At 36.6% G+C, this 72,089-nt stretch overlaps 1 long non-coding RNA gene across 1 annotated transcript; it reads left to right on the top strand.

Moving 5' to 3' along the window:
• Positions 1-25,461: 25,461 nt before the first annotated feature.
• Positions 25,462-68,007, top strand: LOC141350207 (uncharacterized). The gene is made up of 2 exons (XR_012358197.1): positions 25,462-25,555; positions 67,818-68,007. It is a non-coding gene; the product is annotated as an uncharacterized lncRNA (long non-coding RNA).
• Positions 68,008-72,089: the final 4,082 nt, after the last annotated feature.

Here is a 72,089-nt window from a genome sequence, read left to right as displayed (position 1 = left end):
AAAATGTATCACTAAAGTAGTAATTTAAGCAGTTGCCAATATCCAGTAAAATAAATGGGTCTCTATGGGCATCTGCTGGTCGAAATGATTTAATTCCTAAACTGTAATTCTTTTATGTTTTTTTTTCCTCCTAAAACTGATGGCTGAATTCAACACCTAACACCTAGATCAATATCTAAAAACAATTTTAAATCAAATTTAGAACATAATTTATGTGAATTTTCATAAAAATTGACATTTTCAGTGAAGCTAATGGTGTAAATGAGGAATTTAGTGGTAAACAGGTACAAAAGTACTTCAAATCTCTCAAAACACAGCTTTATTGTATGGATGAGAAGTAACCAAAAAAGAGATATTATTTGTATTATTGAAAATGTGTATTTTTCTTACAATTATGCTTTAAATTTTGGGTCATATAGACACCAAGGGCTAGTAGTGTAAACAGAAAACGAGGAGTGTTTGAGGGTTAAGTATAGGAGCTAGCAAGTAAATTACAAAATAATGGTTATATTCTACCTACATTATCTATTTTTAACAGTAATAACTGCAACACTAAAAAATGAAATAAAAAATACCACAAAATATTAGTTTTATGACTTCAAACTGCACATGCATCAATATCCAGGCGGGACTCGAGTCACCATATTCCATGTTCTTAAAATCGTATAAAATGTTCTGTCATTTAGTGTGGATAAAAAGCACAAACTAAATGAGAAAAACTCTTACTTTACGTTCACACCGCCGGCAAGAACATCAAAAAAAAAAAAAAAGTTCTGGCTGCCCTGATAACGACGCTTTAGAAATAAAGTAGTGGATGCTCTGACGCTTGAATGCATTCTCTGGAATCCTTTTCCACCTTCCGATTGGTTGCCGCCGAATGTTTCCGCCTTCCAATTGGTTGCCGTGGAACCGCGTCATAGGCCATTGCCATAAAGTTGAGTTGATTTCAACTTTCCTCCTCGACGCTCGCGGTACATCCACACGGGCCGAAAGCGTTAGCGCTGTATGGAAGGCTTGTCTGATTGGCCAAGAGCCAATCACAGTGGCCGCAACACATGATCCGGTCTTGCATAAACGTAATTGACTGGCTTGCAGTAGGTTATTTGCATAAGACGATCTTATTGGCTGACGCACGTGTTGGTGCTTGAAAAGTTGAGAAATGTTCAACTTTTGCCGCAAGCAACGGCAGTGACACGACATTGACAAATCCACGATTCAGTTCGGCAATGCATGACGTCATCCATTAAAAAGTAAATGAGAAGCGTTAACGCTTTCGCCCCGTGTGAATGTACTGTACCATCACACCATCTAGATGCGCCACGCTGCTGCTCGCTACTGGCTCTCATTAAAAATGAATGACTTTCGGACACGTTGACGCTCTCGCCGGTGGCGGTGTGAACACACAGTTATAGGATCTCCGCTATCTGCTGAACATATTACACGGATGAAAGTTATATCTTACACAAGCAATATTATAAGGAGAGAGAGGAAGGAAATGTCAAGCTCCATGTCAGTTTAGATATTTAAACATCAGGCTTGGGTTTGAAAGCCGTATTAATGTAAACCGAGGATAAAATGTAATAGCAGCATCTTTAAATGAGTGACTGAAGGTCCAGTGAGAGAACTAAGACAGCTGCATTATCATTACAGTATGTTGTTATTCAGATCTCATCGCATCTGCCATTTCTATGATTTATTTTACTAATGTCCTATCATCACTTGGACTTCCATATGTCATCTGCTCGATTAATGAGTCGATATGCCCAGCTGAAGTCTTTAAAGATTTGATCATTCATTTCTGTTTGAACATTGGAGGAACCCCATCAAGTGAGCCAGTAAACAATCAAGGTTTTTCATTATCTGTAGAAAAATAATCCATTCTAATAATCCATCTATGCGGATTGTTGTGAAAGACTGATGACATTTTAAAGACCATAAAGCAATCCAGAGGAAATAAGCAAGGCTGGATTATGCAAAATAGTTTTAATTTATTAGGAAATTCTGAGAGAAGGACTTCCCTTATCAGCAGACGCTTTCAGCCTAAATGAGATCCTTTTGACATTTCATTTGCCCCCATGGACTGGCAGCTAAAATCGCAGCAGTTGAACCCCTTGCTCTAAATGTCATTTAGAAATATCATTTTCTATTTTGGAGTCAGGAAAGAAGAAAAGGTTAGCATTAGCGTTTGAGATATCATCTGTAATGTGGAGATTCACTGGAGGGGAAAGATGTTGTGTGGTACAACTACATGTAAAAGCACTCAAGATAGTGTAGGGAAAATGTAGATATATAAAGATATAGATGTACATGTACTGTATTGAGAGAGGACTTATTTTGAATGACATTTTGTGTGACTATTGCAAGAAACAATAGCTGCAATATAGCCCACAAGGCATAAAAATGTAACATAAGTGCAAAGAACTTACTAGACGCTTAAGAATAAAATGCTACAAAAGGTTCTTTAACATTTTTGGTTCCCCAAAAACCATACTAAAAGATTCCTAGCAGAACCATTTTTTTTGTCAGAACCATTGCCAAAACAGTTAGTAAAATGAGACCAGTCATAATATATTTCAGTAGTGGCACAGGCTTTAAAATTGAAGCTCTTTCTTCTGTGTGACTGCAAATGTTTATTAATTCTGAATATTTGATGAATATTTGACTTATATCAGACAATTAGACAAAGAATTTAAAGTGGTGAATTGTTCTCAATAAATATTTTTATTTTATTTAGGGATATTCATTCTAGTTCAATTTTCTGATTGACAAACGCAGCTTGTTACCCGAACTAAACCGTTAACTGATAAGATTTTAATATTACATTGTCATTGAGTAAAAATTAGGGCCGGGACTTTAACGCGTTAATTAAGATTAATTAATTACACAAAAATAACGCGTTAAACATTTTTAACGCATTTTAATCGCACTTATTTTTGCACCGCGGAACATTTCTCATGAGTTTCGGCGGACCGATTATACTGGAGCACCAACTAGCGTTCATGACTTCACAACAAACCACAGTGAACATGAACCAAGAGGCTGATGAGTTCGCTTTGGTTGGCCCCGTGGATGGGAATTTTTTTTATAAAAAACGAACGGATGTAAGCGTCGATAAAAGCATGGTTGTGTGTAAGCTATGCAACAAGGAATTCACATATCACCGCAGCACATCGAGCATCTCAATGCAAAACATACAGCAGCTAGCGTAGACATTAGCCCGACTCCGGGCACAACGACTTATTCGGACGGGATTAGTTTTACATAGGGATGTGGGGTGAAGCAAGTTTTTATCGGAGCTTCTCGTTGATTTTGGTCCGGTCCGAGTGCTCCATGTCGGTGGTCATTGCGGACAATGTCAGTGGGGATTGCGGCGTCTTTTGCCTTCTGTGGGGGGGTCCGGAGAAATTACCTCAGGTAATACAAATCCAGTGCGAATAGACCAGCTGTAAATATACACGTAAATCGCGTCATTTCCTTTTAATTTGCGGGTTTCTTTTAAATATAAAAGCGCTTAAAGAAGCATTTACTTGCGTTCTAGACGGAGAAACAAGTCAGTTACAAGTCAGTTTCTGAATAAAACACACCACAAACTTTAAAAAAAAAAGTCAAATTTACTTCTCAGAGGCATGGAACTGTTTATTAAACTGACGTTCTCCCCAAACTGAAATTAAACACAGTGTTTCGCGTTTTCCTTGTCTGTGTCATGTTGTTTGCACATCTGATATCTGGAAGCAAGGTAACGTGCACGTGAAGACGAGAGGTGACGCGCTGCGCCAACGAGTTACCCCTCCCACTTCTGAATGTTTTACAGAGATTTCTAATCCCGTCCGAATTGACCATTAATATTACCGACGTCCTGTGGTAAAATTACATTACGCCATCTACCCCTGTAAAACTAATCCTGTCCGAATAGGGCTCAATAAACAATATTTTGTTGCTTAAGCTTATGTATTCAGTCATTATTCATGGTACACTCTAAGAACGAATGTGTTAAAAACAACACATTAGTGTTGATTCTGGGACAACACACTAACTGCGTCGTCCTGGAATCCACCCATCTCTGTGTTATTATTGAAACAACACATTTTGTGTTACTTTTAACACAACATGTGTTATACTTGAACACAAAATCAAGACAAAATGACTCATAATGTGTTAAAATTACACATAATGTGTTAAAAGCTTACAGCACAATGATGTGTATAAAATTAACACATCCTTTCTAAGAGTGAATACTAAAATCCATGTAAAAAATTACTTCTTAATGTTCTCAGGTCAAATATTTATATGCGATTAAAATGCGATTAATTTAGATTAATTAATTACAAAGCCTCTAATTAATTAGATTAATTTTTTTAATCGAGTCCCGGCCCTAGTAAAAATACAGTTGATGGTTGTCTGTGACCCGGTAAAAACAATACAAACATTAAATTTAATTTGAATGTGCAAACAGCAACAACAGGACAACAGAACCAGGATTAATACATGATAAAATTTTCACGCAACATTGCATTATCAAAGAGCAAGCAATCAGTCCAGAAGATTCATATCCAAAGTGGACGGATTGTCTCTTTTTACATCTATCACAGTGGCCATTTCTAAAGCAAGATACATTTCAAAAAGTTTTTTGTTTGTGTCTTCTTTCTCTGTTTGTGCAAAAGAGATGTTTATGGTCAAGGTCTAGGACAGAGCTGATCAGTGTGAGATGGACTGTGCTGTTTCTGCATTTCTGATGTTAATCTGGAGTACGTATAGAGAAGTATTACATCCGTTATATCTCCAAAGAGTCTTTAGTTTAATCAGATTTATAAAAGAAAAATTAGCTTTACCGATTCTTTCTGAAGCACGAAAAAATGAAGAAGGAGGAGTTACTACCGCGGGAGGAGCAAATACGAGTCATGCAACACTATACAACACTGTTTAACTTATGATTCACTACATGTTTGTGTCGTTTATGTAATATTTACGTGCCTATTTCCAAAATAAGACAGAAGCCTTACTTACCGCATGTAACTCATGACCTGGTTGGGACTTTTCAATGAAATCCAGCATTAAACAAACACACACACAAAACTCCGCTGCTACCCCGGATAATAAACTATATCCATTGCTGTCTTTCTTCTCCTTACATCCAATAACACACTTTTGAGTTTGAAATTAAACAAAGCTGTGTCACGTGATGTGATGTTTGCAAGTTGTAGTGTCTCCCGCTGATTGATGGGCGGGCGGGGTTTTCGGGGGGAAGTGCCCATACAAATAAATGATACGTATAGAAGCCCCTGAAACGTCAGCTGGACCCGTGATGGAAAAAACTTTCCGAAACTTGTACGAACCCTGGCTAAGTGCATTCGGCACAGAAATACTCTGTAACACGCCCAACTGCTTTTTAGACACTTTGCCTATGTGTAGCATGAGGAAACAACTCTATAACTGTGGTAATAAGTCAGAATGCATGAAATACAATTGAACCACCCTTTTAACAGAATGTCAGAGCATGGATAATTTGCATCATTTACAGGCCATTCACAAATTAAGGATAGAAAAGTGATGAAATGTCTGTAGGCACGTGTTGAAATGCACCGTGCGTTAACAAATATTTTTTTTCTTTTAAATGTAATATTAATCGGTCATAAATTCTTACCTTCGATTAACAGTTAACAGATCAATATAAACATCCTAATTTGATTGTAAGTCATTGAATCTCATAAAAAACATGTCCACGTCAATTCACCCCCATCACAAAACATGTAAACTTAATGGAGCATTTCACCCGTGGAAACATTAATCTTTATTAAAAGTGGATTATATTTGTAGTTGAAATGTAACATAATTTTCGAATTTGGTGCCTATTTGACAGAAAAAAGGAGTGTTTGTCTCACCCCCTCTACAAAGATATAGGACTTCCTTCTTTCAATGATGCAAAATGATGATTTTTACATCATTGAAAGAAGGAAGTGCAACACTGAAATCCATATTTCCCATGTCTTAGGGGAAACAGAGGGAATGATGCACGACCATTCAAAAACATGACTGGGGTTCTAACTATACATGACTTAATGCAAATGGGTGAAGTGTCCCTTTAATGTTACGATTAATTTCAACTTTTTTGACTAGTGAGGAGTTGCTATTAATAGCTGAGTTTCCATCCAAACATGATGTAAATCTTTTTAAAAATTCAGAAAAATTAGAATAACTAGGTTCGTTTCCATCAAGTTGTTCTAGCGAGTGACGGTGGTATTGTTAGTAACCAACACTAAAGAAAACAAGGCACACGTAGAAAATTCCGACAGGACTGCATGTAGTTATAAGGGGCAAGTTATAAATTTACTAGTAATGCAGCTTGTAATTGCCAAATGCAATGTATGCACATAAGAAGGAATGCAGCATTTTTATGCAGGCACACTAGCAGCAAGGGCATTAAAGGACAAGTTTGGTATTTTACACTTAAAGCCCTGTTTTCAGATTGTTTATGATGAAATAGAACGGTTTTGACTGAAATTTCGACATATGCGGCTGCCCCGAGAATTTTCGGGTGTTTGTGTTTCACCTCCCACTCCTACAATGGGTTTAATGGTGCACTGGAACAATCCTTCCTAAAATGCATTAAACTTTCGTTTACAAATACGTGAAACTCACCGAGTGGCCAGGGGTGTTCACTGGTATGCTCACACAAAAATCGCTGCAAATTACACATTCCAACAGGTTTTATCGTAGTTTTTGCCATCTACATTGACTTGTAATTGATGTGCTGTTAGGTACTGTAGTACTCCTCGACGTGAACGTTGTTTGTATTCTTGAAATTTGCAAACGCAGATTATTGCCACCACCTGGGCTGGAGTGTCTATTATTCAAGCTCTCAACGGAAGAATGTACAGGTGTGAGGCGTTTGGAAAAATAGGTCCACAAGTTAACAACGAATGGTAAAACAGCTGTTGGAAAGCATCTTTTCCAGCGATTTTTGTGTGAGAATATTAGTAAACACCCCTGACCACTCTGTGAGTTTCACGTCTTTGTAAATGAAAGTTTAATGCATTTTAGGAAGGATTGTTCCAGTGCACCATTAAACCCATTGTAGGAGTGGGAGGTGAAACACAAACACCAGAAAATTCTCGGGGCAGCCGCATATGTCGAAATTTCAGTCAAAACCGTTCTATTTCATCATAAACAATCTGAAACAGGGCTTTAAATGTAAAATACCGAACTTGTCCTTTAAGACGACATTAAACTCCATATATGGTAAAGACAACAGCAGCGGAAACAGGTAGATGGTCAGAGCCGTGGGTTTAATGTTCGTTACTTCAGAATTTATTCAGCAAATGCATTTCCATCTCCCATTATTCGCATTTACTCTTTTTCGTCAAAACGACCTCAAGCAAATTTGCAAATTAAGGGATTTTTATTTGAATTTGGCTAATTTTTGATGCGATACTTCAAAATGTGCATAAAATCATGGTGATGGAAACGTGGCAAATTATAAAAATAAAGTGGAATTAGCTTAAATTATTTCAACTTTATTTTTATATAAAGTTTGAGTTTTTAATTTAAAACATGTACATTCATAATTTTATTACAATGTTTTATTTAAATTAGCAACTACATCAAACACTACCATGCATACACTGTCAGAAACTGTAGGTGCAATGGTGTACTTTTTTGATACGGTACGGCACGTTTTTAAAAACATTGTACATTATTTGTCTTTCATAGTACATTTATGAAAATTTCAATGCACCGCAGTCATCAGTAAATATTCAGCATGCATTAAGCATTTTTTTTATTGTGAAGAGCATTCTTGAATCTGGCACGTGTCCTCATCAGCTCTTTTAAGAGCAATCTGATTTTGACCTCTGAATGATATCTGCTCTTTTCCAAAGAGAAAACTCAAGAGGCTGAACACTCTGCACAGGGCGCTTGATCAGTTGAAGGGTGTAAACTCTCAAGCTCACCAAAATTCACAGTTGGAGAACATGAACGTTGAAGATAATTAGTTAGAACAAAGCTTGGAGAACTTCACTTGTACCCCTGATCCTTCTCTCATTCTGAACTGTGCTGACAGATTTAATGGTAATGTTAAAATCAAGATGCAGTGCGAATGTACAGATCTGCAGTACAAAGAAATAGTCGTTGCGTTAGTTCTTATATTCTCAAACTTGAGAGCTGTTGGCTTTGCTTGGTAGCACTGAAAATGTATTTATTTTTTTCTGTTCAGATGATGATCTTCCAAACTCCAAAACATATTTGATATATAAATGACATATATTTGTATATAAAACTTTTCATATTATTGCCTCCCTAAGATGAATCACTTTGTTGTTTTCCTTACTTTTGTAGGGCACTTTGGATAAAACCGTCTGCCAAATGTATTTTAAGTTTAAACCCACAGAAAATAATTTTTATGTGTTTGCTGTTACAGTAAGGCATTTGCAATAGAAATGAAATATACAGTAATCAGACAATAAGCAGTAAAATACTGTGCATAGCCACAGGTAGACTTAAATATTTACCACATGGATAAAATTACTTACTAGCATTCTCTATGAAAAAGTTGTTGCCAGTGCTTCAGTTTAGTTTCCATGACAACATAAAGGTGGTAAAGCCTGTAAACCTGTAAAAAAGCAGCTGTGAGATAAACACACTTCTTTGTTTGTGGCATCAGCAGATATTACAGTATGTTGCTAACACATAACTAAGCTTTTCTGTCTTATGTCGAAACACAAAAAAGGTTATTACAAATTTTAATCAAAGATTCCAAGTGCTTTAACTTTTATTTTGTCTCCCAAACCCTATAATTTCATTGTAAGCACCTTAACCTTTATTTGTGCTTTTAAAATGCAGAAAATGCTGTTTATTAAGCTTAAAAGTATTCTGCTGCTTATTAACATTCCCTTTCCAACCAGCGGAAATGAAATATGTTATTGAAAGGCGCAGTAAATGCCAACCAGAAAAAAAAACAAAAATGTTCTCATATGGAAAAAAACATTTGATGGGGGATAGACTGTAACCATATTTCACTGTGATCTCTTGAAAAATGAGACAGGACTATAAATGACTAAAGAAACAGTGACAGAAGGTAAAATAAATGGCCCCTGTAATTACTGTATGCCTGGATAGCGTGCCAGGCCTGGAGATAATTGCAAAATTAACCTGAGATCTTATTCATTCGGCCGATGAGAATGCAGTGTTTGTTCCTCTCGACAGATATTTCATATTTCTAATTAGGAAACAGAAAATTATGGGTTTTAGAGAAACATATTAAACCTTTCTGTGTCGGACATTCTCTGTTTAAGGATGAAACATGTCTCAGGGCCATCACTTAAACTTATGGGGCATGTGATGAAACTTTTATGGGCAGTCCAACCCAGCCATCGGGCCCTGTGAAGAGGCTATAGCCTTGTCAAAAGGGCCTGAGACAATGTTCCTGCTTGAAACTTTTATGTTGTTTTTGTACATTTTTGAGCTTGACAGTATAAATCACCAGCCACTTTCCTCATATAACACATAAGCCAGAGCTTATGTGTTTCATGGTGGAAAGAACATAATACGGGTATGTGAATCAAACATCGGTACCCAAAGAAATTGTGCCTGAAATATAATGATGTTTATAGTCTTCCGTAAAAAAAAAGCATCATGAATTTCAAAATCTTAAGTTTTGACTTGTAATACGTCAATAACTTAGAAAAACAAGTTGAAATTGTTTAACTTTATTTGTTAAGTTAAAGTAGCATAAAAATATATTTTGACTTGACATCATTTTTGCAGTGTGTATGAATCTGCATTTCCATACTGGGAATTATTTCATACATAGTCATAAGTCATAATCTATAATTAAAAAGCCAGCATTCATAATGTTGGAGCAAACATTCATCACAGTTAGAATTTGAAAACATCCCACTGTCATTCTGAGAGTTGTAGTTCCTCAGGCTTGGAAAAGGACTAACTCTAAATTGCTCCCTGTGAAAGCTGTTAGGTAAGTCTGTGCATCTTCACCAGCTGTGAAGATAGATATTGAAGTAGACTAGCTTGGGATTTCGTCCTTATTTATACCTCAAAATGAAATGACACCTAAACCTCCCAGTAGCTACAAATGTGCAGAATGTGAAATACATCCTCATAGATGTTACCTACTGATTTTGTTCTTATTGCTTTTGGATATCGAGTTATAGATAGATTTGTATCCAAAAACACTGCTATTCTTGTCTGTCTGTCTGCCTGCCTGCCTGCCTGTCTGTTTGTCTTCCTGTCTATCTGTATGTCTGTTTCTGTCTGTCTGTCTGTCTGTTTTCTGTCTACCTGTCTTTCTGTCTGGCTGGCTGGCTGTCTATCTATCTTCCTGTCTGTCTGTCTGTCTGTCTGTCTGTCTGTCTGTCTGTCTGTCTGTCTGTCTGTCTGTCTGTCTGTCTGTCTGTCTGTCTGTCTGTCTGTCTGTCTGTCTGTCTGTCTGTCTGTCTGTCTGTCTGTCTGTCTGTCTGTCTGTCTGTCTGTCTGTCTGTCTGTCTGTCTGTCTGTCTGTCTGTCTGTCTGTCTGTCTGTCTGTCTGTCTGTCTGTCTGTCTGTCTGTCTGTCTGTCTGTCTGTCTGTCTGTCTGTCTGTCTGTCTGTCTGTCTGTCTGTCTGTCTATCTATCTATCTATCTATCTATCTATCTATCTATCTATCTATCTATCTATCTATCTATCTATCTATCTACACTGTCAAAAATAAAGGTACGAAGCTGTCACTGGGGCAGTACCCTTTAAAAAAGGTCCCAATATGTACCATTTAGGTACAAATATGTTCCTTTAAAGGTACATTTTGGCAGTTCAAAGTACTAATATGCCCTCTTTGGGTACAAAGGTGTACCTTTTTGAAAGGGTACTGTCCCAGTGACAACTTTTGTACCTCTATTTCTGAGAGTGTATCTATCTGTCTGTCTTCATGTCTGTCTGTCTATCTATCTATCTATCTATCTATCTATCCATCTCCATTAGTCCATCTGTCTACCTGCCTGTCTGTCTGTCTGTCTGTCTAGATATGTCCATTAGTCCGTCTGTCTACCTGTCTGTCTGTCTGTCTGTCTGTCTGTCTGTCTATCTGTCTGTCTGTCTGTCTGTCTGTCTGTCTGTCTATCTATCTATCTATCTATCTATCTATCTATCTATCTATCTATCTATCTATCTATCTATCTATCTATCTATCTATCTATCTATCTATCTATCTATCTATCTATCTATCTATCTATCTATCTATCTATCTATCTATCTATCTATCTATCTATCTATGTCTGTCTGTCTGTCTGTCTGTCTGTCTGTCTGTCTGTCTGTCTGTCTGTCTGTCTGTCTGTCTGTCTGTCTGTCTGTCTGTCTGTCTGTCTGTCTGTCTGTCTGTCTGTCTGTCTGTCTGTCTGTCTGTCTGTCTGTCTATCTATCTACTTTTCTGTCTGTCTTCATGTCTGTCTGTCTGTCTATCTTCCTGTCTATATTCCTGTATGTCTGTCTGTCTGTCTGTCTTCCTGTCTGTCTGTTTTTTGATTTCCTGTCTGTCTTTCTATCTATATTTCTGTCTATATTCCTGTCTGTGTTCATGTCTGTCTTTCTGTCTATATATCTTCCTGCCTGTCTGTTTGTTTTCTGTCTTCTTGTCTGTCTGTCTTTCTGTCTGTCTATCTGTCTTCCTGTCTATGTTCCTGTCTGTCTGTCTTTCTATCTATCTATCTTCCTGTCTGTTTGTCTGTCTGCCTGTCTATCTATATTTCTGTCTGTCTGTCTTTCTTCCTGTCTGTCTGTCTGTTTGTTTTCTTTCTTCCTGTCTGTCTGGTTATCTATCTTCCTGTCTATTTTTCTGTCTGTCTATCTATCTCTCTGTCTATATTCCTTCCTACCTTCCTGTCTGTCTGTCTTCCTGTCTGTCTGTCTTTCTGTCTATCTATCTTCCTGTCTGTCTGTCTATATTTCTGTCTATTATCATGTCTGTCTATCTATATTTCTGTCTGTCTTCCTGTCTGTCTTCATGTCTGTCTGTCTTTCTTCCTGTCTCTGTCTGTCTGTTTTCTGTCTTCCTGTCTATCGATCATCTATCATCTATCTTTTTATCTATTCCGAAATTGTTTCTAAACACATTATAAATGTTAGAAGTGTATTGCTGAAATGCGTTACAAAGTCTGTAAACTCGGTAGTACTGAATTGTGGAGTTAAACACCTACACATTTTATCCTCATTTCTGAGTTCAGGATTATTTTGGCAGGGTTAAATCTAAGCCCCGCCTCTAACACAATCCCGAGCATCCATTCAGGTTGTAGCCTTATTTAAAAGTTAAGAGGCGGCAGCTGTCCCGCGAGTAGTCTTGGTTTCACGCAGAAGATCCTGCCTATTTTTCCAAGATTTTGATAACTTTTTTATTTACTTCCTGTTTTTTTCTTCATTCAAATTTGTCTGGGTGGTTAATATCACATTTTTTATGGTGTGGCAAATTGAGACAACGTTTAATATCGGACTTTACACAGACTTTAATACAAAAAGACCATTCTCTATCTAACTGCAGTCTGCTATTAAATTCCAATTTTATTTTATTTTCCAATGTCTTTTTTCAGAATAAGTTTGCCATCAGGAAAGGGGATTAAGTTATAAAACCATTCGTTTATTAAGTTATAAAACCAAACTTTTGCAATTTTTTCGAAGCCAAGAGGAACCAAACTCATAAACAGTGAACTCATAAACTTGTGCTTTCCTCTTTAAATGGTTGCAAAGCCTGTTGAGACAGATTCATATTTGCTTCTGTTTACTACTTATGTAGTGCACTCGAATTGTGCTGACCTCAGCATCAAAAAACATTTCCCATCCACACACCCATAATTCCACCGGGTATTACAGCAAGGCCTGCTCGAGAAACAAATTCAAATTCTGTCGGTGTACGTTCTAATCAGATTTACCGCAGTAGAGGGTTTTTACAATAATGTGGGGTAGACTTTATTAGGAAATTGGGTCAGACAGAAGCTTTTGAAACATGGCCTTTGGTATTTCTGAGCAGACAGAGACGCTGAGCCATAAATCTGATGGAAATATCAAGAAGAATCAAGCATTCACAATTACAATCCAAAACCATAAAATTAACAAAAACCCCGCCTGAAAGCATAGATAGTGAGTAAGTCAATGTCAGTCAATGAATGAATATTACATTTAATCTACTGAGAGCTCTTTTAGTAACCTAAAGGAATTATGCAGTGTTTGTGAATCTGTACCCCTTTATCCCAGCTACAGTAAGATCTCGTCCCATCAGCCCCTGCAATAAAATACAGTCTTCATTGTTATTATCTTACTTTGAGCCTAGAAGCCAATAGGCTGTAATAAAGGAGATTTACTCATTGGCACTGGCACAAGTCATTACCATAAAATGAACATTGAGTGGAATTTATTTATTTTTTTGGCTTTTCTGGGTGAGTCGAAGGGAAAGTCTGGAAAATGTATTTATTTTTTCCCTCCGGAAGTTTAGTACAAGTGATCAAATGAAGATTAATGCAAGCAATATGCCAGTATAAGATTTCAGCAGTCACTATGCCTAGAAATTGAGTGAATTCTTATTATTTTCACTCAGAAGAAATTGCTCCTGATACAGCGGCTCACGATATTCAAAAATCTGACCTTTCGTACATTGGAGTCAATATAGTAAATGTCAGAAATTTGCTTACATTTGAATAGTGACCTAAGAAAAGTACAGCATTTTTAATTCATTTCGCATTGTTACTTGGTTAGCTTATTTTCAGGTTTACATTTATTTTTATTTTTAATGTTGTCTTAGATATTTGAGTATTGTGGACATTGCACATATTTTTTCATGCAGAATGTCACAAAGCGCATTGTTTTTACTTCAAGTGCACTTATTTCATTGCTAAAAACAAAATTATTTTGTGTATTTGGTATGTGTTCACGTGATTTATGGTTAAAAACACATTATTTTCCACATACTGTACACTTTGTAGCTCCAGATATACTGCTCCTCCCAAAACGCATTGAATTTGTACAAAACTCATCGATCTGAAAAGCTCTGTCCCCCTGATTGGCCAGCTAATCTGTACGTTGTGATTGGACTGAGTACCTCTGATGTCAGCCGAAAATGTGACGCTCCTTACCATGTTTGAAAGATTCGCTCACAATGCAATGCTAACAGGAATTAACTTACAGGCTGTGAGTCCATGCGGGAGGAATTATGATAATGTCGGTCTTGTCTACGTCAACAAGCCCAGGAAGTAAACTGTTCAATCCCTGTGTTTGGTGTAGTCCAAGAAAAGAGATTTAGGTTGGAAACGATAACTCGCGTCATCGTTTACTTTGGGGTTTTTACCGTTTGCATATCGTTAACATGTACTAATACACACCAATGGAAATGTAAAATCGTGAATTTAACCATAGTTGCTCTTTAAATGGATATTTCAGTAAAAAATTCAAACTACCTTCCCTCAAGCTATCTTTCAGATGAACATAATTTGATTTATTTTAATAAATGTCCTGGCTCTTCCTAGCTTTATAATGGTAGAAAACAGGGTCAAACTTTCAAGCCCAAAAAAGTGCATCCATCCATCACCAGAGAATTTTGTCAAAGGACGTAGCATGCGATGCCAAGTGGTGTAGTGACGAACAGTTATGAAGTCTAAACCAAGGATTTAAAAAAAATGGCAGAGAATTTCAATATAAGACAAGAGGATATTGAGGTATCCCTATCTGTGGCTAAAACAACTCAAAACGCACAGTTGTGTTGTGTTGTTAAAAACGACTTAAATTCTCTTTAGTATACAACCAAACATTACACAGCATCGCATGTTGCTAACGAACAACTTCTTATTGTTTGCTTCTTTTCATCAATATTCTTATTTAGCAAATCTAAACAGGACATGTAATGTACAAATGTAAAGATATTGATTGAAAGTTTTTTCAATGCTCAGTTAATAAAGCAATAAGCCCCAAGAAGCAGTGAGTTACCAGTGCATTTTATAACAGCTAAGGGGCGTTGTTACACGACGTGAAGCGGAGTACAAAAAACCCTTAGCTGTTATAAAATGCACTGTAACACCATTGCTTCGTGGGGCTTATTGCTTTTATAAAACGGTTACTTCATATACATAGCAGAATTTCATAAAATAAAACACATATAAGTTGTATTATATTAGTACAAATATTACTCTTCCGCCAAACAAAGTAGTTCCTCAGAATCAAGTGTGGCTGAAACAGAGCGTAGTTCCCACTCCAACACAGACGCAGCAAAGACACAATGAAAATATGATTTAAGACTGTGGTGTTTATTTTCATAAATCAACATTCATCTAATTTATACAATAACATTTATATCGTGCAACTGTTGTAGTGATGATCAAACATGCTTGGAAGCATGCTTAACTCTTTCCCCGTCAACATTTTTTTTTTTAAGTTCATTCTGTGGATTTAATTGCATGCCTTTTAATCCTATTTTAAATAATGCATGGTGTAAAAACATTTTTCATTTCCAAGCAAGCCATTTTGAATGACTCCTCCTTTCCATTCATCACTGCTGACTCGTTCTAAAAGCTGTAAAACATGGACCACCTATTCTATCTGATCACTGTCATGCTGTCTAAACCCCTACATCCGAGTGACTGCTCTCTTCTCGGCGAGCTGACAGAAACAGTCGTGTTAACATAACAGCCGACGACACAAACAAATGCATTTAAGTGCTCAGTGGTGGCACTGAAATGGTAACTCACAGAGGGATACTGTGAAATTTGTTCTGAGACAAAAGCGCAGCAGGATGATACTCACTGCACTGCGGAGCGTGAACGGAGGTAATTGGGGGATGCGGGGACAAATCCAGCATGCCAATCCGATGCGCCCCAGACTGTGAATAATGCCAGAGAGGAGCAGGGTTCACTTTTCAAGCGTAAAATTTACAGTATGGGAGACAAAGTTGCCCATGAGAGTGAAAACTGATTGGTTTGTTGTTTATGTGGCCGAGATCTGACCATCACAGTCTTTGAGGTAGATGGCGAGGTACACCCTGATGATGAGGATGGTACACTGACTTTTATAAAATAAGGAAGGAGTCAAATTCAAATCTAGTTCTTGCATTTCTCACAGGCATCGGAAAAAAATGGGTGCACCCTCTTTGGTTCAAACTGCTCAATGCTACATTGCTAATGTTAATGTTAAATACGTTTAGTGATCAGCATGAATAAGCATCACAGCTTTCTCATTTACAAATTAATAAATTTGCTTGTGATTCTCCGTCACACCTGTGTACCATCAGATTTCTGGAGCGAGTTCAGAACTTCCAGCTGGATTTTACCGTAGCAAAAGAAATTAGCTTAACGGCGCTTGCTATGCCAGAACACTATGTTTCCCCACAACACTGGTAAGCCCACAATTGACATTGAGAGCGTGGTGCTTGACTTGCTTGAAACGGATTTAAACGCTCGCTCACCTGTGCTCAAAACGTGCCCGTGGAAATTTACTCTAGGTTATTGAAATCTCGACAAGCAGCACTTAAAGAATTAACTTGAATGCAGACTTGGCAATCATGAAAACATTAGTGCGTTTCATAAAAGCGGATTATCTGCATTAGGGAGAGTTTCTATAGCTCAGTGGTGAGCACATATGTTAGTACCGCAAAAGGTCATGGGTTCAACCCCAGCGAAAACACATTCTGAAAATGTGTATAACAATATGGTTGCACAATTAATTGAAAACACATAGTCATCAAAAGCGTCAATTACAGTTATCCATTTCTGTGGGTTTAGGCAGCACGTTTGGCACCAAATACAGTGGTGAATCAGAGATTTTAAAATGAATAAGTTGACCATTCGTTTGGATTTTTTACTGACAACAAAACCATATTTATTTGTTATTTACATTATAATGCCTGAATGTTCAGCTTCACAGAATGTTGGTAAAATGGTAAAATGGTAAAATCTATTAATCGGCAATAATAATCACAAATACAATATTAAGGTGAATAATTGTACACGGGTTTCAGCCGTAACAACATAAACAAATGGATTTCGTGAAACAAATGTAACTTCCGGTAAACTCTGCAAAGAGTCAATAACAACAGAGTCCATTTAGAGTAGTTTATTTCTGATAACAAGCAAAATAAAGAACAAGTATTACCCTAGTTCAAATCATAGCTAAAACGTATAAAAAGCTAACTTTAACTAAGCTAACATTACTGTGTAAAATTTATGTACCGTATTTTCCGGACTATAAGCCGCTCTGGAGTATAAAACGCATCATTCAAAAATGCATCACTAAGACGAAATAACATATATAAGTCACAGTGGACTATACCTCGCGTTTATTTAGAAAATTATTTCACAAAATCCAAGCCGAAGAACAGACATTTAATCTGGAAAGGCAAGTTTTTCAACTAAACAATAGCAGACAGAACAGCAGGCTGGTTCCATACCTGGAAGGTTGAATAGTCTAAATTAACTGAACAAGCCAACTAGTGTGAAGTTCGTAGACTCGTCATTCTGCATTAGAGCTGAAGATCTTTGCCCGAACCCGACGGGTTCGGTCGGGTTCGTGCTTCATTTTTAACATTTTACACGGGCTCGGGCTTGAGCTCCGGCTTTGCGAGGTAAATGAGCAGTCAATGCTGTTGGATGCACTAACTTATCAAGCGCAGGACCGCGCTAAAGCCATACAGTGGATTTAATAATTTTCCTCAACAAAAACATGTAGTCTAATCTTGGTGAGTAAAGGTTTTTCAATTTATAACTAAATATTAATTGAGTCTTAAATTCATAATTTAGACAGAGGATATAGACTAATGTTGGCATTAATGGAGAGAAGTGCCGAAGCAAATCCCGCGGAGCCTTTATCTTAATTTCATTATTGCCCAATCTTAATTCAGAATGTATTATCTTTACTTAATTCGTTAAGAAATAATTATTTTTATTGGCATGTTGGCCTATTTATAGTGTATTGCATAGGCCTTTAGAGTGAGATGTTACGATGTTACAGATTACTTATTTTATTTCTTTGTTTTAAAGCTGCCGTCGGCAACTCTGGAGGATTGAGCAGTTTCCAAATGTTTACAATTTCATGTCCCTCCCCCACTACCTCCGAGCAACCTCCCTCAGAGCTCGTTCTCGTCAGCGCGTGTGCAAAAGTATTATTGTGAACACATACTTAGCAAGAATACTTAGATTACTTACATAACACTCCGAAATACAATCAATGTTTGATAAAGCACAATTACCTGTTGAAAAGAAATGTGGCAAGCTCTGCATCCAGCTTGAAATCTCGTAGATTCCTTTCAAATGCCTGTCCGATATTGATCCTAGTTTTATTACGGTCACAGTCGCTTTCTATCTTTGTTTCCTTCTTTTCATTGGTTGTTTTCCTAGCTGTAGTTGTTAACCGAGAAATCGGAAGTTTGTTACTGAAAGTTCTCTCCGCCATCACGCTGTTCAAACCAAAACACCTATGAATTCAGGCGGATGCACGTGATATTGTAAGCGCGCGAGGGGGATGGGGATCTGTGGCGCGTGCAGGTACTGTGATTGACAGGCAGATTTTACACAGCCGCGCTGATTGGACCAAATGAACCAGCCTGCGCTGATTGGACCAAATGAACCGGGAGCGGTGGATTTTTGCAAAACAAATAACAGGCTCCAGGTGAAGCTAGAACCGCGGGTTTTTTTCTTAAACAGTCTTATTTATGTTGTTCTATCGGAGCATAGTGTTGGTTTCAGTGAATATGATCAAAAAATATGATCAAATAAGTTGCCGACCGCAGCTTTAACTTCCAAGTTGCGTTAGTCATAAATAAATAATGTTAAAACCTGTGTAAATTACTCATTCTTGACAAAAGCTGTGTACGTGTGCACATTTAAATAATTTTGGGCTGTAAACAGGTTCGGGCTTTTAAAAAGCTGTCAATCAAAATGTACTTTCGTGTTCGGGCCTAATTCTGTCAGGCTTCGGTCATTTCGGGCCTAACTTTTAAGGCCCGATTACAGCTCTATTCTGCATCACTGAATCCATTGAACGACATAAATACAGGAGCAGCATAAAGGGGACTCTTGTGGCTGTAGAAGGTAATGTTGTCTCTTGCCTCATAAATGTCAAAATTAATTCATACTTACAAGGTGCACCTCACTATAAGACGCAGCACCAGCCAAGTTATGAAAAAAAAACACGGCTTATGGTCCGAAAAATACCGTATACAATGTTGATCAGATACTAAACCTCCCTTATCAAAGCAGTGATCCATTATTGCCGTCTCCTCGTCTTTAGGAACCAAAACATTTGTTATTTTTCGACGAGGTGTTTAGTAACTAACCAGACTATTAAACAAATGAGACCGGAAGTTAAGTTCCGCGTGTAGCCGCGACAACGCATGTGCATTCTCTAAACCGTCTATAGCTTGTAATGTTAGCACTGATCTATATAAATGAATGGATTGCGCATAGAACACTTAACGTATCAGCGAGAGGTGAAGCCATCACATAGTTCGAGCCGCCATCTTGGTATTCCCAACAGGCAGAGGACGTTATTGACTTACATTCAAAAGCATGATATAAATTTACCCGGTTTACAGCGTATCAGTCACACAAGATACATTTTTAGGATATGTGAATGTAAATTAATTGTTAATTCTGCTGTTATTTGCACTGTTTACATTTTAATCAGGGGGATAAAGGATTTATAGAAATTGTTATGGTGAGTTTGTCTGCTGCATTCTGTTAATGACACGGGTGTAAATAAAGTTCTTTGACATTAAGCTACACGGCCGGCGTTATATCTCTGAATAAGTTGTAAAGTAAAGAAAACTTATATTCTATTGCTTTTTGTAACACAGCAGCATCGAAATAGGGTGTTATATATTGCTGAATCAAATGTAACGGTTTAAAACATTATCTTAATTCATCATAATTACAAATCCAGCAAATGATTGCATGCACATACAGTACAAAGCATGATTATTTATTTAGATTTTAGAATGAATCTATTAATAATAAATATGCACGGGTCTGTCCACTGATCTGATACTGTATGAAGATGAATGTATAATAACTGTTCAAAAAAGAAAATTTATAACTTTCAATAAATATGTACATGCTTAGGACGTTTCACAGGGCTCTCATTTTGTGATTCTACACTCGCAAACATGCTGCTTGAAAATGTGCTCCATTATGAAAAGAAAACATTCCCACAAAATCAAAAAATTAAGTGGTGCAAATTGTGTTTAACACATTTTTTTTGTGTTTGCCTGCTACTTGATTTGCATAATTCCTAGTCAATCAAATATTAAAGCAGCACAGACGTGATTCAAATAAACACCATTATCAGCAGGTGCACCACCTTATTTGTAACATTTCTGTAAAAACAAACTCAATTGTTCTGCACTGGTATGACTCTGAAACAGACATCTATTAAATAGAAAATAACAGTCAACTTCTTGATATGCTAGATTTTCATACATAATTTTTCTTCTATAATATGCTGTGCATCCACAGTCATCATTATTTCCATTCCCACTTTCTTTGAGTTTGTGTGTGTGCGATTGTATGCACACGTGTGCGTGGGATTGTTTGTACGTACATAATAATGTGTGGCTGCCTTAATTGAATTCAAATATCACTGCACATGGGACGTTTGACCGACTTCAATGCAACAGATTTTGTGTACCACGCTAGCATCAATCATTAAGTTTTGTTATCATGTTGTGCTATTAGGAGACATACTGTACTCTGTGTGGTTGTAAGGTCTGCATTTATAGTGATATCTGTCTTGCTTTAAACGAATTTGAATCGATCTTTTGCTTGCAATAACATTTACTATTCTCAAAACCAATACACTAATGTAAACACGTATCTGTGCTGAGTAGGTAATAGGTATATTTCTTAATGATTTGCATGCTTAAAATATTATTTACTGATGCTTCTAGTTTAAAGTTGACTTGTATCTTCATATGTTGATTGTCAGTGTCACATTTATTTCCAGCCCTATGCTGTGATCCAAAGAAATCGGTGATGGTTGAATCGATGCAAAGCCTGTCCTCCCCGAATAATATTTAAAGATTTGCAATAAACCACTAAGCGTGAGTTATACCGTTAAAGAATGGCACTCGACAGGCATTTCTGTGAGCAGCGTCCGAGAGAAAGATTTGTTTTCAATATCACAGTTCAATTTAATAAAGTCATTGAAACTAAAAGTAGTTATTTAACACGACCATCACCAGTAAACAAAATTTAAAGAGAGAAGAGAGATAAAGATAAGGTTGCACAACAGAAACCAAACCGTGCCAATTACGCTTGTTAACTAGAGTCTGCCAAGCATCCTTAAAGTCACTCGGCCAATTAAACACATTTACTGAATTAGTCTGCCCATAATTGGATTAAGTTACACAAGCAAGAGGCTGAAAGTTTGAATGAGCTTTATATTCTTTCAGTCAACACCATGAATTTTGTATCCACCTCTAGCAGCAAAAGATATTCGTAGCTGCTCTGAACTTGTTTATGAATTCTCAGTGGGACTGTTTAAAACTGTAGTAAATATGACTGATTCCTTGGGGCTGTTTGTTTTATCTAAAGAGACTGTCAAAGTGTGTTTTATGCAGTATGAAGTAAAGAAGGAAAAGCTTTTTTGGAGACTCTTTTTTTACATAAGTTTAGTAGATAGTGATGATGGTGTAGTAGTTTAGTGGTGATTCATCAGTAAAAGGCATGATCAGGGGTCTCCAACGTGGTGCCCATGGTAGCCCAAACAGACTCTGTGATGTGCCTGCCAAAGCACATACTGTTAATAGTCTTAATTGTAATATATATTTATTATATTTTTAATATTCCTCCAGATTTTTTATCCTTTATGGTAGCCCTTACCCACAAAAAGGTTGGAGACCCTTGGTATAGATGATGTCATAATGTCTGTCCTATCCATCCGTTCATCCATCAAAGAAAAAACAATAGCATCACTGACATTATTTTACATATTTTCATATAGAATTCATAGCAATAACATGTCAAACATATTTTACATAAAATCACATCATTTTATACTGCTAGGAAAAAATACAGCTCAGGCTGGACAGTGTGTCAAAAAAGCAATAAAAACGCACTCCAGTAGACACTGTGGCTTATATATCCCCAAATATTTCCTCGCATTTCTCTTGCTGTATAATACATTAAATGCACCTATGCTTATTTCATGGATTTTCAGCTACTATGAAACTGTCATTAAGCACCTGAGGTGATTATGAAGATCAGTGGCTCAGATCAAAACAGTTTGGACAATCCATAATTCTTTTCTGTGTTTATGTACACTCTTTGAAATAAAAAGGTTCTTCACAGTGATGTCATAGAAGACGACATCATGTAGCACCTTTATTTGTACAAAATAGAGGTGCGTTGTGATGCTATAGAAGAACCTTTTTTGTCTTATTGGTTCTATAAAGAACCTTTTTGTTTTAAAAAAGGTTCTTTGTAGTGAAAAAGGTTCTTTAGATTATAAAGAACTTCTTTAAAGAACCTTTGACTACATGGTCAAATCATAATGTTCTTTTATGACATCACTGTGAAGAACCTTTTAAGTACCTTCATTTTTAAGAGTGTATTTCCTGTTGAAACAGGAAAATGGGACGGGGCAAAAAAAAAACGAATATTGTAGTGTCCAATTTATGTAATAGCCATGAATTTTTTTTTTTCTTTTGTTGTCTGAAGTAGTAGATATTATTTTATGAAGAAGGCACAGTCTCGTTTATTTTATTAGAGTAGTATCTGTTTCTCAGAAAGGAGAGATTGTATGTTATCAAGTTTCCTTTTTTGAGTTCCTGATGTAAGAGATTCTTAAAGATTGTTATTCCTCCCAATTTCCCTTTAAAATTAGGTCTGCAAGATATATCAAAATTGTCTGAATATCATAAATGTGCACGTTTGCTATAACTGAATGATTTTAATATTTCCAAAAGTTACGCATAGTCAGAGTTTTAGGCCGATGCAGAGAGCAGAGAGACTGATGAGACAGAGAAAGTGATGCTTTCTTTTCTTAGAAAGAATGTAACATTTGTATGTTGTTATATATTTATTAGTATTTAAATATTTTATTAGTATTCAAATTGATAACAAACTTAAAGCATTATTGTATTGCATAAGCAAGTTATCGCACGTTACCTTAAATATTAAACGGTTCATGGCGGGGTGATCTGCTGACAGAATAGACATCTGTTTCTATTAAAGTAATTATATATGTATGCAAAAGCAATCTTTGCACAAAATATATAACAAAGATTCACTAATATACCGGCCAATAATCGGTATCTGACAATAAAAAAATTGACACTATTGCCAATAGTCATTTTAAAATCAGCCGATAGTCACAGGACAATGCAATGAATTGAAGCTCTCTGTATAGAAAATGTAAAGAAACTAGTCACTTGTTTACTATTCAATATTAAAGGATTACTCCAATAAAAAAAAAAATAATTTACTCATCCCGTGGCATCCAAAATGTTGATGTCTTTCTTTTTTTCAGTCGAGAAGAAATTACGTTTTTATTTTTAAGGAAAATATTCCAGGATTTTTCTCAATTTAATATACTTTATTGGACCTCAACAGTTTCGTTTTACAAGATAAGACCCTTATACCTCGGTTGGGATCGTTTAGAGCCGTTGAAGCTGCGTTGAAACTGCAATTTTAAACTGCATTGAAACTGTGAACTGTTGGGGTCCAATAAAGTCTATTAAATGGAAAAAAATCCTGGAATGTTTTCCTAAAAAAGGTAATTTCTTCTCGACTGAACAAAGAAAGGCATCAACATTTTGGATGACATGGGGGTGAGTAAATTATCTGGATTTTTTTTAATAAAGTGGAGTAATCCTTTAATGGTCATTATATGAATGAATAACTTTCGGATAGTGTAATCTTCAGAAGTTGGTTAATATAACCACCAAACTATCAGCATTGTATGGCAGTATGGCAGATATCAGTCCGAATAATCGGCTATCGTATCCGTGGATTTTTTATATCAATGCATCCCTAGTATATAACTATATATGTATAATTTAAATCCTGAATAATGCACAATAATAATTAGTCACAAGTATGGTTCACTCTTAGAAAGGATGTGTTAATTTTTTACACATCTTTGTGCGTTAAGCTTTTAACACATGATGTGTAATTTTAACACATTATGTGTCATTTTGTGTTGATTTTGTGTTAAAATATAACACAAGTTGTGTTAAAAGTAACACAAAATGTGTTGTTTCAATAATAACACAGTGATGGGTGAATTCTGGGACAACGCATTTAGTGTGTCGTCCCAGAATCAACACTAATGTGTTGTTTTTTACACATTCGTTCTTAAATATTACTATTTTAACTTTTAATTCAACATTATGTTTTCTGTCTACACTATGCCTACTACTACTATAACACATGGGATTTAATAATGTTTCTAAAATGATATTTTTCTTAAACTTGATGATTTAAAAAAAAATATGAAAATATTATGTGTGTGTGTTGGGGGATAAATAACATTTTACAATAAGGTTCCATTTATTAACATTAATAAATGCATTAGCCAAAACATTAACCTGTAGTGGCACATTTATTTCATATTTATAGCATTTATTAATCTCTGTTAATGTTACTTTAAGCCAATACAATTATTTATTATTTGTTTATGTTAATTCATTTTGCATTAATTAATTTTAACAGATACATCCTTTGATTTCGATGTACTGTATTTCTAGAGCTCAAATACAAAATGTTTTCTTGTAAATATGCATTGTTATCAGACTCTTGATGGATTCTGCCAACAAAGCGGCATTTCTAAATTGACCAATCCAGAATTTGAAGCAAAATTATTGGTTGAAAGTATAATATGTGCCGAGAGTATTCTGTAATTATCATTATATAATTTTTGACGGAGGTGGCGTTGAAGGGCTTTTGCATCTGAGCTCTTCGTTTGTAAATGTTTAAATTACCAATACTGTAGTTATGCTTCAGTAGTAGGCCTATTGGTTCATATTAGGGCGGTGCAAAAATCGGCTGTGATTCTCATGCGTGTTTCATCAGTAAAGCCGGTTCGGTGATTATTAAATCGCCATCAGCTGCTTTCAGATGAAGCAGCATTAATACCGTAGTTCACAGAGAAGTTGGGCAAAATCGGGTTCATAATCGATGAAAATCAACTCAGATAATCTATGCCATTTTTCCTAGCTTTCTCTTTGAACTACGGCTCTGTAAAGTAAATGCCGCTCCATCTGAAAGCAGCTGATGACGATTTAATACTAATCACTGAACCTGATTTACTGATAAAGCACGCATGAGAATCGCAGCTGATTTTTGCACAGCCCTAGTTCACATTAACTATGTGGTTAACTTGTGTTAACAAATGTAACTTTACTGTATGTATTACCAATAATTGCTCTTTATATCTATCTTCATGTAACAATATTTAAAATAATTTCCCTTCATTAGCAACGAATGATGGTGATGTGATTTGCTTGTAGATAACCTCCTGGTCAAGTTATAAAGTGAGAAATGTCAGACTTGACAGCACTTTTTGACTCCGCCCTCAACTGCAGCAAGCCACTCTCAACTACATTTCAAGGTGAGACCTTTGGCTCTGTATCTCCAGTAATCCAATCTATATTCAATGCACTGTAGCTTCACTGATCTTGTTGATTGTCAGCATTACTGGGTGTTATATATTGTAAATGCCAGCGTGTTGAAAGGTTAGAGCCAGCATGCTGAGGTTGAATGCATTATAAGGCAAGTAAGATGGTGGTGTTCATTGATGAGAAGATTGATCTGCCCCTCTGAGATAGAGATATGTCACATTTACGTTGCTGGTGTTTACAGCTCCTCCTGTATTGAAGGCATGCATTATTCATGCAATTTTGGAATACATTTTGATTCAGGGTTTTTTCTGATTGCAGTGTTTTTGCGCGCTGAGGTTGAATATATAAACTGGATGCATGAAATCTCTTATTTGTAAAAGTATGTTTTGCACCATTTTTATTTATATGTTAACAAAACAATAGCAGTTATAAGACAGTAAATTAGAGCTTTGTGATTGGCTCTTTGATTTCATATATCAGCACAGATCCTAACCTCAGATGCACTCAAAGTCACACAAATATTCTCACCTTTAGCATTTGGGGCTTTTATGAAAATGAAAATGCACAATACACAGTATGTATTTTTGATGTGTTCCTAGCTCAGTTAGTAACACATGGCAATGCAAAGGTCATTTTCTGTGGGATAATATCATAAAAATTCTAGACTTTTTAAACACACGTGCTAAACTGTTCGCATTAAATGCTTATATCTTCTGTATGCGAATGATGATTCATACCAAAATGCTTTTTCGCATAGTTATGTTTGACACATGAAAATGTCTCTGGTTACGTATGTAACTGTTGTTACCTGAGAAGGGAACGAGACGCTGCGTCTCCCTTGCCATACTTCCTGCATCTCTGTAACGCCATCTTTGGCAATATTTCAGATAGCGATATACTTCCTGGTTCCCGCATCACCCTGTCTTTGTCATTAAGCCTCACCATTGGTTGAATTTGATATACACATTCTGACGCACTTACCCCTGGAGGCGTCCCCAAAGTGTCACCGCAGTGACGCAGTACTAGTTCCCTCGAAATGGAACTGTAACAATGTATCTTAAAAGGTAACACGATGTAACCTTGCTCTCACTTGAAATGTGTCCTCAAATTAAGTCCTTGAATTTTGAGGGTATTGGACCTGAAAAGTCCTTGAAAGGTCCTTGAATTTGAAGTTAACTAAGGTGTGGGAACCCTGTTATCAGTTCATGTGTTTTAACAAGCTGTCCATGATAATGAAGGCGAAATTGCCCCGATTGTCAGTGAACTACGGCTTAAGACAGATTCACTGTTACTTTTGGTTGCAGTTCACTCCTGACCTATAAAAAGAATCCTACATAGACAGAAATCAGACAAAAATTCATTTACTTTCCACTGATCCATAAGACGGCATTGTTATTCTTTCCAACAACCTAACCGCACACCAAAGATTGTGGGATATCACAAGCTTTAAAGGAGATTTTAAGAGACAGGATCTTGAGCAAACATCTAATTCAAACATACTTTAATATCGTCCTACCTCTGTATATTGCATCCTTCAGAGCTTTTGAATAGAAACTCTTCATACTTCCCTCATCTCATATTTTTTTAGTTTCAGCAAAGCTTTTGCATCTACCATTAGTCTGCAGACTTCAGTCTTGTGTGTTTGGCTGTAGCTGTGTGTGTTTATTTTTCTGTAATGTGTCAGAAAGCATGAGTCTCAGACAGTTCTTTGATGTATCTCTGAGACCCGTGGCCTCATCTCTGAGCTATGAGCAGAAATGGAGGGATGAAACCCTTAGGAGTGTTACTGACAGCCCTGTGGATCTCAAAGACTGCGAGAGAACTATCAGAGGTGTTTAGAATACAAAAGACTAAAATCTGCTTTTTTACATGATTTATATGTTTTGCTTGGGCTTTTGGGCATGTTTATATATTATGATTCAGGCTGGTTAGTAGTAGTCTTTTAAAGTAATAAAGCAAAAATATCAAAATTTTACACTATTAAAATGTTTATCTTTAAGATGTTTATCTTTACAAGGATGTGCCCGAAGCGAATACGTTATTCGGAAAGGATAATGGCTTCAAAACGAATAATGTGTTCTTACGAATAACAAAATAATATTCGGGCAGACACAATCACGTTTGCTGGAACAGTGCTACATTACAAACCCCTTAAGCACTAATAATATGTGTGTGCAGTGTGTAACCTATATAAATGAGATGACATGAATGAAATTTTCTGCGCATCTCTTATTTAGAAATCTGAGTTAATTTAACAATCCTAAAAATGCTGCTAAACTTAAACCTTTTTTACCCAACTGTAAAAAATATTAATTGATCCTTGGGTAGGCCAAATCCAGGCGGAAATCCCGTAGTTCTCGAGGCCGGTCTCGGAGACTGGTCTCAAGACCACTTTTTAAAGGTCTTGGTCTCGTCTTGGAATCGACCACATTTTTACTCGGTCTCGTCTTGGTCTCAGACAAAGAGGATTCGGAATTTTATTTCAAGACCGGTCAAGACCACAACTATGGCACATCGTTTATTTTTTATCATTAATTTTATGCAGTTTATTCAGGTTTGGCATATGATGTTGACATTGTTTAAGCATTGTTTACGTTTCTCCCAATGACAAATTTTCAAATTTTATTACTAAAAACACCTGCATTGTGTTAAGTGGATGGCAAGCCATAGAAAGACAGTTCAGATTAAATGGTTAAGTTGATTTCAGCTCTTTAGTTGCTTATAGACAAAGATAAATTCCCACATATCTGCAATGCCTTTGATTATTTTATCAACTTCTCTGATGGCATACACTACACACACACACACACACACACACACACACACACACACACACACACACACATGCACACATGCATGCACACACACACACACACACACACACACACACACACACACACACACACACACACACACACACAGACACACGCACGCATGCACGCACACAGACAAGAAGTGCCCAATCATATGCATATTCCACATTTTATTATAAGTGTTTTAATGCAGTGACTTGCACTGGTCTTGGTCTTGACTTGGTCTCGGCCTGACTTGGTCTTGGTCTTGACTTGGTCTTGACCCTTTAAAGTCTTGGTCTTGTCTCGGTCTCGGCCTGTCTCGGTCTTGGTCATGACTTGGTCTTGGTTTAGGTGGTCTTGACTACAACACTAGCCTCTGTGCTTAAGAGGTTAATGAATGAATGAAATCTTTATTTCGAACAATTAAAAAAAACAACTTATGATAAAAACTATGCTAGTTTTACATAGGGGAAATTACACATTTACAATGTTATTTTATTTTAAACATACTTTGTTTTTTGTTTTCATGAAAAAGGTATTAATAAGAATAGCGTTATAGTATCGGATCGATAAGCAGTGTCGGAAGGAGTAGTAATACCGTAAAAATCTTAACAATACCCATACCTAGTCCTGAACATATTCAGCTTGAGAGGCAGATGAGAAACTGCAGCTCATTATCCATGTGGTTAACTGCCCAAGGACACGGCCAACTCAACTGCACTCAGGTGATGAAGAAAGCCACAGAAGTGGGACTCCGACAGGTGCGCATGAAATATCTGAGAAGCATCACATTAGTATCTGTAGCCTGCGGTGTGTTGTCTTCCCAGTGAAGAAACCTAGACAGCTGTGCTCCAGGCTTTTACATTCAAAGATGTTAACACATTTATAAATGTAGATTTGGAGGCTGTGGTAATGTTTGCAGTGTTATTAAATTCAGTTCATTTAAAGTGCTCTTTAGATGATATTTTAAAGTTGCTTAATATTGTTTTAGATTCCCCTACAACAGGTTTGATACATACGAGCTCAAGAAAAAAAAAAAACTCAAAATATACATCTATATATCGCTTAATTTCTCAGGATGTTTATTTGAAGCAGTTCAAAGATTCAGTCTGTTCCCCTCTTTTTCGTGATCCTGCTCTGCTCTGATTGGCAAGCTGGCACCATTTGTTGTTATTGATCTTTCCGCGTACCGCGTCTGTTCTTACACAAAATGGCCATTGTGATTATAATGGTACATACATACACAAACGTGGCTGACTGACTGATAAAAAATTACAGTTTGTAAACCAACATCTTGCTACCTGCTTTGTCATTTATCTGATTCATAAGAGCATAGTAGCCTAAAATGGTTGTTCCTGCTTTCGTAATGAGTAATGGGTGTGTTTTGGGCGTAATGTGCAATAAAACAATGAGAGTCCCAGCTTTCATCCCCTTTAAAAGCCAGTTGTGCCTGGCACCATGCCTAATCCGTATTTAGAAAGCAAAATTGGTCAACTGAAAAACTAAGCAGAGGAAGAAGACCACCAGTTTAAGATTAATGTTAAAAATTGTGTTGTTTTTATTTGTATTTCAATTATTATTATTTTTATTAAAACCTTTAAAATCCGTTCTCTTTCAGTCATGGAAGTAAAAATCAGGCTTGTAATTGCTGTGAATGTATTGATATCCTATATAATTAATGTAATCTCATGAAATAATTTGCAAATATGCAAGAAAAGGTTTGTACTCTAAAACTGCTTTATTCAGAACTTGGACAGCGCCATGGGATTTTTAAAAAGTGTTTATCATTTCACCATATCCACAGGTGCAGAGTCATCATATACAATAAATCAGTGGGGTAGCATTTAAAAAACATTTAAAATAGATGCATTTGTTTAAAGCAAATCATTTATTTACTTACCAGGCTACAGGTGAAGCAGCTCTTTACGCCTTTTAACGTCTTAGCCCTCATTTATGTCCAAGAGACTCAATAATAATTGTTTACATTTGAATCATTTAATTTTTATATTATAAAAAGGGTTGTGTTTTGCTGCGCATCCATGTGTGTGATAAGCAAACGCTCATTAATTATCAAAAAAAAATTATGGCACCATTGACTTTAGACCAGGTTTTTGTTGGTCAATGGCGTGGTCTATTTTAGTTGCCTCAAAATAGCAATGCGCCAACAATGCGCCTGAACACACCTCGTTTTCCTACCCAGTCTCAGAAAGTTTCGTGATATAGTCACGTATTTTTTTTATTCTTTTTTCGTGCTATTATCACGAAATTCCGTGTTTTTTCGTGATCGTATAACGAATTTCTGTTTTCGTGTGATTATCACGTATTGGTTGCTCAGCTGCTTTTTCCTATTTTTAAACCATTGTCGCTTCGGTTTAGTGTCAGATTTGGTGCTTGCATTAGAATGTCACTTTATATATTGGTTTATACTATTTTTTCTGATTTATTTTTTATATTTAGCCTGGCGTTAGGGTTAGAGTTGGGTTTGGTTAAGGATGTAATTTTATGGAAATCTAACCCTAAACCGAAGCGACAATGGTAAGAAAATAGGACAAAACAGTTGAGTAACCAATACGTGATAATCACACAAAAACAGGAATTCGTTATACAATCACAAAAAAACACAAAATTTTGTGATAATAGCATGAAAAAAGAATCCAAAAAATACGTGACTATATAACGAAATTTCGTGAGACTGGGCTGCGTTTTCAGACCAGAACGCCCATGGGCGCAAAATTGGGCGCAAATGCATTTGCGATTTAAATAACGTGGCGCTAAACGTGAAAATGATCTTTTGCGCCGGGTTGAAACTAGCAAAAGACAATTGCGTTGCGCATTGCACTGTATTGCGCCGGGTGTACGATAGGGCCCTAAGTCTGTATTTCATATATGTGACGCAATCTGTGAAAATGAACGCATGTAGTGTATTTTAATTGTATCATGCCATCCCATCTCACACTTGTGTTGCACCCGGTGTGAAGAACCTTTAATACACTGAAGTGTGCTGCTTTTAAAGAACATTTATTAAAAGTAAAATTATTGTGGCTGACACATACTGTACATACAGCACTGCACACCCTTTAAATGTCACATGCCTAGCTCTTTACATTTACACGTTCACATTTCAGAGAACGCAGATGATATTTCCATCATTAATGGTTTATTGCATATACCCCCGACCCATCCGCAATAAATCAAAATGTTATTTTCTATTATATAGACCATCTGATTCGCAGATAGCCTGTAACCGCAATCTGTGCATCACTGCTTTCCATGTTTCAAACAATCGGCTGTTAGTTGCAAACATAGGTCACCAGTCACAAGATTATTCAGATAAGCTTTCTGATTCCAATGTTAGATGTGTTTGGTCTTGTCAACTCCATGCTCGCTCTGCCAATCCGAGTTTGTTCAGCTAACTTTGTTAGACCTTTGGTGACACTAGTGGCATACAGATGAAACACATCAAATGTTCATTTGCACATATGGCATGTGTGTATTTACTAAGCCCTATCTAATCAGCTTACTCTTGCTTATAGCAATATTTTCCCTTTGGCTAAAGCACAGAGAAGTTAACTTTAGAAAAATACAATTATTAATTCAGTCCCTCTGTTATTTCATCTTATGCGATTATTGTTCCCCCGGGCGTACACTTTGTTTATCGTTTTCCAAGGTCACACCCCAACTTCCATGTTTTGAAAAGTTGTCTAAATTATTAAGTGTTCAGGCCATCATGTCATCTCCAAGCAGACGCACAGCTCCGGGCAGAACGGTGTACTTGGCATAGAGAAGTACAGCTGCTTGTTAATCATTTAGAGCGAGCAATTTGCAGAGCACCTGTGTCCTGAACAGGTACTGCTATTAGAAGGATTCATTAAGTGAAGGACTGCAGATGCAGTGGCCAGCGGCAAGGCTCATTTAGGAAAATATTGGTTTCTTTTAATGCTGCCTGATAAGAGGGAACATGTGCAATTTTCGCAAGAGAAAACATTGCCTATTTATGTTGTTAGTTATTTAGCGTGGAGACATTGGTTAGGGCCTGTGTGTGATTCTATCATTGCCAAGTGGGCTTTCTGGAGGTTGTAAATTGTCAGAAAAAAAATACAAAAATGCTCCCTAGATGTCACTGGGACTGTACCCTTTGCACACATTTGCAGAAATTGCATCCAAAGAAATCATATTAGTAGTACATATTGGTACCAAATGTATACTTACCTGTATGGTACATATTAGGACATGCCCCAGTGACCGGTTAAAGGAATAGTCTACTCATTTTCAATATTAAACTTTACCTTAACTAAGAAGAGTTGATACATCCCTCAATCATCTGTGTACGTTCACGTAAGCGCTGGAGCGCGCTGCGACACTTCGATAGCATTTAGCTTAGCCCCATTCATTCAGTGGTGCCATTTGGAGATGGAGTTGGAGGTGACCAAGCACATCAACGTTTTTCCTATTTGGGACGAGTGGTTGTGCGAGCAAGTTTGGTGGTACAAAATAAAACGTAGCGCTTTTCTAAGCGGATTTAAAAGAGGAACTATGTTTTGTGGCGTGGTAGCACTTTTGGGAGTGCTTCGACTCGGCGCAGTAACACCCTCCCTCTCCCATTATGAGAGGGAGAAGGGGAGCGGACTTTTCAGGCAAGTCGAAGTGCTCCCAAGGGTGCTATTGCGCCGTGGAATGTGGTTCCTCTTTTAAATCCGCTTAGATAAGCGCTACGTTTTATTTTGTACCACCAAACTTGCTCGTATAACTACTCGTCTTAAATCGGAAAAACGTTGATGTGTTTGGTCATTTCTAACTTTATCTCTGATTGGTACCATTGAATGAATGGGGCTAAGCTAAATGCTATCGAAGTGTCGCAGCGTGCTCCAGCGCTTACGTGCACGCACACAGATGATAGAGGGATGTATCAACAATTCTTAGTTATGGTAATAACATAGTCTACTCATTTTCAATATTAAACTATTTCTTTAAGACCATTTTTTCTGACAGTATACTGAATAGGTTACAGTCTTACATTTGCGTTTTGGGTTCAGGAGAGACAGAATTTGTAACAAAAACCATTGGTTTGTTTTTATTGTGTAATGCGTGTTAGTTGCAGTACAGATTGTAAGCTCAGTGCAATCAATGCTCTACTATATTGAAATCATACGTCAAAAGGATCTCGTTCCTCTCTTAGACGACAGCAGAGAGTCTCAATCAGAAGGTGGGATGGCAGTCACAGCACGATTCGACCATCACATCTATCTCCACTGAGGGTAAATGACCCTTCCTTGACAGGACATTCATTTGAGTCTCATTTTTAAAGTCATGTCACTTAAGGGCCTGAATTATCTAGTGTGTGTCTTGTACTGTCATTGTGAAATGGGGTGCATTCAACAACTGAAAAATGCTTTCTTTGGAGACTGTATTGGGAAAGCATCAAGGCACGTCAAAATCCAATGTTTGCTTCACTTTCTGTCTCCTGAGATTCCTTCATCTGATCGATTTTTGAAGGCAGCATAGATGTGTCCTTTACTGCCTTTGATATCCCACAATGTTGTGTGCCTGCATCTGATTATGCATTAAAACATTAAAATGCACCCCGGAAAGAATATAGAGGATAGTTTTGCTATACTGTACATTTAAATTTGATTTTTAATTTTAAATTTTGATTGCATTTCTGATCAAAGAATCATTTGAATCAAGATGATCAAAGAATCAAAGCGCTCTCGATTTATACTTTGAATGTCATTTTGTTACACAGCCTATAAAGCCTGTCTTTCAGAGCTTTCAGAGTTAACCATAGTTAGTAAGGGTGTGAAAATTTCGATTTTAAATCGAAATCAATCAAAATTAAGTCACAACCTCGAACTTAAAAAATGGAATCGTCGATGCCATGTCACGTCAGGTCGGCTTGCCAAGTGAGAAAAAAACACTTGTTGAGTGCTGCGAGTCAACCTCATCTAACTTCGCTAGCTACAGTCAGTCAAAAGATAGCATGGCAGATGCAAGAGACGCCATGCGAGCTGCTCTTTACATGGGAAACAAAAAACAGCAAGCGCCTCCCGCTTCAGCTGACCTCAATCCGCTTATACCATGGTTACCACAAACATGGCTCTGGTGCCTATTTTTAAGACATTTGAAAAGTTAGGTGTGCGGTTCTCGAAAAATAATGCATACCCATGGAACATTTCTCAACCAATCAGAATACAGCATTCAACAGACCCGTGGTATAAAACGAAGATAACCCAGGGTTAAAGAGGGGTATCAACAGTATTTCATGCATTCTGACTTATTAACACAATTAGAAAAGTTGGTTTCCTCATGCTTAACAAATGCAAAGTGTCAAAAAAAACAGTTGGACATGAGTATTTCTGTGATGAATGCACTTCGCCAGCGTTCGTACAAGTTTCTGAAAGCTTTTTTGAACACGGGTACAGTTTAGGTATCATGGGTAGATCTTACATATTATTTCCTTTTATGGGCACCTCGCCTGGAAAAGCACGCCCACATGTCAATCAGCAGTAGAGCAAAAACCAAGCACGCTAGAAGTCACAGGCATCAATTCACGCGACCGCTTTGTTTTATATCAAGACTCAACAATGGCATGAAAGAAAAAGTATGTTTTTGGATGTAAGGAGAAGTAAGTCAGCATTATGGAAACAATGCATATAGTTTGTTTATCCTAGGTAGGTGCGGAGTTTTGCGTGTGTGTTCATTTAACGCTGGATTTGTTGAAATGTCCTTACCGGGTCATGAGTTGCGTGCGGTAAGTAAGACTTCTGTCTTATGTTGGAAATAGGCGCGTGCATATTATATAAACCACACGAACATGTAGTGAATCATAAGTTATCCAGTGTTGTATGAAGTGTTGCATGACTCGTGACTCGCTCCTCCCGCAGCTTGTGACTCCTTCTTCCGAATGTTTCCATGTGTTATCGGAAAGAATCGTTACAGCTGATCTGTTTTTTTATAAATTTGATCAAACAAAAGACTCTTCGGAGATATGAAGGATGTAGTACTACTCTATATACTACTCTCAAGATCAGTGTTGGGAACGTTACTTTAAAAAAATAATTAGTTATAACTGCGTTACATTATTATAAAAGTAACTTATTACCAGGAAAAGTAATTACTGCATTACTGCATAAATTATAATTAATTTCAAATAACTTGGATGCCCCTTAAAATTAAATATGTTAAATGAATAAAATGGATACTAAAGAGAAACCACCAATTTTGTGGCAGCATGTGACGATGTGAGGTGCTTTATTAGATCAGAATTACTTGCCACAGTCATGGAGAGACTTTTTCTTCCTGGGCATAATTTGCACATTACACAAACATTCATGCCTTTCACATAAACAATGGAAAAGTAGTGCTTATTACACTTCGTGTTTGCGACCGCTACCTTTAAGCTCATTGTATTTGCCATCGCCCTGTCGCCAGTGTGTTCTGAGTGATTGCTGCGCGATGACTGGGCTGCCTGTCAGTGCTTTGTTTGAGATGCATGGGGTACAGCAGCAGCAGCCGCTGCTCTTGAGAAGAGAGAACGACGCGTGTTTTCATGTCAGTCTACAAAAGCCTCCAACCACGCTAGAAAAGATCGCTAGATTTGTCCTCGTTGCTTTTTGGAAATTAAGTCGCTAAAGTGATAGAAAGTTGCTAAATCTAGCGACTAAGTGACCAAGTTGCTCAGACTTTTTTATACTGCTCGGGGTCGGACTATGCATGCTTGTGCGTGAACTTTGCCTATGGTTGGCTAACGATGGAAGTTAAGCCAATCATCATCAGCTATGTGGTTGTCCCACCCCTTCTAACAAGCACACACCAATCATCATCAGTTATGTTTCTCCCAACACACACACAAGAGAAAAACAGTGTCTGGTTGAGAGAGCGAGCCTACACGGGTGAAAATCACTTCAGTGAGATCAATTTTAGTAACGCACATCATTTTTATATAAGTAATGATAACGGCGTTATAACGGGGGAAACAGTAGTTTATTTGATTACTCGTTACTGAAAAAAAACTCCGTTAGTAACACCGATTACTTATAACACCGTTATTCCAATCACTGCTCAAGATTAACATCAGATACGCAGAAACAGCGTGTGTTATTGGAGCTTTAAGCGCAGTGTGAAAAGCCCTAGAGTTAATATTTCCAGTTCTGGTCTGGGTTTCCCGATAACGATTGAACTTAGCACTTAAGAGCGCTTTCTACGAGCTACTTAACGAACATTCGTTGTTCATTTACATGCGTTTCCCAAAGATGCACGTGAAACGATCGCTCGCAGCTGGGTTTTAAGTGCTACTTACGAGTCGCTATCCATTTGTTAAGTGCTGAAATGTCACCAATAGAATGACTAGAATTTGTAGCAGAAGCTTGTTTAGGCTAATGATCTTCAGCCGATGTGCACTAATATTTTTAATAATATATTTTTATTATTGTTCAATGACTTTTTAAATGTTTTAATAATTTATTAAATATTCTTTTCCGTATTTAGTTAGGACTCGTCCCACTGCGAAATGCCTTCTGCGTTTCTATTATAATTTAGATTATTATTATTATTTGTTGTTTATTATCTATGTTTACTTATTATTATGGATTATTGCATTGTACCGTAAATATTTATTTGGTTTCTTTAATTAGATGCCATTTCCCTTCAAAACAATGTTTAGATGAATTATAGCAGCAATCGGTATGAACCATTTATCAATTTGCTATACCAAATTTTACCAAAATAATTTTTTTTTACCAACTTGTACAAAATACATTTTCCTTCTTTATTAATTTATGTTTAGTCTTTTAAATTTGATTTCTCATTTGAATTTTAAATATATTATATTATATATTTAATATAAAATAAACAAAGAAGAGCCCAATAAATAAATAAACATTTAAAACATTACATTATCGTCATTGCAGGAGTGCAATTTGCTGGTTGTCCTGCAGGTGACCTTGTAACTCTGTTGTCTTACAATGCACTTATGAATGAACGATTACTCCAGAGCACTCGTAGATCTACGAGGATTTTCAAGTGCAACTTAAGTTACGAAGCTTTTGGGAAACAGCCCGTAATTCTAAGATGATTCGTACGATCGTTTTTACGATCTACTTAGCCTTACGCTGCTTTTGGGAAACCCGGCCCTGGTTTGTAGTAATCTGGTTATCACAAATAAGTAGTTGTGTTCTTCTTTGTAGATAATCTAGTGTGATAATCTAGCTAAAGTATCAAAAGACACGTTATTGTCTCCTCTATTCATTTTTATTCATGACTGTCAAGAAGTGTGTGTGCGTGTGTGCGGAAGTCTCCGAAGGAATCCTGTCATCTTAGTTGACCTGCTTCATTGATGTACTCTAAATACTATTAAACTTACCTGTTATTTGTATCTCGTCTCTCTCGTCTGTGTTTACACCTGACAAATACCTGATACTTTCCAGGCCTATATATTAACATTATGTAGAATTGAAATAATATTGGTCTCGCAGAATTCACATTTGTCTAATCCTTCACAAAATATTCAGTAAATCCCATGTGTTGATTGATTGTAAACAGGCCTCACAGTGCTAAATCCTACAAAGCTTTCTGGTTTTATTTGAAGTCAGTCTGAGTAAAGCCAAGAGAAAACAGAATGCTCCATCAATGATGATGATATAAATGGAAGCAATATGAAAGAAGATTAGCCTGCATTTCAGTGATGCCTTTTGTTATTTTCGATGGCACAAATAGGGATAATGAATGGTATAAAAATACCGTGTGCATTTTTAGTTTCTTTGTTCACTTGGTGATGTTTATAATTAATGGAGGCCAAATCACAGACTGAAGAGATCTCCAATTCCGACTATGTTGTAATTTATTCAGAGGTTTGGGTTTTGTTGGATAATGTCATAAGTATTTCTTACAATTGCATATCTCAATGATCAAACAATTCGATGGTGTAGGTGTAGTTTAATGTATATAATTACAATTCTTTATCAGGTACATTAATGTATCTAACATTTGCATTACATTGTATCTTGTGCACAATTGCATACAGAGCTGCCTACAGAGGTGGCATTTAATCGCATAAAGACATGCTGAATTAAATAAGCTATAGGGGTGGATGGAGCGGTTGGATTAAAAATGTGGTGCGTGTGGTTATAGTCATTGAAAATTATTCATGTAGTCCAAATGCAAATGGATTGAATAAACGTCCATTAGACAAATTCAAATTGATTGCACCCAATGTGATTAAGCTGTAACAAAATGCTCAAGAATTGTGTTGCAAGAGGTCATTTACATTAACTAAATTGAACAAGCAGCAAAAATCCATTTGAGAGAGAGATATTATCCTTTTTTTAAAGGGGGCAATTCGCAAGACTTTTTTAAGATGTCAAATAAATCTTTAGTGTCCCCAGATATGTAAAGTTCTTGCTCAAAATACTATATAGATAATTTATTATAGCATGTTAAAATTGCCACTTTGTAGGTTTGTGTTCTGTTTTGGGTGTGTCCTTTAAATTCAAATGAGCTGATCTCTGCACTAAATGGCAGAGCTGTGGTTGGATACTGCAGATTAAGGGACGCTGTTATCCCCTTCTGACATCACAAGAGGAGCTAAATATCAACCTATTTTTTGCATGCTTGCAGAGAATGGTTTACCAAAACTAAGTTACTGGGTTGATCTTTTTCACATTTTCTACATTGATTGAAGCACTGGGGACCCAGTTATAGCACTTAGAAAAGTCAGATTTTCATGATATGTTTCCTTTAATGTGCTAGCCACGATTTCAAGAAAACCATACTCATAGTTTTGCACAATTTGGTGTCAATCTAAAAGTTTGGGAAAAGTTTACTATTATTCTTGTCATATGTCAGAAATGACAACAGTGCAAATAGTTTGACTGCAATGATAAATATGTAAATGTGTGGATGCAATATAAAAACAGAGCTGACTGAAGCAAGGTTAAGACACAAACACACACATTTCACAGCATCTCAAAGCTTAGAGACATTTTGCGAACTGCTAGCAGTATCCCCCAAACAGGTCTTGCATAATAAAGTGTTTCTGTCAACTGTAGTTGCCATCACAAACCGAAAAGTGTGATATTTTTAAAACGCAGCATATGACAGCTTCACCAGTGGACTTTTCTTAAACTTCAGGAAAAAACTTGATTGTAGTTCAACATTGAGTGTATCTCACTTGCCTTTTGTTGTATGGCTGTTGTAACAATGTTTGGCATTCCTTTATTTTTTATATCTGGTGCTTGCCCTGTCTGTATTTCCGAAAACCGCAGATTTTCTTTTGTTTTTCTTCTTTCCGCTTCTCCACGCAGCACATCTTTCAATCATTTTCATGTCGAAAAATATTTTGCTTGCTTTTATTGGCATGCATGAAGAAGTAACATTTAACGCCTTAGAGAGAGAACACATTGTAATGCGTCATTTTAAGTGTTGGGCTTCGTGGCATTTAGCTTTGGGAATTTACTTATTTAAGCATTTGGATGAGTCTTTTTATCTTTGTTTGTACTTCTGAAGCTTTTTATAGCATTTTTAAGCTTCACGCCTCAGTTGCCACTGCTTGTGCTGCTTTTTTGAAAGTCTATTTTACTTTTCGTGAAAAACTTGTTCCCAGGTCTCTCCAACACATTATGGTGTGACACAGATCTGTTCAAGTTTCAGTTTGATATTGACCTATTCGCTATAGTACTGGAACTGGTGTTGGGTTATGTAACTTTATTACATGGCTCGTTGGAATGCTTAATTCTGATTGACCGGTAGCAACTCTTTGAGGTTTGCTATTCCCAGATAACATATTTGTCGATATTTTTATGTAAGGTGTGCTTGTACCACACACACATATATTTACTTGGGGTTTTATACAAGATGAAATTTATAATATTGATGTGTTGACAGGACTAATATGTTAATTATTTACGTATTAACAGCTGTACAGATTTGTACGTATTCCTATTCATAACTATTAAAGTTATATAGGGACATATTATGAAAATCTGACTTTTTTAAGTGCTATAATCGGGTCCCCAGTGCTTCTATCAACTTAGAAAATGTAAAAAAGATCAACCCAGTAATAGGTCATTGAAATTTGGCTCCCCTTGTGATGTCAGAAGGGGATCTTATTATTATAATACCACCCCTTAATCTGCATTATCCAACCACAGCACTGGCATTTAGTGCCGAGGTCAACTCATTTGCATTTAAAGACACATTTTTGCTCACACCTAGAAAGTGTCAATTTTAACATGTTATAATAAATTATCTGTGGGGTATTTTGGGATAAAACTTCACATATGTACTTTAGGTACACCAAAGATTTATTTGACATCTTAAGAAAGTCTTGTGAAATTGCGGGCATTGGAATTTAGTACTTATATTAATGATTTTTTTTAACGTCTTATTTATTTAAGACAGTGTACTCATTTACCTTATGAAATGTTCATGACTTTCAGATATTTACATAATATTAAACAAGACTACACTTTAAAATAGGGATGCACCGAAAGCAAAATTCTTGTCCGAAGCCGAACAAAATGAAACAGCAAAGGCTAAACGGATATTAATACGATCTTAATGAAACTTAGTGCTATATGTTTTCGCGTCTTTCTCTGACACTTTAAAATGCTTACCAACATGTTTGCTGCATTTGCGCGGCTCTCAGTCTGATCGCGTCAACAAAGAACTCATTGTTCAGTAAAATTAATTCGTATATTTTTCACCGAAAATGTGCTATTTTTGGCCAAATAATTTTGATTGCTGAACAATCGGTGCATCCCTACTTTAAAACCTTAAACTGAATAACATTTAGGTAATAATTTAACCATTTTGTAATATTTAGTTTGTTTGCCATGACACATAAAAAGCAAAAAAGTCTTCTTCTATGCAACAGTAATTACACCAAAATGCAACATAAATAAACAAAAAATTATAATTTTATTAATTCACTGTAATCCATATCTTTAAAATACAATCACACGATTGCGAAGAATAGATCCAAATTCAGCCCTTTATCCAGCGATCTTGATCCCAGTTCTCAGCAGCAAGTCGACTGTAAACGTCAAATCTCGCGTTCGTTATGAATTTGAATTCAAATATTGTCCCTCCAAAAGCTTTTACGCATTGCTTTATAGTGATATCAAACGCTCATTGGCTCTGGCGTGCTGTGTCATGTTTGCGACATTTCCGTCTTTTAGTCGATGTACTTTTTTGAAATTTCTTTAATACTTCTCTGTACTTCATATACTCCAGAGAGGACTCGGCTGTAGCACATCATCATTTTAACATCTTTTCGCAATAAATAAGAAATAAATGGTTTGTGATTACACTTGTCTGTCTATTATGCTTTTTAATTCTGTTTTGGGTAGGTTTAGGGGTAGGACTGTATTAGCTGCGTAAATTGTCTTTTAAATGCTATATTGTTACTATTGTTACAAACATTTTCCTACACATTTTTTTCCATTATGTTGCACTATATTAAAAAAAGAATACATTACGTATTTTTTTAAATTTTTGTATAAAAAATGTTTGGGGTAAGGTTTGGGATAGGGTGGTAACATTAGCGATAAAATGGTTAAAGCGAAATTATACAGCAATCTTTTTGGTATAAAAGCTTTGTAAATGTTTTAAACTGACAAACCTTTTAGCTTTTTTGCCATTCTGAGCTAAAACTTTGTTTCATGAATCAGCCTCCTTAACCATCTCGTGAATCGCTCACTTCCGTCTTCACATGCATGCGCATGCAACTGTAAATCCGGCCCAGTTTCAGTGATTGCTTCTCACAATAGACAGCATTACATGCAATTACTCTGCCTCGGGTCTGAATGGCCGCTGGTTTTCACCACACTGAGCCAGACAGCTGGGCATCACAGCTGACATAAATGGCAGTTGAAGATTGGCATCTTTTAATACCATGCTGCATAAAAGGCTAATCTTGCTCAATCAATGAACCATTGAAATGCTGTATGGAGTAAGGTAGGGGTCAGGGGAAGACTTCGCTGACGGCCGATTGTTCTTGATATAGGGGCTACATTCACTTCACAGTAGGGGCCATTCTGTCTTTTCAAAAAGCACTCGTGATTTCCTTCATATTTCTATGCAAAGCTGTATTGATGTTTTGCACAGTTTTGTTGTTCTGATGGTTTTCACATGGATGGCATGGATGGTTTCTTATAGTGACAGGTTCAACCTCTATAAAAGGTTTAAAATGCATTTTAAATATGTCTTTTATATTTTATTTGACTAATAAAATGAAAGATGAGTTATTTAATAAAGTTAACTGAGCTGAATTATATAAAGGGGTATACACAAGAACGATGTATTATAGTCCCCTATCATTCTAGAATTGCTTTTATAGATCTTAAAAGTTTAAAGCCTTGAAATGTCTGCTTTATTTCAAGTTATGGAGATCAAATATTTCAGCACTTAAAGTAAGAGATAATGTTTTTAACAAGCTTATATACAGACTAGAATTAGCTTATCTCCAATACTTCTATTACTCCAAGAGCTTTTTTGTATTTTTAATCTCCATTGCATGTTTGCAACCTCATTTGTAGCAGTCATATGGTTGTTGGATAAGCTCATTTCTTTCATGCGTAGTTTTTAAATTAAATTCAAGAGAAGCATGAATAGGAAAAGAAACAAACGGTTTTATAAATCCACACTTCAATCAACACAATTGCAGAGAAATATAAGATTTCTTGCATGTCGATCCCAGATTTTGTAAGTTATTATGTTATTACTATTATGTTATTACTATACATATCAATTGGGCTTTTGACGAATAAGACATCTTACCCACTGACACATACAGTGTACACGAGTTGAATACTTCTGGTTATATGCTGTATGTTATGATCACAGATTTTATCTACTAGTAAGTAATAAAGATGAAAATTTTCTTCCGATATTTTCGCATGTAAAAAAACACGACCTTATGTTGTGTCAATCACAGCCTCCAAAACTATTGTTATTCAGATTGTGTTCAATTTTGACAATTCAGAGCCATTCAGTGCAGGGTTTCTGTGCGTGACATGTTTTAATGATGACAAATATGAAAAATTCGGACATCAGCATGCAAAGCCCATATGGTGCCTAAAACATATAACACTCCAGAAATACATGAACACTTCCAATGACAACGTACATTTGAATTGTTTGTTTGTTTATTCTTAAAGCTATTCCAGCATCTATGGCTATATTTATGGTGAGAACTGGTTAATCCATACACAAGTGAATATGCACAAGTTGATCCATTAACACGTTGGGTGATGGGCAATTTGACGTCTCCAAATCACCTAACTTGCATGTTTTTGGCCTGTGGTAGAAAAACAGGGGTACATGGATTACAGTGTTTCCCATACATTGTTTTATCTGTGGCGGCCCACCACAGACTCAACACTGGCTGCCACAAATAGATTTTTTCATGATTCCCATGATTTTTAAATTTTTATTGTACTATTTAAAACAGCTTTATTCATTTTAGCGAGCGTTCAGCGCGCCTCCCTCTCTCTTTCTTGTTGCGTGCAGCACCTCAAAAGTGCGCGCCCCCTCCCCTCGCTCATGTTGCGTGCAGCCAGCGCGTCTCTGTCACATAACAGTGAAAAGTGTTTTAACTCTGCGTTCCTCCATGTACTTTCTTTTTTTCGCATAAACGTCAACAGTCACGGATGTTACTGACAGAGATGGATGATCGAGTTCATCATGACTTAACAAAAGGTTAGCAGTAGTGTTTCCCACATATACCTGTTCTGGTGTGAGTCTGTGTGCAAGCTCTCTCTCTACCTATGATGCTGTATGCCCATGCACGTGTTCTGTTGTTGTAACTTTGTGTAACAGCAACCGTGCATTCTCTCATATTTCGGAATTTGCACCAAAATGTCTGCGCTATATGCAATATACAATGAAATATTATATCACTGTGTTGTATTTGTAAACAATGGCGGGTTATGACTTCATATTCATGGTCCGTATTTTGTTGTTTTCACATCTGTGGCATACGCTGACGGTTGCGAAGTTGCTCGTGACCAAACAACATTGCATTAGGCGATAACATTGCATGCAAGGACGTCGGCAATTCCTCTAATAGATTGTAAGCTGGTTTAAACAACTTTGTTAAAAAATGTGGATGTTAACTTCAGGTGTGCTTGACTTTTAACAGTGTGTGTGTGGAAACGTCCATAAACAGTGCTGGGGGAAAATGCGTCATCTGTATCAAAACGTTATGATTGGCCTGAAGCTGTCAGCGCGGTCTGGTGTTGTTCATTTTAAATGCCCGTAATCTATATTTTTTGTTCACAGATAGTGCTTACCGGTAAATAACTGGTAATCTTACAACCTCTCTTACTGGTAAATTGGCAACACTGATTTACCGGAAAGGTTCTGTTCACACATGACCTGTTAACTGCAGTTTACCAGTAAATTACCAGTAAAGACTTGTATGTGTGAAAGGGACTAATGACACATGGAGAACATGCAAACTACACTGAAATCCTTAAAGGAACAGTATGTAGGATTGTGGCCAAAACTGGTATTGCAATCACAAAACTTGTGGCGAAAACTGGTACTGCAATCACACAACTGGTGGCCAATACACAAAATGACAACATAAACATCAGTTGAGGGCTGCAACTCCACTTTTGTCAGTGTCTTAATGTCTAGTGACATATCAGGGCTATTTTATGATTAATTAATATAAATTTCTTACATACCGTTCCTTTAAATCCTCAAATGAATAACTCCATTATTAAGTCAAAGAAATTAGGATTTTTAGATGTGCTGCTTATAGGGCCATATGGGAAAATGACACTGCAATTTCCTGCTTTGTTTCATTTTATTTATTTTTCATTTCAGCTATACTGCATGAAGGGGAATGAGTGTTTGTGCAACTGTATCTGATTCTGTTAGGGCCACAGGGTTGAACTTATCATGTCCACACAGGTGAGGGCTGTATTATTGATGGAGTGCTTCCAAATTCTGGATAGAAATCTGTTAGTTCAGCTGAAACCTCACAAACAATTCTCATATAAGACATGATAAATGGACAGTTAGGTTTGTTTGCATTGCATACAGTTTTTCTTCATGAAATGCATTACAGTAACCAAATGAAAAATCATACTTTACAGCTATGAATTTTTTAAGAACTCAAAGCTTTCCGTCTGGATTTCCATTGTAATAAATATAATAACAGATCTGTTTATTAGCAAAAAAGACAAATACTTTGCTTACTTTTCTTGTCCAAGCTGGTAAGTGAACATAGCTTTATAGCTTATTTCTAGATAGTCCAATCTGGTGAAAATTAACTGGCCCAAACTTGGACAGACAAGTAAACATCTTGGGCCATCTGCAACTACCAAGTTCCAAAACGTAGCAAAACACATTCAAATTGACTGCCTGACTGATACAGTTACTGCAGATCCAATTTTCCACCTTTTAAACTGTTTCGGGATTCAGCTCATGTGCATGCGAATGCCAGAAGGTTCTTAGGAACAGATGGCTCATCATATACCATGAAAAGAAAGAATAGTAGCTGGCAGTGTTGGTGAGAAAGACACCAAAAATGCCAACTTTATAACCATTCGCAAAAGTTAAAACAGTAAATGGGTTTTAGAGAAATGTTACAGATCGATGCTTGGACACACGTCTCTTTAAAAGATCATTGTAGTCACTTGAAAACAACAAAGCAGAATGTAGAGTGCATAGACGTATTATTTTGGATCGACTCAAAAACCCAAAATAATTTGCGTATAAACACCCTGGAGACTTTAGCATCTCGTATGAAATTGCATAGTTGAAACAGCAGTTGACATTTGTATGTTGAGACAGGAATCAAATTTTTAAAATGGCTGCAATTCACTAAATAATGCCTTTGTATCTATTCACATAACAGAAATTCAATTCAAACGTATAAATATTGAACAGAACAAACAACAAATATAGAAAAAACAAAAACAAATGTACAATTTTGAACCAAACATGAAAGTTTGATATAAGTCTTGTTCAAAATAGTTTGCGTGCTTGTTTTATTGTTTGTAGCTGTTTATGATGATTGCGTTTACATGTATTTATTTGGCAGACATTGTTGGGTTAAAATGACCCAACTGCTTGGTTGTTTCAACTCATGGTTGAGTAACAGTAACCCAGTAGTTGGGTCATTTTAACCAATCAGTGTGTTCTATCCAATACCCAGTTCATCCAGGATTTCGCAATTTATTTTTGTGATTTTGCAATGAAAATGACTGATTTTGCGGCGGTAGTTCTCAAGCAATTAAATAATTAGGTATACAGTCAGTGATATAATAAGAACAGAAAAACTAAATGATAAATAAATACTTCAAGATACAGATACACTTTGTTTTTTGATAAACACAGACAGCTGTCACACAGTGGTTTTAAAAACTGGGTCACCAGTATGATTTAAACACATTCTTCCTGATCCCATTTTTAAACTTTAGTTAGTGTGTAATGTTGCTAATAGCATAAATAATACCTGCAAAATGCCTACAGCAAACGGCCGGTTTTGGACCACAGCCCTCTACTTCCTGACTGAATGTCTTCAATATAAGAGTTTTTGACTAAACTCCGCCCACAGGAATACGACTCAGGCTAAGCTAAGCTGCTGTCGAATCACAACACACTAAACAAACTACACAATCATAACTCGTTACGTATTTCTGAAGGAGAGACTTCATAGAGCAAGGAAGACATCACCCCGTTTTTAGGACAGTGAAAACAGTGCTATAGAGATTAAGAGTAAATTGTGTAAATTGTGTGAAAAATACCGCATTTTTTACACGTGAAACATGAACCCATGTTATATTTCGCACTGTAAACACAATCAAAGCTTCAAAAACACAGAAAGAATGAGACCTGTTATTAAAATGTTATTAAAATAACTAACCACTTCAGCCGCATAAATGTTTGTTAAATGTTTGATATTAATAAGAACATATGAATCAATCTTTATCGCCAACACTAAAATGGCGATTTACCTAATCTTGTTTTTTTAGTTTCTCTTTAAAAGTTTGAAAATGACTGACCTACAACAATGCACATTAGCCACAAGTCCAAAACTATCTTTTCCCTAAACTGTGTGTTTACTTGTATGCAGTGCTTTAAGTGGGCCGGAACGCCCCGGTACTCAGTACCGCCACTTCCAAAAATAGCTCTTGAGCGTACCACCACCTCTCCGTGCACCCAGAACGTGCTTTTAGCGTACCGGAACGCTCATTTGCACATCTGTTTAAAAATCAGAGGTTTAATTTAATCCTTTGGCTGCGCTGCGGCTTTTCAGAGCGCCCTTAATGCACGCTTCCTAATTCGTCCCACCGAGAGCAAAGACTACATTACCCATACACCCTTGCGTTTACAAGTTAAAAGCGCATGCGTCGGTCAGTCAGTGTCAACGTGCTCTGGACTGGAGAGGTGTGTGTTTGTGTGTGAAACGCGCAACCATAGCTGCTCGGTTAAAATGAAAATACAATGAACACTTAATATGCCCTCCTTGTTTTAGACTCTGAGTAGTAAAAGAACAAGGTCAGAATCAAAGGACTCGCTGCCTGACATCCCACCAAGCCAGAATGATAGCTGCAGGTTAGACGCAAGCCTTATGTAGGTAACTTACGTGATAATCTGTCAGTTTGGTTCCCCTCGACGCAACTTCGGATTTCCTCAGGCGATGTGCAGAAAACATTCTTGAAATTGTAATATACATTAAGTTTAATTGCTAAACTACAAGTGAACGAAATTTCAATTTATTTGAACGAAGTGCACAGTAGTTTTACCATCCACAAAATGGAAAACAATGGGACAAAATAAATGACTTTCGAGTTTCAAATGGCCAGTATTTTGTTATTCTTTAACCCATAGACATGGTCTTGGTGTCATTTTAAAGATTTTTTTCAAGCTCTTTCTATCTGAACAACTAGTTGTAGCATTTAACCATGCTGAAAATTTTACTCACATATCTACCTTTTGCACGTTTTATTTATGTTCAAAAGCTCTTTCTACAGTAGCTCTTTCTAATGGTATTTTTTCAAAATCAAATCCTTTTGCACATTTTATTTATGTTAAGTAGCTATTTCTAGCTCAAGCAAATCCACAAACTTATAAAATGATTTATTATTTTTTACAAGGTCGTCTGTTGACTGCTTAATATAAAACCCCTTAAATATAATCGTCGATTCAGCAAAAAAAAAAAAAAAAAAAAATAGAGTACCGGCACCTCTTTTGGGCCACTTAAAGCACTGCTTGTATGTTATTATTATGCGTGTATGTGATCGTTCATGTGCAAAGCCTGAAAGGAGAACAGTTTGGTCCTCACACGCTGACATGCACGCAGCATGCACACATGTTTGCTGAGATGAAGTGGACAGATGCCTTTCTTTTGTGTCTCAAGGCCCCCACAACTTAATATAAGGACTACAAAACAGTAAATTGAAATGCATTATGACATTGCTTCAACCGGTTTTTGGCATTTATGTGAGACAGCAGGTGCGCCACACAGATTTCGCACAGACCTTTCAGGTATGTATCCTAATGAAAATAATGCATTATACTCGCTTACAATCTAAAACTTTAGAATTAATGAATTGTCTTAAAGAGATAATGTAGTAATATGTGCTCAGAGTCAGGAGATTGTGATTGTATGTTAATTGTGGGGTGCAGTGTGCTGGGAAGAGAGATTCTTCATATGCGTTAATAAAATAACATTTCTATCAAAACAGAATATTAGATCATTTTATTAAAAAAGACCTTTTTAATTTTTTGATTATTTTGCAATGAAATAAATTATGCAGGTTTGCAAAATAATGCAACATTTTGTTGATTTTGCGTTGTGCTCCGCGATCGCGGATTAAAGCATCTATGGATTAAAGCATTACAGGTTTTCCAAAAAATGTAGTTATGCTGTCTTAAAAGATAGCCAATAAGCATAGATATATATACACTAGATGTCGCCTTGGGTTTCTAAGCATGCGTCAATACTGCTGCCATCTTGAAACAGGGGTCTTGTCATAGGAAGTAGCTAAGTAATGCTACTATCTCCGCCTGTACTTTCGAATTCATGAATGATGCTGGACTTTTGTTTTGCGTATGGATGTTAGGCCTACTAGCACTATGCATTATAGTTAGAAAAAGTAGATTTTAATAATATCAAAACTTTACATTTTCTCTGGATGCTAAATACATGTCTGACCGTTGGAACGAAATAAATCCTTGAAAATCGCATTCATGACGATTTATAGTGATTTTATTTCTGTTACACCTTTGCCTACAATGACGCTGATGCAGGGCTCGCCTATTTCAAGATGGCGGCTCCATTTGACGCATTAATTACTATGAACTGCCGTAGCCAAGGCGACATCTAGTGTACATATCTGTGGCCAATAAGGAACTAAATGTAGTTTTTGCAGAGAAACCAATCTTGTAGTGCACTGCAAGGGGCTTACTAAGAAAATAAATCCTAGGAAAAAAAGTGTTTACCACTGTATGTATTACATGCATTAAATTTACATTTTATGCATTTGGCAGATGCTTTTATCCAAAGCGGCATACAGTGCATTACAAGGTATACATTTTTTATCAGCATGTGTGTTCCCTGGGTTTGACCCCATGACTTACCACTGAGCTATACAGGAGCACAGATTATTTAGCAGGATTATTACATTATTCATACAGGAGTATTAGATTATTTAACAACATACCAATGCCATTATCTGTTGTAATCAAATGTGAGTCTACTCTCCCATGCAAACGCTATTTGTGTGGCATTGCGAATCAATTTTATACAATATATCTCATGATGGTTAGGCTTAGTAGGCACCATATTGGATTTTAAAACAGAGCTGATGTGAAAAAGGCATCACATATATTCTATGTGAGGCAGTAAACATCTGGTAACACACAGTATAATGGTAGACTTGAAAACAGATTGAATGTGAGCTATTACCATTAGTCTCTGAGGTGCATGTGTCTCTAAGGGGTCATTCATATTTTCTACATGACGGTGATTATCGCCCATTTCTGATTACCAATGCAATTACAGGTCATAAGGCATTTAGCACAAATCTGTTAAAAGGACATGAGGGTGAAATGCAGAGACAGCATGTGGTAGTCATGTCATTTTTAGTTCAACAGAAACTGATCAACTGCCAGAAAGGTATCTGTAAGCGGGACCACCATTTTTACACTCCAGTGTATAAGGGAGACGATTTTAATTTTGTTCCAAGCTCATGATTTGATGCAGCGGCCTTGCATTTGCATGCAAGTGTTTTTGTCAACTTTCAACATGTTGTAAGGTTAAACGTTTCATGCAATGTAAAGAGCAATGAGAGAAAAATCCACATGAATAATTTCCGAAGGAACGGTTACAGCCGCTTATGCGGATCCTGAGATTGCGCAGTGAGATAATGTTTCTTCTCCTCCTCTGACTTAACATGAAAGCTCTTTGCAAGAAAGTGCTTATGGTAATTATGGCCAACTGTTCTGAATTAAAGCTAGTTTTCACAACATGACACCTCTGAAATACTGCAATTTCTCTCTAGAGAAAAATCACCACTGTCTTCAGTCTCGGAGAACTTTGTCTGTGCAAAGCTATGGCACGCAACGCACATGAAATATGTGTTTGTTGTGCTGTTAAGGTGTGATAAATTACACAAAAGCTCATTAGCTACTTTTTCGCCCTGGAACTTAGTGGGTCTGTAGTGATGGGTCATCTGTGTTCGCCAGACCTTACATAATTTAAAAAGATGTAGAGGAAAATAACTTAACATTTGTGTCTGCAACTTCCAATTATAGAATTCGGTGTCTTATAATCCAATTTGGACACAACTGTTAAAGAGTAACTAAACCCCTGGTCAGAGCCTGACTCCATATTTGAAAAATGCAAGAAAAGTGGGCAGATCCCAACGGAGATATGGGGACGAACTAAGTGTGTGGTGAGATCGTAACAAGGGCGTGGTGAGCTTGAACCAGCTTACGTCACGAGGCATTTTTTGGACCCAACATCCAATAGGAAAATTCAACTGCAGTAGCCACCGTTCAACCTGAAGAGGGCAGCACTCAGACGTTTTTACACCATGTAGTATTGAAACACTTTATATCCAAATCTTAAAAAACGTACTAAACTACTAGTATTCATTAAAACAGTAACATTGGACGTTGTTATATAAGGGGTAACGTATAGGTAGCTGGTTGATATCGCAGAAATAAGTCCTGACAGTGTGATCAGGTGTATCAAACTGAAGGGGCTTATTTCACGATAACAACCTGCTGCCTGTACATTATCTCACTTATTACACGTCTTTTTACCTCATAAGTAAGGTAAGGAACAATAAATATTGATTTGAAATATGTGCTGTTTTTAACAAATGCAGACCTTCTGCGAGGAAAAACTTTTGTTTTCGGTTTTAAGATAAGACAAGATGTCACAAAGACGCTATTTGGTTTAATAATTTAATGTCAAATATGTTAGGGGTGCAATGGTTCAAATTACTAACGGTTTGGTGTGTGCCACGGTTTTAGGGTCACGGTTTCGGTACGTTTCGGTGTGTGTGTATGTTTACTAGGGGTGACCCCGTATAGTCGAAGATTCGATGCATCGTTAGGAGAAGCCTGATTCGACTACCAATCTCGCAGTCGAATCGTCGCAGATGTGTTATGAAATGAGGATCCTGTAATTTTGGCGTATATGGTAGCACTGTGCACAACTCTGATTTCACATATAACAGCTTTCTTCCAATATATGAATATACAGCATATTATTATAATTCTGCAAATAATATGTGAAGTATCAGCTTTCAATAAATATTTTTAAAATGCGTGTATAAATCCAGCAACCCCTGTGACAGGGCTACACGTCCATAAGAGGTTCCTATGTTAATAAACCATTGCCTCTTTGTTTCTACATTTAAAAGAAAAAGCTGGCAATTCTGGCTATACTTTCATTCTTTAAATAATTTCTTCATTTTATTTTATTTTATTTTATTTTATTTTATTTTAATTTAATTTAATTTTATTTAATTTAATTTAATTTAATTTTATTTAATTTTATTTTATTTTATTTTATTTTATTTTATTTTATTTTATTTTATTTTATTTTATTTTATTTTATTTTATTTTATTTTATTTATAAATCACTCTGGGTTATCTGATGTATCTATTTGGCTTGTGTTTTGTTTTCGTGCACTTGAGGCATTTTGCACATTTGTTCTGCACTTTGTTACTTCTGACCTTATTTTATTTAAAAAATTTATTTATTATAAACGTAAATTCTGATCTAATCTCTAAATCTCCAAAGTCTGTACATTTTGGATTGCTTTTTGTTGTATAGATTTTGCACTATTGCGTGCTGGCCATGCTTGCGCATGCAATTTAGCCGAACGTGCTAGGTGCTCTGCGTCTCATATTTAGAAGTTCATCAAACTAAACATTAAAAAACGGATGTTTTCGATGAGTATAAGTTTTTTAAATGTATTTAAAACATATGGTTATCTTGTCAAAAGTTAAACTACAAAATAGGCAGGGACGGACTGGGACTAAAAAACAGCCCTGGGGCCTCATTTATCAACATTGCGTAGAAAATGTTCTATATTTGTACTTACGAATGAAATTTAGAATGTGCCTAAGTACAAAAAAATCGGGATTTATCAAACGTGCGCACGTGGTTCGTACGCACATCAGTAAGTAATCCTTGATGATAAATCCCACTTGTTCTTAAGCACCATGCTCGTGCACGTTCATAGTCATTTGCATTCCGAAACGCCTCCAATGAACCATGTATGGTGACAACACCTCCCGTTATATGTCACGTGGTTGTGCTTTTTCCCTTATCGCATTAATGACAAAGAGAGCGTAAAAGAGGAATTTTACAGACACAGAAATTGAGTTACTGGTGGATGAGGATAAATCCTAATAACACATCCTGATTGGTTTACTTAGTGCGGGAGGAATAACTAACAAAAGAAAACAAATCTACATGGGAACATGTTACCAGTGAGTTTCCATTGAATATAAGGGGGAGAGAACACTTTCAGAAATAAAAAAAGTTGTTTGACATTAAATTATCAGGGGAAAAAAACGCGTCACAGCACACCGACGTGAAACGAGTGCAACTGGAGGAGGACAACTTTCCACCTTAAACAGCAGCATATATAATCAGCATCATTGGCGCGATCTTTGAAAACGCGCTACCGGCGGAATGGATTATTTGCCAAGTCTTCCAATATCGCAAGATAAGCCATTGCACTGTGTCAAGCATTTACCGGAGACTTCATTTATACAAATCACATGTAGAGCTTTCACAGATAAAGATACATATCACAAATAAATCATTATAATTATTTGCTGTTACCATACTGACATTAATCGTTTTTAACACCTGCTTGTGGATAATAAATAGACACTTCTTTACTCACTGGAACAGGGTCCTGTGTAGTATCGCTATTCTACCACTAGATGCTCTGCGTACGCATACTCAGAGGTGTGCGTATATTTACACACATTTCTACGTATAAGTGCAATTTGATAAATTCCACACTTTGCGTAAAACTGTTCCTACGCACACTTTACGCACACTTCTGTGCGTACGCACGTTTGATAAATGAGGCCCCTGGACTTTGACTAGGCCCGGCCCAAAGCAATCGGAGTGCGGAAACTCGACAACAACAATAACGCCTGGCATGAGTGTCACAAGACTTTAATTGTGGCTCATGATACTATCCCATCCAAATTATAGCAATAGCACTGATGTTGACTAGATGTTGTGTTAAAAGCATATTATTCTAGATTAACTTGAATACTCACATGTAAATGGAGGTCTCAACACACTGCAGTCCCTCTGGCTGAACCAATACAAAACAGGTATCTGAAACACACAATACAGTACTGTATGAGTTATATGATAAATCACAAAGTAAAGAGGTTTTAATATACAGTTTAACTTGAATACTCACATGTAAATGGAGGTCTCAACACACTGCAGTCCCTCTGGCTGAATCAATACAAAACAGGTATCTGAAACACACAACACAGTACTGTATGAGTTATATGATAAATCACAAAGTAAAGAGGTTTTAATATACAGTTTAACTTGAATACTCACCTAAAAAAACAATCCAGCAATGGAATTTTACTCAATGTTGGGGGATAAGGATTTTCTTCAACAGGTCGCTTTGTTCTGCAACTAAATAGTTCAGTTATTTTGTGACATTTAGCTGCTTCACCATCTAAATTCCGCAATTTTTTTTCTCTCGCCTTCTCAGCCCCACCCTTTTCTTTCCGCCTTTTACTAGCGGCCGCGTTATGCATATTGTTTGTTTGTTTCTATGCTTCTATGTTCTACTTCTATCTAACGTCTTTGCTGTTGGTTTTTCTCGGTTTTTCTTCCTCCTCATACCACTTCTTCTCCTTACTTGGCGGCCACGGCCAGTGCAGCTGGCATCCAACTTAAAGGTGCATTACTGCCACCTACAGTACTGGAGTGTGAAACAGATTAGTGGGGGAAAAAAAACAGGTAATGACTGCGTGCGTGGCGGGTGGTGGGCCGGCCCACCGGCCGTCCTTAGTACCGGCCGCTCTGTGATTCTCCAGATCACACAGATGGCCAGTCCGCCCCTGAAAATAGGTAAGCCGTTTCTTTAAATTTCCGTGATGAAACGGAAAATATCTGCACCGAACCTATATTTATGCCTGACACGACTGTCTTTCTTGTGATTTAATATTATGGTTGGTGTTCACTTTCAAATGATAGAAAAGAGATTCCTGAAATAAATAATATCATCAGTTGTTTCTGTATCTAAAGTGAATGGAGATGATCAAAGTGAAAGCAAGCAGGTATTTCTGTGCTACATAATAACGTGTCGTGTCTATAAAATCATTAATTTCAGTGTTTTCATGAATTGTATATAAAGCTTAGTTTTTATAATTTGCAGTAACAATCACAAATTATTTCTCATTTGTCGTTTTTTTTGGTCATGACTGCTTTGACGAGCTTAATCTCCAAATTAAATAAAAACACTGAATTAGCCGAGGTTTCCAAGGCAGGATCACCTTTGTTATATTTTTAGGTTTAGTTATCAAAATATTTTTTGTGTGATGTTCTGTAGATCGTGGCTTTAATATGTTATGAGGAATAATTAAACAACATGTTGCCTTACATTTTACCTTAAAAATATATAAATGCATCGTCAGTTTTGTCTTCGTTCATCACTTGAAAGACAGTTTTTGGTCACTTTATCAGAAAGTTGTTTATGTGTGCTGCTTGTGAAAGAAAATAAGAGTTACCAATTTGTACCTGGTCTGACCCCCTCCCAACCCATGCACACACACACACAGATGATTCGACTATCGGTCGACTTTGAAAAGATTCGACAATTCTGATTCGAATATGTAAATCCTTAGTCGAGGACAGCCCTAATGTTTACGGGGACAAAAAGGCTACTATCAAATTTAAAGAAAATGAAATTTTTCTATATAAAAAAAAAATTATGACTTTAATCAGCATTGTCTTCTCTTCCGTGTCTGTTGTGAAGCGCATGCACAAGACTAACGTCACGTGACTGCAGTGACGTGGATGACGTGATATCCTCTAGGGATGCACAATCTTGATTTTTCATGGCAGATTTTTATACCGAGTTTTTTTTAACAAGCAAATTGGTCGATTCCGATTTCCAATTTTTTAAATTCTTATCAAGCCTCAAACAAGAAAGAATAAAAGTATACATAAGCAAAATGTTTATTTGGTATTTAACAGGCTAAACTTGGTTTTGGCTATTGAAGACAATAACTGTAACTATCTGAAATTAACAGCAGTAACTGTGCAGTAGGCTACATTCAATACAACATAAGTGCTTAAATGAGACCATGACTTGTATGGTTGTAGTGAGGGTTGAAGGTCTTGCATGCATGAACTGACTAAAATGGGTGTATCTCACAGGGAATTCGTGAGACTTGAGAGACCTGCGAATTTACTGTTGTTTCTCCGCGATTAACTTGTCGGATTGCAATCTTAACCTCCTGCGCACATATTTCGAAACACTTTCACACAAAAGACATGTCTGCGAATGATTAAAAATGTAGTCTGTGCACGCAGGGGGCACTTTGGGAAAAATCGGCCGAAAAAATACAAAAAATAGGGATGCACCAGTTGACCGGCCGTAAATCGTAACCGATTCCGATTTATGGCCGGTCAACCGGTGCATCCCTATTATCCTCAGACATGTTTGCATTTTTTTTTCAAACTTACAGCGTGCATCTCCCTCAGACTGTAAACAAAGCCAGGGCCACAAAAAAACACACAAAAAACAGCTTGGGCCAGATAACACGTCAGCCGCGTTGTACGTCATCTGCGTCACTGCAGTCACGTGACTATAGTCTCGCACATGCGCTTCAAAACAGATGCGAAAGAGAAGACAATGCTGAATAATGTCGTAATTTTTGTTATTTTTGTTATTTTTGGACCAAAATGTATTTTTGATGCTTCAACACATTCTAACTGACCCACTGATAATATAAATCTAAAACATCTGTGTTTCCGAAGATGAACAGAGGTCCCACAAGTCTGAAACGACATGAATGACATTATTTTCATTTTTGGGTGAGCTATCCCTTCAAATACAGTAACGAAGTATTTGTACTTCGTTCACTTACTGCCTAACAGGATGTTAGATACCTAACCAAACTGCGCCGGAAGTGGACATGCACAAAGTCAGTCCCGCACACGAAACCCAGAAGCATGATAATCCCCTATGTGCTTTAGTTTCTTTGGCACTCCTGCAAAGGTCTGTTGAGACTTTGAATAAACATCCCATTCCTTACCTTTAGTGGCCTTAGCAGACCCCATTTTATAAGTTCAAAATGTTTTACTTAAAAATAATTTTCTTTTTACTTAAACCTTATATCATGGGACCTGAGACACAATGTATTCATAAATATTCAGTAAGGAGTCCCTGCCCACCTCCTAGAGCGAAAATCAATGGTGCAGTAATGGACCTGAATAGACGCTTTGTTTAAAAAAAAACAAAAAAAAAAGATTTCGCCCACCAGCATGCCTAATGTGGGCACCTTGCTGATAGATTGATCTATCGGGACACTCCGCAAGCTATCATCAGTGTAAAGAAAGAAAGAAAGCGCCTTGCGGGTCTTGGGCATTCAGAGTTGCAGAGCACCGAGGGGAAATGAAATTTGTTTAACTGCATTGTACGTGGAATAATCTACTCCCAAATCATTAAAATTTATAAGGAGGTAACACAAGGCCGGAATGAGATTTTGATGAGATGTCAGTGTCTTTCAATGATGTTTCCTGAGATGCAAATAGGTGAGATATATTTTGGCAGGTGATGGACAGAGCTGCACCATGCAGTGTTTGTCCTCCTAATAATCTTTAAAATTACAATAAAAAATCAATACACTCAGGATGTTTTAAGTGTGGCTTGATCCTGTAAAGTAGTTGCCAAAGAGAAGTACATGATGGCTTAATATTTTTCAGTCAGTTTATTACTCAGTATGTTTGTTTATATTCATCTCACTTTAGCCTCAACTTTTCCTACTTAAAATGCAGTTTAAAAATGCAACATTTGCGTCTCTTAAACTCTTCTGCACAGTTTTGGTCTTAAACAGAATTTACCACCCACTTTGGGTCTGCCTAAACTTCCAACAGGCCCCTGGCCCATGTAGAAACAACATTAATTTGCACTCCACATTTCACTTATTGCCACAAGCAAAGATTAAACACAACTACACTTTATTACTGAGGGAATCCTTATTTGTTTCTTTGCCTTAGCAGTAGATTCTTTGGCTTGTCTTGTCTGATATGAGGTTGGAAGCAGATGGGTGATTCTCACAAAATTAGACTTATGAGGTGTCATGAAACATTTTGATAAAAAGTAAATGCAAAGTAAGAGTATCAAAAAGAATCATACAGTTACAAACATCTATTCATGTACTATTTTGCACATGATTTCAAATGACATCATACAAACCGAATTTTGTTTATTTTTTCCACATTTAAGGGGAAAATTTTCATTACCGCAACGTGTCCATGACATGGATTTAGTTTTTTTGACATGATACATTTATAATTAAAAAATCTAAAAAATAAAAAACTTCAGTGCATAAACATTAACAGTAAAGAAACATGTGGTATTTGGTGATTATTGGTAAATGTAGACAATAATAAGGAATATAAATGTGTCCAAGACAGTGGCGGATGCAGAACGTGACATATGGGTGGGCATGGATTAAGTCCGGGTGGGCCTGAATCTATGGGTGTCACTTTCACTATAACAAGTCTATAAAATTCGTCAAAACTTCAGGAATTACAAGCGTATTGGTGAGAACACTAATTTAAACAGCATACACACACACACACGAACTGCACGTCACATTTTTGACATTATTGATATACTTCAAATTGTAATGCAACATGACATTAATTAAGCCTTTTTGTTAAAAAAAATTAATTATTGGGCTGTCATAGCCTACAAAAAAGAACCTGCACACAGTGACAAGAAATATAAATGAACACAAAAAACCTAATACTATTTAAAATAGCCCATTAAAACTGTTTAAATAAATTAAGCTACTAAATGCTTATAATGAAGCTTCTAACATCATATTCTCTTCATGCAAATCACTAAAAATATATTTTCGTTCTCACATATTTAAGTTAACTTACTAAATAAAGAAAGAAAAAGGGAATTGCTAGAATAATGTTTGACTCTGAGGTTAAACGAAATGACAAATAAATAAACATTTAATATACTTTTGATGAGCATAAGAGCAATCGGGTAGCCTACGTGTGAAGAGCGGAGCGCGCATATCAGACGTGAACACGAAAGGAATAATGGGTTTAATTATGCTTTCACTTCATTTCCTGACAGTTTTACTTGTTAGTGGGGATAGTAATGACTAACAAGATGACACCGAATTACATACAATATAATTATCTAACTAAATCTGAGAGAATGCAAACACATTACAATATTTTTTCCTCCGCCCGACAGGCAGGGCGCAGATACATTTTCGTAGCCCGACAGGAATTCGCCATAGCCCCGGCACTTCGGGGTAGCGATTTTGCGAGCCCTGCATAGGTTTGTTTTGTAGAAAGACTTTCTTTAAAGTGAATTTCGTTTTGTATAAATTGTATCTTAATATTAATCAATGTTTAATCAAACAATTGCCTCGATTTAATAAATAAGAAGCAAACCAAGAACGTCTGTGGTGTGGATTGAAGTGAACCCACTATATTTCCGCAGCCTACGTCTTTCTGCTTTTAATGCATTTCTTAAATTAATGTCTCAATTACACAGTAGGCTTATAGGTTGTTATGATAGGCTATTTGTTGCTTAAAAGCAATAGGCTATATTGTATAAAGTGTAGCAATAAACGTGGCGTGACTTATAGTGCTGAGTTAGAGAGCTGGTAGGGTATATCAAACAACATCACTGTGATCAGATCTTTTCTTTCTATTTTTTACCCCGCTGTCATATTTGTTGTTTGTTTATGTTATGGAGAGGAAAGCGCGCAGCACATATTTATGTGTTGTTATTCAAAATACGTTTTCCACTTGCTTGCAAAAAAAGTTCTCGGGAATATTTTTCTCATTAGAACCATAATGTAACGCAACATTCAACTTCTTTATAATAATTTTTAAATAGTTATAAGGCTTACTTATAATTTTACTGTTTTTAACATAACATGCAATAGATAAAATACACCATGTGAAGTAGTATCCATGTCTAACTATAGAGGGGTTGCAAGTTTACAAACATTGCAGGGTGCGCGCGCATCCAGGAGGCAGAAAGCCTGATCGGTGAACTGATCCGCTACTGCAACAACCTTAATTATTGAAGCGTTCTTTATTGTTTGTATATAAATAAAACTTGATTTTAGTTGGATCTGTTTTTCTGTCTTTATCTTTGGAGTGTTACTGTGATACATGTATGAATTATAATGGTAGGCTAGTAACGTAATAGTCGCATCTACTGGTATATTAACATCATGCACCCAGCACTGACTCTGTTGGTACTATTTTCCACGCAACAATTCCTTGGCATTTTGACTTACAGACACCGCTACTAGCATACAACACAATGCACGTCTCTTCTTTCTGCCTCTTGGTTGCGCGCGCAACCAGTTAGTGACGTCGCCGTGCAACCCGTCTATACAGAGTAGTAATTTTTTACATTTCTGATTGGGCGGGCCAGCTGTCAATACAAACCCCGGTTTGGTGATCCACTCCCGGCCCGCCCATAGCTCCGCGCCTGGTCCAAGAAATATTTTCTCATCCTCCGCAACAATTTTCAATCATTTTTTAAGCCCTCAATGAACTAACTTTATAAAAAATAAATGTTGGAAGGGACATAATTGACTGTTACGCTCAAGATGGCTATCAGGTAAGCAGTTTTTATTTTTTTCTCTCCAGATAAAAGTTGAAATTTTGTTTGTCATAGTACCTAGACATCTTTTTAGTTCTCATTACCGAAACACGAGTTTGTAAATGCGCATATTTAGTGTAATGTCATGTTGCGGTAATGATAATTTTTATAATGATAAACAAAAAAAATATATAAATAATTTTATAGGAAATATGTTTTAAATAATGATTATAGTAAGTTCAGACCTTAATTTTATATGTGCAACAAAAAAACGGCTTCAAGGGTTGTTGTTTTTTTAAATTCTGGATGCTGGACACGAATTTCGTGAGAATGGACACTGGATTCTGTGAGAATCACCCAGATGGGTGTCCATGCTGGGACCTACTACAGTATGCAAAATAGCTGTGGTCCTTTAAAGTTTATGGCTGTGTCTCAGTCCGCTCCCTAGCTCTTGAGGTCGTAAATCAGTATATTGTGTATGCAGGTTCGGGCACTAGTAACGACGTTAGCTTACTTTGCAATCATTGGGACACTGTTCACTTTTTTCCTGTGACGTGTCTGCTTAAGCGCGTTGTGATAATTCACAGCTGTTATTCATCAACAACCAGCAAATCCGACATCGCTCTGATTTAATCTTTAAACACATGTTAAAGTATATGGTGAAAAATGCTTTCATTATCCTCTTACACCTCCATGCATGTATATGTTGTGGAAAATACATATGTGTGGATCTGTCTATTAATCTAAACTGTCCAGACTTCCCGCAAGTGAAAGCCAGATGTGTGTTAGAATAAGTTTAATTTATTTTCATGACAGGTTTTTAATGAACATTACCCTTTGACTGTCACGTGCTTTGCTTTCACTGTCACCTAGCATGCATTACATTTCTCGCTGTAATTACATTAGCCACAGGCTATTATTGACTTATTCAAAACCCTCATGCTACAATCCAGTATGAAAGGGCGTAGATTTGGTTTGAACATTGAAGGGGTTAAAGTGTCAACTGTCGTTTAAGTACATTTGTTTATATATTGGAGAAGAGTCATTTTTAGTTTTGATTTCCCTCCCAGAAACTACACATTTGCCTATAATGCTGCGTTCACACCAGCCACGGTAGAGGCATCAAGCGCGAGTGATTTCAATGTTAAGTCAATGTAAAGAGGAGTTGACGCGCGTCTGGAGGTCTTGCAGCGTGAATGGACATTTAGCGTGGTGCAGTCGTAGACGCGATTCCACCTCATTTGCGCAAATTGAGCATTCAAACGCCTCAAACGTGTCTGGTGTTAACCCACAGTTACGATTCTACATTTCCATAAATACAAAGCTCTTTAAGTATACACTGTAAAAAAAGTCCGTAAAAATTTCAATGTTATTGCAGCTGGGTTGCCGGTAATTTACCGTAGATTTACATTTATGTTATTTACTGGCAAGAGTTTGTTCAAAGTTAAATAAATTTTAAATATTAACAAGTCTTTATCTTTACAGAATAAAACTATACAATAACAGCCTCATGCAAAGCATTCTGGGAACAAGAAATCATCAACAACCTTTTTCTGTTTTTTGCTTCAGATTTTGTTTCCCAGAATGTTTTGCTTGATGCTGTTTTTTAGTTTTACTCTGTAAAGACAAAGACTTGTAAATGTTTAATGTTCATTTAACTTTGAACAAAATGTTGCTGGTAAATAACATAAATTTAAATCTACGGTAAATTACCGGCAACTCAGCTGCAATTTCTACGGATTTTTTTTACAGTGTAGCATTAAATTGATTATACACGTTTAAAAGCAAAATGCATAATCCTATATTGTGTGTCCATACTGTTGCCTTGGTCCTGACAGCTGACTAAAAGTCTGTAAAATAGGAACAGATATATAGGTACAGTAACACATTGCAGCTACTGTAATTAAAGGGTTAGCATCTTTCCAAATATACAACTTTACAGTAATATGCTGTAATTTATAATTTGATCACACAAATAAACGATGTGAGTGATGACAAAGGCACAGCGTGACTCTTTGTGCATTATGCATACTGGATTTTCCCTTTCTTTCTTAAAAATAAATAGCCGATCTTTGCTTAGCATTTTAAAGACGGATAAAAAAGTTAACTTTGTGGAAATGTTATTTGTGATTGCAATTCATCAGGATTCAGTCTGTTTTGAATATTTTTTATTTCAGATAAATATGAGAAATTATAACTCCTACAAGTAATATTTGGCATATTTTCTTACTCAAATTATCAAACAAATAATTATAGCAAATTAACTCATTCCCAGCCAGCCTTATTTGGAAAAGTTGCCCGGCAACAATGATTTTTAGAAAAGTTTTACAAAATGCCTACATACCGGAAAAAAGTTGTATCTTATCTTCATTTGTTCTCTTAAATAGAGGTAGGTTTCTTCAAAAATACAAAATTTTGAGCAAAAAGCTGAACTAATTGCATTTTTGTAAAGGAATTTGGTTAGAGATCAGATTCAGAACGATGATCAAAACATACATGGATTTAAAATGTTGTTAAATTAGTTTTTGCTTCAGATTTTTTATGAATTGGGTATTAGCGTCATTTAGTGGATAATAGCGAAATTACAGATTACCATAAAAACTCATCAGGAAAGCGTTATTGGCAGGGGAATGTTTCTCTTAATTGATGAGATAACTTGTCAATGGCAGGTAAAGAGTTAACACCAGCTACATTGACTACACTGAAAAAAAATATTCATTCAATTTATTCAATTTTTAGGGTAAGTGGTAGCAATCAATTTATTTAAGCTGCAACAAACAAAACAATTAGAAATACAAAACAAAAACAAAAACTTTTGTTTAAATGTAGCCTAAAAAAAATTATTGCAACCACTTACCTTAAAAAACTGAGTAAATTGAATGAATATTTTTTTTTAGTGTATATAAGTAAATTCAACTGATTACCCAGCTCCCATCTGATTGACTTGTAATTGGATCAATTACAAATGAATCAGCCAATCAGATTAGCACTTACTAGACTAGTTTGTGCAGACTGTGTGCAGTATGCATCAGATGAATGTGATGCGGTCATGTCTGGTGACTCAAAGCATACGTTAAAGCATACGCAGTGATGTGATGTGGTGACTACGAGTGAAGGCACACGATTATATGCCATCCATCTCCTGTGAGATACTGTAGTAGAGTGTAGGCAAGATGAAACAGGATTTAATGTTACCATGAGCAATTTCACTCTTCAATATGATTTGTCTCTGCCCACATACAGGGTTATAATAGAAAATGATGCATGGAAAATCGTGTCAGAAATCATAAGCATTGTAAGTGGGTTTGATTTGTGCATTATGAACCGCAGCAAATGCTTTGTCTTCTAGTGTGCTTCAGGAAGAAGACTGACTTTATGTCAAAGTAGAATGACATCTCATTTATACCATTTACCACTGTTCAATTCTGATTCATGTTATAAATGCTGGTTTTTATTAAAGGTTGCTCTAAGTTGGGTTTAGTTTGATGTCTTTCTGCAACCTGTTACAATATGAGAATCAGTAACATTATACTACACAAATGTACATCAACAGTCAATGTTGCCCCAAAAATCTACAAGATGTGTCCTTAAATTAAACAGGCCAATGGGCTGAGCACTTACTCATCCAATCAGGTGATTTAGGCTTTGTACTGGAAAAGCAGATGGCTGGACACAAAAACTCGTGAGCAAAGCCAGATGGATGTTTTTATTACTATGTGGGACTGGAGACAATATTTGCATTTAAATGCACCTTTTGTTTACACCTGTAATGACTTAGATGCCCTGCTTGATATCATCTAATGATGTAGCATTTTAAAATTGTACAGATTAATTGCTATCTGTGTGTGTTGTGTTGTGTCAGTCAACAATATGTGATCCTTTTGTCTGAGTCCTGTGATGTTATTGTACTGTACATTCTGGGTCAGTCTCCAACTGCGGAATACAAGGCAAGTCGATTTTCCATTTTAAGATGTTAAACAATTCATAAGCAGTCATCATTGAACCTGTTAATATACCAGGATCAAATTACAATAGACAAACACAAGAGTCTCTGAAAGACAATAATATTTGCGGCAAATACAATGAAATTTAACATGCTAAACGCCTGGGAAAAGTGAGGACGCATGTCTTTGAACAAAAGAGGGTTACTGGAAGAATATAAATAATTTATTGGAGCAAGACAAGACTAAAGCTGATTTTCCATACCAAACCATTATTTTTGCGTTATTGTTCCATTCTGTGCCGATTTCATTTTCAAGTGTGGGCTGATAATAGCGTTCTTTGAAATGTAATGCAAACACATCAGTCGTTGCCTTCGTAATGCAAGGGTATGCAAGTTGGTATGCGATGTAAATAGTGAGTGAATTATAGGGGATTATCTTTTATGTTTTGTATTAGGACTATTTTTACCTGATTTGTGTTTATGTCCCTCAAGAAATGAGCTTTACTTGCTACAAAGAGAAACCAGCCAGGCAACAGACAATGACCAATCCTAACTATTCCATGTTGAGAATTCCAGGTCGAGCACGGTTTGAAATGTGCCGTGTCGAAACAGGCTTGAGTGGAAACATAACTGTAACCATTCTTAAAGGAAAACTCCCCCGTTTTTCAATATTTTATTATGTTCGTACCTCAAATTAGATTAATTAGTACACACCTATCTTTATTAAATGTGTGCACTTCATCTTTGTACAGCGCGTTGTGAATGTGTTAGCATTTAGCATAGCCCCATTCATTCCTTAGGATCTAAACAGGAATGAATTTAGAAGCAACCAAACACTTCCATGTTTTCCCTATTTAAAGACTCTTATGTAGGGTTCACACCAGACGCGGTAGACGCGGCAAGCGCGAGTAATTTACATGTTAAGTCAATGCAAAGACGGGATTAGGCATCGAGTTGAAAAATCTGAACTTCGGCCAATTTCCACGCCACGTTAACCAATCAAGACCTTGCTGTAGTAGTGACGTGATTAATTGAAGTGAGCGGAGTGGCGAAGTCTTAGCGGAGTCGCTCTCATGACACAAATTTCCACGTGAATGTCTCGAATGACTAAAATTTCACACACAGCTTTCACGCGCGAATGAAGCGAGTGAACTCAAATGTTCAAGCGTCCGACTACGCGTGAATAGCGCATTTTTGCCGCCTCTACCGCGGCTGGTGGGAATGGACCATTACATGAGTAGTGACACGAGTTAGTATGGTGGCACAAAATAAAATGCGGCGATTTTTTTAAGCAGAAAAGCAATTAGTTTGCAGCACTTCGACCTTGGCGCGCAGTAACATCATCACTCTTGACTACTCCCCCTCTCGCTCAAACTTCCTTCAATATTACTGCGTCCAAAATCGAAGTGCTGCAAACCAAGTCCTCTTTCACCATACAATATAGTTCTCATTTTTATCCGCTTAAAAATCGCAGTTTTTTGTGCCACCATACTTACTTGTGTAACTACTCATGTAACAGTCTTTAAAGGAACAGTATGTAGGATTGTGGCTAAAACTGGTACCGCAATCACACAACTGGTGGCCAATACACAACATGACAACATAAACATCAGTTGAGGGCTGCAACTCCACTTTTTAAATGACAATATCCTGGCCAGACCACTGTTGTCAGTGATATAAATATTTTCTAATGAAAATGATTTCTTAATATCTAGTGACATATCAGGGCCATTTTATGATTAATTGATATCCATTTCTTACATACAGTTCCTTTAAATAGGGAAAATATGGAAGTGTTTGGTGGCTTCTAAATTCATCCCTGTTTGGATACTAAGGAATGAATGGGGCTAGGCTAAATGCTAACACTTTTACGACGCGCTGTACAAAGATTAAGTGCACGCATTGAATAAAGATAGGGATGTATTAATTTGTCTAAGTTGAGGTAAGAACATAGTAAGATATTGAAAAACGGTGGTGTTTTCCTTTAAAATGGTGACCAGGGGTTTAAGAACACATTAAACATACTGTATATGACCCGTTATGCTTTGCATTGATGTATGGTTTGTACTTAAGACAATATTTGGCCGAGATATAACTATTTAAAAATCTGGAATCTAACTATTGAAAAAAAAAATGCCTTTAAAGCATAACTAAACCCCTGGTCAGAGCCTAACTCCATCCATTGGCAATATTTGAAAAATGCAAGAAAAGTGGGCAGACCCCAACAGAGATAGAGGGGACAAACTACAGGTAAGTGTGTGGTGAGATCGTAACAAGGGCGTGGTGAGCTTGAACCTGCTTACGTCACAAGGCATTTTTTGGACCCAACATCCAATAGGAAAATTCATCTTCAGTAGCCACCGTTCAACCTGAAGAGGGCAGCACTCAGACGTTTTTACACCATATATTGTAGTATTGAAACACTTTATATCCAAATGCTAAAAAACTTACTAAAATCAATGAACAGCACTAATAAAGCACCATTCTTACAGATCATTAACCAAAAAAAGTTGGTTTAGGGTTTAGTTACTCTTTAAAGTCGTCCAAATGAAGTCCTAAGCAACTGCATCCGCTTACAAAAATAAACATTTATCTAATAACAGTAGGAATTGTACAAAATATCTTCATGGAACATGATCTTTACCTAATATCCTAATGATTTTTGGCATAAAAGAAAAATCGATAACTTCGACCCATACAATGTATTGTTGGTTTGCTACAAATGTAGCCGTGTGACTTGAAACTGGTTTTGTGCAGGGTCACATATTGGATTCAGATTTAGAAGCTTATTGTGGTGCCTACAAAATACTAAAAATAAATAAATAAAATAAAAGCATGTACTATACCTTTTTTATTCAATTTTTCTGTTAAATAAGATAAATGTGTTCAATGATCATCAGTGAAACAAAGCAAAACCATTTTCTAGCGCTGTATATTTCATCACATAGCTACAAATGTGCCATAAAAACTTAATGTGAAAAGCTTTTTGACTTTCATTGATGGAAAAATGACTTGTTTTTTTAATTGGCAGCAGTGAAGTTTAAAGTAAATGAAGTGCCATTGATTCCTCTCTGTGCAGGTTTGAAAAGCAATCTTTGATTCAGATTTGACTGTGAGACAGAAGGTTGAAAGATTGATGGATTTGTCTTCTCCTTTACGTGAACAGGCCCAGTGGGAGTCTTCTAACCGGAGGACATCATGGGTAGACCATGCTTTGCCGGTGCAAGCAGTAATTGATTTTCAGCCAAACCTAACTAACAGCCAGCTGTTCATCTCCTCATAAAAGCATTATTTTAAAATGATGCATTAGCATGACGAATGACAAGTTCGATGTAATTAAACAAGTTAATATGTGACGTTTTCCTAATGAATACTCGCATTGCAGCAAAATGTGAACTACTGCCTGATATGAAAACGTGATCTTGCACAGATTTTATTTAGATATTTTGAAATGCTTTCATTGTCGTACAGACAGACTACACTCATTGAAATCCTTTCAGTGATGTACACATAATGGGAGCGTTTGATTTAAATCGGGTGCATTTTCACTCAAATTGGTCTCCAAATCTTCTCATACAGCACTTTAAAAAGCACTCATTCTTTGGTATATGGCTTAATTTTCATTTCCTATCTCCAGTGTTTACCAGCCTCCTTTTTCAGGATTTAAATTCTTGTGGGCTTTGTTTGTTTGTGTGTTGAGTAATTATAGCCATCAGTCTTACAGAAACGCAATGACATTTCATGCACGTACAACTCTATCGTAATTATCATTACAGCAGGATTGAAACGTCCCATGAAAGTCCCAGAGAATTCTTTGTGAAAATCTTAAAATGGGTTTATACAAATTTGAGTGAGGCTAGTGTTCAGAACAGACTTGTAACTCTATACTGTCATACTATACTATATACTAATGTCTACTGTATGGTTAAAAATGGTCCCTAGCTGTCACTGTGGCGTATCCCTTTAAAAAGCTACATCTTTGAACTTAAATGTTATATTTTAGTACCTTAGAAGTAGGGGAGAGCGGGGGTGAAAGTAAAATGTTTCAGAACTTAATTTTAAAAGCTAATGTTTTAGACAGAGATATATTTTTACTGTGGTCACAAGTGTGGTCTATCAATACCAGGTGGAATTTTGTAAAAATGTCAAACGACTTCAGTATAATTTCACTTTAAACATAAGTAGTGAATTGTTACTTTCGACCTCGAACACAACAAAACAAGATAGATTTTTGTGTTACATGTGTTTTTATTAAATATACATGACTATGACCTCGTTAATATGTAACTGCAAACTTATTTTGTAATTTATCTTTGTAAAAAATAATGAAATTACATTTTCATTTTAAATTTCAGTTTTATCAAATGTTTTAAAATCAACCAACAGTTAAAACTTAAATTGTTGAGAATAAAAGATTTTTAAAAAGTTTAAACACTATGAAAATGAAATTACATCAAATTAGAATAATATCAATTTTCAACATATACAACAATATTAGCAGCGGAACAAAAATAACAAGTGTTACTTTCGTCCCGACAGGATCTCCTTACATTTAAAACCGATTTACTTTTATTTTGAAAAACTCTGATGCTGCGTTTACACCAACCGCGGTAGAGGCGTGAAGCGCGAGTGATTTCAATGTTAAGTCAATGTGAAGACGCGTTGACGTGTCAGTGAGAACTTTGGGCAACCTGGTAAGTTGTAATACACATTTTACTTTTGTTTGCGTGACATTTATCGACCCGCGCCGTTTATTTTCCCCCTATAGTAAGGTTACCAAATACAAACTGGAAACTTTCTTGATAAATGCACAATCAACATCAGTCATCTTGCAAACAGACAACTGCATAGCACTTGCCCCTCCCACAAGAAGCAGATTTTGCTTCTGACGCGCGTCCCCGCATGGAAAAAGCAAGCATTTGACGCGTGTCATAGGCAAAATCTGTTTTTTGTGGGAGGGGCAAGTGCTATGCGGTTAACGCGGCGCGAAATTCCGCCAAAGTTCAAATTCTTCAACTCGGGCGTCAGCCGCAAATTCGCGTGAACCCTAAATGCACAAAAAGCACCATTCCCGCGTACCTCGCACAACGCTCTATTCGCGCCAGCTATACGCGCGAATGAGGCGGAAACGCGTCTTCCGCGCCGCGCTAAATCGCTTTGTTACTTTCGTCCTGCGTTACATTTGCCCTGGTTTTCCCCCTTTATATCGGTTCTAAATGTATACATATCTGTACCTAAATCATAAATTGGACCTTTTAAAAGGGCAGAGGCAGCTTGGGACCATTTTAAACCATTTTTTCTGACAGTGTATAGGACAGAAAGACCATTCCCATAATCTTTGTAATTTTGACAAATGCCTGTAAGTTCTTTTGTAGTCACTTCAAAACAGCCATCATGCTTGTCCAGTAATAGAGGATTTAGTGATGGACACCTCACACACCCCAAAAATCAATATCGCCCTGGGGAATTTTACATTTGCCCGGTTGGGTCTGACGTAGTACCTCTATTCAACTCCACTGGAATGGAAAAGAGCTCCTCATTACCCCAGTAACAGTGGGCTGTTTTCTTGAGAGATGGGGAGACCCCATTACTAAAGGACCATGGACTGTGGCACTTTACTATATGACCATGAATTTATCTTCTCTGTCTTGGCCCCTGAAACAAATCTTAGCCTGAGATAACTGTTAAGCTAACTGATCTATAAAGTAAATCAGATGCCTCACCCTGGTTAGACAGTGGAAAATAAATCCTGTTATTTGGAGAATCAATACATGTATGGCCCTGTTTACACCTGGTATTAAGATGCGTTTGGGTCGATCGTTTCACAAGTGGTTCGGAGAGACACATTCTTTTAATCCGTCTCTTCTGTCCACTTTCGTTTGCTTCTGTCTTGATTACTTTGAGGGGATGGTCTATGGGCGAGTCCCTCTGAGGTCAATTGATAACACCAATATTATGTCAAAAATGAAAGAGGCGGACAGCAGCTGCTTTCATTTTAGCAATGATCGCCTAAAGATTGCATCGCTAGAATTTAGGACCGATAGAAAAACATGCTCTGTACGATACACATTAGATCAGTAGGCAAAGAGCAGGTGGTCTTTAAAAGGATTACTCCAATTTATTATTTTCAAATACTTTTTTGAAGAAAACATTCTAGGATTTTTCTGCATATAGTTGACTTTAGTGGACCTCAACAGTTTACAGTTTCAATACAGTTTTAAAGGGCTCTTAATGATCCCAACCGAGGAATAATGGTCTTATCTTGCAACATGATCGTCATTTTCGCCAAAAAAGATGTACTTTTATACCACAACTTCTCGTCTTGCAATAGCCTTGTGATGCACCAGCGTCATCTTACGTATTACATAATTGTGTCGAAAGGTCACACATGATGTATGTGAAACTACCACTCGAGTATTTACAAGTGTGGAGAAAGAGGACTGATGTTGTTGGATGTGAAATGATACTAATTAATGTATTTGTGTTAATTTGTTGTTTTAAATAGTCATCAAGTGTGCGTTTCACATACAGTATGTAACGCGGGACCTTTTGACGTAATTACGTAATATGTAAAGTCACACTGGCGTGTCACACGGCTAGTTCAAGATGAGAATTTTTGGTTTAAACTTACTTTTATTTATTTTTTGGGATAAGACCCTTATTTCTTTGTTGGGATTGTTTAGAGCTCTTTTACACTGCATTGAAACTGTAAACTGTTGAAGTTCACTAAAGTCCACTGTGGAGAAAAAATCTGGAATATTTTCCTCAAAAATACAACTTATTCTCGACTGGAAAAAGAAAGACATAAACATCTTAGATGACATGGGGGTGAGTAAATTATCAGGATTGTTTTATGAAAGTGAAAAATTCCTTTAAGGCTGTTTGAACACATTTGACCATATGAGCATCTACACCACACTGTAAAAAAATCCATAAAAAACTGTAAAATTCCAGCAGTTTTCCAGACAGGGTTTATATTATTAGTTATATGAGGATATTTGTGTAGTTTTTACAAACATAGAGCAGGTGGTCTTTAAAAGGAATATTCCACCTTCATAAAAAAATTCTTAACTCGCCCTCATCTCATTAAATATGTTTATGTCTTTCTTTGTTCAGTCAAGAAGAAATTACGTTTTTTGAGGAAAACATTCTAGGATTTTTCTCTATATCCACCTTTTTCTCAAACGCGGAAGTAAGTGATATTTCCTTTCCGGTCCGAGACTTCCGGTTCAATGGACAGCCGGTAGAAAGCAGTGTAGTGGGAGCACGCATAAAACATGATTTAAACGGTTAATATTTACTACACCTGACATGTATGAACCAGTGTGAGGATGAAATGAAGAAGTGGCTTGATATATAAAGATATATTCAATTATTTTGTGTTGTTGGTCTTCAATGCCCAAGTATAAAAGCACAGAGACATGAGCTTATTAAATTA

The sequence above is a fragment of the Misgurnus anguillicaudatus genome, chromosome 17 (genome assembly GCF_027580225.2).
Source record: "Misgurnus anguillicaudatus chromosome 17, ASM2758022v2, whole genome shotgun sequence".
NCBI classification, from domain to species: Eukaryota; Metazoa; Chordata; class Actinopteri; order Cypriniformes; family Cobitidae; genus Misgurnus; species Misgurnus anguillicaudatus.
This window is presented reverse-complemented; position numbering and strand designations above follow the sequence as displayed.